Here is a 72,089-nt window from a genome sequence, read left to right on the forward strand (position 1 = left end):
CTATGCTTGCGTGGGTTTTTCTCCAGGTACTCTGGTTTCCTCCTTCTTTCCCAAAATAAATGCCCTGCAGGCTGATTAAACACTCTAAATTGTCCCTTGTTGTGATTGTGTGTGACTCGTGATTGACTTGCAACCAGCTCAGGGTATACCTGGCCTATTGCCTGAAGATGGCTGGGAGTCCAGCCCCTCCTGGCACCCTTGTCAGGATAAAGCGCACACTTATAGTATAATATCTCGCCCAGTTTCAAGACATAGAATAATGAATCACAGACTGAAATTTGATAAGGCCTGAGAGTGATTGCATAACTCACCTTTCCATTTTCTTCCAATGGGAGTTTGGCATTAATATAAATAATTTATTATTAACAAATTTTAATCCTCTATTAATAAAACGTTAACGTTAGGAATCCTAATCATTGAAATATACATTGTAATATATTTTACAAAAGTTGAAAGGTGCTATATGATTGAATGATTGATTTATTGATTGATTGATACACGTACTTCACAGATGTGACCTATTAAGATGCTGAGCATGTCGTGAGGTGGATGGATTTATGATCAATATATGTGGGACATAGGCATTTAGTGTTAATAAAATAAGTTTTTAATGTGTACGTTTATTATTTGGAAAATAGGAGCCAAAACAATGGCTGCCATTTTTGTTCAGGTTAAGTAAAAAAAATCATATTCACAAAGAGAACCCATAGCTTCACATTGTGAGCTTCACATGTACTCATAATGTGTATATGGTATAGAAACAAAAATATTCAATTAATACATGACAAAAATGAAACACATTCATTAAAAACAATAATAAATTAAACTGGGTCAGTGATTTCCTGTGATGCATGAATTCACAACACATTGACCATACCACAGCTGTTTAATTTCTTGAGCATTTACGGTGACAATGGGAGGTCTGAGGGGGGACTTCCACAGTGTAACTGTACGTAAAAAATATTTCATGCACCATCCAAATGAACGAAATATAACAAGCACTCTTTGGAATGCGTAATTTAATAATTAGTGGCGAGTGAATGCCGCCTATCGCATGTAACTTTAATTCCAGCATATGGTGCCAAAGTTGAAATGGTGCCTTTGACAAAATCAAGAGCAGTCGTCAATATTCGCTTATTTCAATATCTCTAACTTATGAACGAACGAGATACAGTAAAGGGCTCCATAAACACGGTTTTATAAAGTTTTATTTCAACTCAACTTGCTTTTCAAACTCGTCTATAATCATGCCATTAGGTTTTGATCGAACAACATGCAATCCTAAAATAATTTTGCAGTTTAATGCAAGCATGTAATGTGTGCATGCTCCTAAAGGGGGCACTGTAAAGCATCTACCCGTGGAATATCCGCCCAAAAAGCAGAAGTCAACAACGTGAAACATTGTAACTCGTACTAACAAATTGATATCTACAAGATATCTAAAAAGCTCACGAACTGGGTTTATTCCCTCTCAAGTCTAAATCATTTCGTGAACAAATTAATGTATCCAACAGATGTGATTTGCTACACATAGTTTTTCTCCTGCACTCAAAAAAGACGGTTTAATCATCAAAAAATAACTTATTTTAATTATTTTCATTATATGAATTTGTGATATTGCGCTGCAGTGAGATTCCCCCCCGCCCCCAAACACATAGCCCCTTAAATTAGCTAAATAAGGAATCGCTCGAAAATAAGGTGGGAATCAGTGAATGCCTCAATCAAACTATGGAGGGGCTCTAGTCAAGCAGCCGGAGGCTTAAGATATATTAAATTACCATGATTGGGATTTAAAGGCTGTTTGAGAGGCTTGGCAGCGCCAAAGTGTGGTTATTCATGTCTGGGGAGCTGGGTCAATAGGTTGGGGAAGTTCACAGGACCTGATGGCATTCTTATGCAAATGATGAATACAGGAGCTGAAGCTCAGTGAGTTGGAAGATATAAATGACCGCGCAATCATCTGCGGTCTTGCACACGCACAAATGTGCTGTCAGTCCTCCACTGCAGATCAGTCTGCCATTTCCTATACTGTACAATATTGCATACGTGCTTGTGGATTTGATGCAATCAAAAAAAATCTTGTTTGACACATGGAAAACGACATACTTACTTTGCATAACCACGTTATTGACTAGCTAATGGGACGCCATATTAAAAACCTAATTAATACCAAGAGCAAAGGGATGGGCAATTTCAACAATGGAGGGGGCCACAATTTTTCAGCAGGGCTTCTGGTGGTTGTTTTTGTTATGTTATGGTTCACAGTAACAGACGCACCAGTAGAATTGATATCATAGATGCTTTGTAGAGTAACAGTTTTTTCCACTTTCCAGAAAGGATTAGTTTTACTGCAAAATACGACTGAGAATATGTTTTTTAAAAAATCTATCACAGATTGAAAGCCGATGTGTGACTATGCAGGTGTCATACACGACTGCCAATCACCATCCAGACTTTCTCTGTATTATCTTGATTCTTAGTACCCTGCTTCTTTTTCTGGTGTCAACTCAAATGAGCCTCACCTGTCTTTCATACTGTAACTGGAAACTTCCATGAGGCCATTTATTGCTGGTTATCCCTGATGTCCGATTCTGGTTACTTCCTTCTCATTTCCTGCATTCTTCTTCTTCTTCTTCTTCTTCTTCTTCTTCTTCTTCTTCTTCTTCTTCTTCTTCTTCTTCTTCTTCTTCTTCTTCTTCTTCTTCTTCTTCTTCTTATTATTATTATTATTATTATTATTATTATTATTATTATTATAGGAAGCAAACTGATGTGATTTAAGAACCCAGTGAGGGAGCAGCACGCGTGGCGACTTGTGTGAAGTCAATCTGTGTCCCTGGAGAGCAAAAGGTCATGACTCTTCTGTCCAACAGGCTCCAGACATCGTGTGCACGTTTGTTGATCTGTTGTTTTGTGTTGTCATGTTCACGCTTTGAAAAGACCAATTGAGAATACGAATGAATGAAAATGTCACTCAAATATATTGTCAACTGAGTCTTTGGCCAGAGTACATCTATTGTACTCATATATGGATTCACCATTAAATGTAAATGCACTTCTTTTCTTTCTCAACAAGTTACAGGATATTTTTATTTATAAGTGCAGAAATTAGTGTGACAACATTTCAATACAAATATCTTCACAAATTAACTATTCTATAAATTTATGTATAAATTAATTATACTGCCGATACAAGATGACAAATGCAAGCCATAGAATAATTGTATATATGACTATTTATAGGAATTCTCTTTTCACACACTGACAATGAAATGAAGATGCATATTCAAACATGATTCATTTCAGATGTTATTTTCTTCCAAATCAGTTGTTTCATTGATTTATACTGCAGTAGAAGTCTTAGCGGCACTCTTGCTTCAAGTTCATATTCGTGACTTGGATTATGCATAAAATAAATATCTATTGATCGACAGGTGAATGATGGTCTGCAACATGTTACTTTCCTGAAATGACAAAAATAGTCAATGTTAGAAGTTTCACACACCACTCAAAATTCTTTGTTTATTGATAAAAACAATTAGAGTAACATAAACATCAGTAGATCTTGCAGAATTTTTCATCCATCCGACTTTGAATTTAAATTTGAACTCAACGTAAATTTTTATTCCACAAAAAAATCTGTTCACCTTCGCTTCCCTAAACACTGCATTGTTGAGAATATGAGTTCAGTAATGAAATCCACCTATTTTTACGGCATCTCAAGGGGGATCCACCCATTTTGCAACTTTCTTTCACACCGACCTGTGTTCTATATTTTGAATTTCAAATCATTTCATATGATTGTGTTGCGTATGTGTGTGTGTGTGCGTGCGTGTGTGTGTGTGTGTGTGTGTGTGTGTGTGTGTGTGTGTGTGTGTGTGTGTGTGTGCGTGTGTGTGTGTGTGTGTGTGAGAGTGTGTGTGTGTGTGTGTGTGTGTGTATGTGTGTGTGTGTTTTGAGGTGGCGACGAATGAGGCAAGAGGCGGTGAGAAAAGACCGTGTGAGGATGATGAATGTGACATTCCCGGTGTTCCCAGGGTCTTGGTGTTATTTGAAAAGTCTGACAGAAGGGAGGCGGTGAGTGATTCGGCGGGTGGGTGGATGCTTTTGAGGTGCTCGAGGGTCAGTAGGGGGGAATTCGTACACATCTGTTGGGGAACCCTATGTCTCCCCTCTCTCTCTCCCTCAATATGTGTTTGCGACAGGCCGTCCTTTTCACCAACGCATAGTCAGGCCATCCAGTCCGCTGCCATAACAACGCCATAGTCCCTCTGTCATCTTAACGGCAAGAGTGGGGCGAGGTTCAAAAGGGGGAGGAGAAATGGAGAATGAAGAATCCAGACATTTCTGTCCTGTGAACTTGAACTTGACTGGCAGTCTGAGTCAATGCCGGAAAGGAATGGAAATGCATCCCTGAATGTTTTGTTTTTTTGTAATCATCATGTATAGTGCCCCCGCCCCCTTCTCAAGCTAACTAATGAAAATCCACCCATACTTGAGCCACATTATAATGCAATAGAAAAAAAATTACAAAAACCTATTGTAAAAGCACATTTGCTTCAATAAACGAAGGGTTTTGGACGAAAATGAGCGTCAGCTCTCCAACTTCAAATTAACTCATTCACGGCCAGACATGCAAAATTTGGATTGGATTTGCCTTTATTAGTCTCGCAGTGGAGAAATTTACATTTCACAGCAGCAAAGTCATCAAATGCCACAAAGGGACATAAGTCTTCTTGTGCCGGTCCCAAGCCCGGATAAATACAGAGGCTTGTGTCAGGAAGGGCATCCGACGTAAAAGCTTGGCCAAAACAAACATGCGGATCAAACCTCTAAAGATGGAGGACACTGATTTGCTCCCCTTGAAGGGAAATCCAGTGACTGTAAAGTGTTCTTGAGAGCTTTGAAAGGCGCTTAGAAATTAAATGTATTATTATTATTATTAAAAGCCGAAAGGAAAAGAAGAAAGTGATAAAAGGAATGAAAGTAGAAAAACAAAATACATGAGCTGCTGGAAAGGCAGCCACTCTTGCGGCACCGTCTTGAAGTCAAAAGAACAAAAAAAAAAAAACAAATAATATGACACCACAAAGACAACATTACAACACAAAGACACAGAGAGTCATTCATTCTTTAGCACTTTCTGTACTATCTTTGTTACATAAAGCCCATTACCAGAGGCGAAGACACCATTTTGTTTTTGGGAGAACGGCCTCACTCTCTCTCTGTCTGTAACCCCATCCCCCACTGATGCGTTCTTGACCAATCACGTGGCTTTAACCGATGACTGAGGGCGGGGAATAGAGGACAAAAAAAGTCAGCTGCCATTTCCTTGTTTGGAGAACGGGCTCGTACACGAACGACATATCACTCATTGTGGCAGCTCCGTGTGTATCCCGAAAAATAGTACGTATGCCAAGGTAAAATTTTCATAAATGTAACGTTCGTAAACCGAAAAGTTTGTAAACCAAGGGGTTCGTAAACCCCTCGGTTACCCCCCTGTACAGTATTAACTCGGCTCAATAAAAGATCTTTAAAATGTGACACCCGACTACTGATATCATTCAATATTCAGATCCTGTTTTTAATGACATGCTGCAGTGAAAAAGCGATGAATGGCAATCACACTGCCCCGCCACGGGTCTTGACAGCTCCGACCCACTTGACCATGGGGGGAAAAAAGAAAAAACAAAGAGGTGTGAAAGGTCCAACGTTAGCGTTACAAAAAGAAGAACAAACTAGAGCAGGGGTGTCCAAGGTCGGTCCTCGAGGGCCGCTGTCCTGCCTGTTTTCCAGCTCTCCCAGGAGCAACACACCTGATTCAAATGATCAGCTCATCAGCCAGCTCTGAAGCAGCATCAAAATGGTCCTGATGATTTGAATCAGGTGCGTTGCTCCTGGGCGAGATGGAAAACAGGCAGGACGGTGGCCCTCGAGGACCGACTTTGGACACCCCTGAACTAGGGTGATATAATCAGGTTTATCCCTGAATTAAGGTGGAATTGGCAGCGGCTATGTCATGTTGGTTGGACTGACAGATCGATTGATTACTTCTTCAATATGTCCAGAATAATTTATAATAATCCAGAGTGTCCCGTTGCTTGGGATGCACAGAACAACTATGTCTACCTCATCTCCGACTGTCCCTGTCTCTTCTGAAGTGGAGCACAAAGACACATTAGATGAATCACAACACTCTCAATATCAAGTTTCAGCCTCATCACTCAATCTGACACTCAATCTTTCCTCTTCGAGGACATTTTGAACTAAAACTTTCTTTAAAGGACAACCGACGTCTCCGGACAAGTTGTGTCCATAATTTGTAAAATGGCTTCAAATGACTTCTACTGAGCGTATTTTAAAAAGATTCCACCGCATATAGCTATATTTTACGTTTTAAGACTCGCTCTGAATATTCAGGAAGTCTTGTTTTTGAGTTGGTGACAAGTCCGTACGTGACGTCATGAAAGGACCGCCCCCTGACCAAAAAAAAGACACATTGTAGCAGTCCTTCCAACACGTCAATGTATTTTGCGGTATTGTTTGGTCTAAAAACCTTGTGTTGCACCCAAAAGTCACCAGAAGAGGGTGTCCAAGCTCCATATAAGGAATTTATCAGCCTGTGGAAACGGAGGTGGCCAAAGGAGGTCGCTATTTGGGCCTCCTTTTACAACACCTCATTACCAGTGACAATTTTTTAAAAGAAGCCAGAGGGAGTGAACCCCGCTACAGATGCATTTCATTACCTGAAAAAGGTCACGTACGCTGTATCATTTTAGGGATTAATTAGAGGAATAATTTACATTCTGTTAAATATTCCAACTTGAATTGCATCAAAGAATATGCTTTTCGGGGAAATAATTTAAATTTACGATTTCTGAAAAAATCTTGTATAAAAAAAGCCATATGACAAAAAGTCTGACAGCATTAATTATGTAAAATTTGAGGAGTCTTTTGGGCTTCATATATACACTAAATTTACAATTCATCTATTTTCTTTTAATTTCTCTTTGTCTATCAATCTAAACAAGAGAGAAAGAGAGAGGGGGCGGCAGACAGGGAGACAGGAGAGAAGAGAAAGAGAGAGAGAGAGAGAGAGAGAGTTAGAGAGAGAGAGAGAGAGAGAGAGAGAGAGAGAGAGAGAGAGAGAGAGAGAGAGAGAGAGAGAGAGAGAGAGAGAGAGAGAGAGAGAGAGAGAGAGAGAGAGAGAGAGAGAGATACCCGTGCAAACAACATAGTGTGTATGTAAATGTGAGTCTTATAATGGAGCTTTACGTGTCGGTGTTGCTGTGTCTTTAAATATTCCGCTTCCTCGTTTGAATGCAGTTATGCTAATATGGTCTGCCGTTGGTTGTGCTTCATCCACAGACGTGATACAGTCGTCGCGATTTTTTTTTCTTAGCAAAGTCAAAAAAATCATTTTTTTAATTTTAAAAATAATTTTAAAAATAATCGATGCGGAATTTTGTTGGGTTTGTAGCGCTTTTTAAAAAATAGAAGTTATGGTCATGTTCTCAGATTCAATCTGAGGCAACCGCCCACATTTAGTCGAGTGTGGAGTATGGGAGTGTGTAATTTTTGTTTTACGTATTATCAAAATTCTATTTCATCATTTCGTTTTAATCCACTCTATGTGTGGTATAATAATGATAATATCAAGCATTTTTAGGCCATGTGCACCGACCAATAAATTTCCGTTTCACTTTCCTCCTCAAATTTGCCTTTGGCCTTAAAACTCAACAAGAACGCGTTTTTGAAATCATCGATAGCACACTTTTCCGTTTGACAACGTACGTATAATTTCTGGAGTCACAGACATTTAAAAGAACGCATTAAACATTTTGCCCAGATGATCAGAAATATGTCATTTTAATGTAGATTTTTGGTTCCAATTAAACTACTACACTATAGTAATTGTGAAAACACTGCTTACCTGATTGAAAACATTATGTTGAGAACGGGTTTGAAATGCATTTTATAATAATATTAATAATAATAACAATAATAATAATCTTGTACAATAATAATATTGTATAATAATGTATAATAATGTGCAATAAAATACATATTAATGCCTTCACAACAGCTGAAGCTGGAAAAAAGCGCTTAACATGGACAACTATCATATACAGGAAATAGCAGTCACAAATATAGTAGAAAGATTATGTAATAATAGTAATAATAGTAGTAGTAATAAAAATATTAGGATTATGTTTAACAGTAATAGTGTGAAGCAGTTACAGTAAAAACAATTGCCTGTATAGTACGTGAAATGAAAGACATTAATGTCTAAAAATTGTGACGAGAACACGTTTCATTTTTTGTATCTTTGTATAAGATCATTTATTCTTTGTTATCATTAAAAATAAAATATTGCTAACCACTTAACAGAAACATGCATTTTATGTGTTTAATGAATGTTATTATAGATATTATCATAGTGAATTTTTTGAATGATTCTTCATATTTTGGATAACGAGTGCATTTTTATATTTATATACTGTATGTGTATTTTATGAGCAGTTCGTAAATTTTGAAGAGCAGTGTTTAGTCTGTCTATAGGTGGCTGTATATATATTTGGTAAATGTACTAATATGCATGTGTGTATATTTTCGTGTGCGTATTTAATGAGCAGTTCGTGAATTTTGAAGAGCAGTGTTTAGTCTGTCTAGGTGGCTGTATATATATTTGGTAAATGTACTAATATGCATATGTATATATTTTTGTGTGATCATTTTTAACTCTTCATGTTGCACTTAGAACTTTCACTTTTTCAGCATTTTAATTGTGATCATTATTTCTGCATTTGAGGCTTTAGCTGATGTTAATTAGCAAGATGTACTTTCCTTATATTGACTTTCATTTTACTTGACCTATAGGTGCAGGTTACCATTTACTTGCTTGACTTACAAAACCTGAAGGGTACTAATTGCATCATAATGAAGCTCATTGCCAATCCTAGGTTTGCTTCATCATCTCCTAAAGGGTAAAACGAGAATGTGATCTGCGAGAGGCCTCAGTAATGTGATCTCATTGTGAATGTCCACTTAGCGAGGTCACACTGCACACGCGAGGCCTTAAAGATGGTGCCAATTAATGCTGCCCGCTTTTGCATACCCACACCCATGCAGGCAGGCAGAATGTCAAAATGGCTGACGACATCATGCAGCAGTGACCATACATGTGCTGCCTCAAACAGGCCACGAGGCCTTTATTTGTGTGCTTCTTTGCTTTGTGTGAATGTGGCTTGGATTAGAAAAGAAGGAACTCTGGTCATGTTTGATTTTATTCTTTCAGTTGGGTGAAAAGAAAAATAACTACATGCATTAGACATTGTTGATATATTTTTACTATCACTGAATTAATGATGGAAATACATTTTCAACAGATGAAATGAATGGGGATTTGTTATCATCTCGTGTCATTTCATTCAATATTGTGATGGGAATGTATTGTATTACCCATTATAGAATACAATGTAATGTATACAATGGCAAGTTCTTTTCACCCTGTGTAGTATGAAAAAATAACATTACCATGAGCCATTTTGACTCAAAAAGTAATCTGTCCAAAGTAGGCTATTATATTGCACCCTTAAAACGTTAGGGGTTGAAAAAATATAATCTAATCTGGGTAAAAAAACCATTAATTGGTTCATTTGTCAATTTATCCTCACATTTAAAAGAGCAAAATTTACATGTGTAGACACCTAGAAAAAGCAAACCTACCTGAAGAAGAGCAAGCGCATTATCTTCCGGCTTTACGAAGGTTTGAAGGTTATTCCTACTTTCGGTTATCTAGCTTTATGATGGATGTTTAACACTCATACAGCTAGATAACCAAAGACAGGAACAGGCTCTGATCTTCTTTTCCACAGCACACAAAAGAAGAAGAAGACAAGTGTGTGTGTGTGTGTGTGTGTGTGTGTGTGTGTGTGTGTGTGTGTGTGTGTGTGTGTGTGTGTGTGTGTGTGTGTGTTTGTTGTGTGTGTGTGTGTGTGTGTGTGTGTGTGTGTGTGTGTGTGTGTGTGTGTGTGTTTGTGTGTGTGTGTGTGTGTGTGTGTGTGTGTGTGTGTGTGTGTGTGTGTGTGTGTGTGTGTGTGTGTGCGTGTGCGTGTGCGTGTGTGTGTGTGTGTGTGTGTGCGCGCGCGTGTGCGTGTGCGTGTGCATGAGCACTTTCCTACATAAGGACAGAACACACACAAAAAGTTGAAGGTGAATTTTATTATAGGCACGCGTTTGTCATTAAATTCAACCCCCCCCCCCCCCCCAAAAAAAAACCCTCCTTTAGTCTAAATTTGTGTTGCAGCTTTACATTCTACAACCTCCACAGATTGTCTTAAAATCGTGATTATAACCTATTTTGAGCATTTGGTCCACCCGTTTACAAGTGTGGCTTGTTTGTAGTAAAAAATATAGAGAAACACATTTGAATCATCTGACCATATCAGGGCAACAGTTGTTTTCAATTAATGTTTTAATGCCCACAGGAGTGTGATAAAAATGTGCTGACTATTAAAAGAGTATACAATACTTTGTGTTGATTGCAAGAGGAGGAATATATTTATCATACTAAGGGATTAATGATTTAAAAATACACATTGAATAATCCAGAATAATCATGGGATGTATTTGGAAAACAAGGCATGTATCACAAGAACTTGCAATATTATTTATAAACGCACGACATTACTAATCCATTAAATATATATATTCAAGACAATTGTGTCTTCTGCAAGCAGGAGTAAAAGGTAAACCTTCAAGTGCCACCCCCTTTTTCTATTGAAATGACAAAGTCAAATGAGCTGTAACTCACATGCCTGCATCCGTACAAGATGTCCATCTTTCGCATGCTCCTCTTTCCACACCCACCTCGTGTGCACATTGACATAAAGCATCCTTCATGTTCCAGGTGTGACAAGCAGGTGATCGGATCGATACTGTAACCAGATGCATTTAGTGGCCCGTGTGCGGAAGCTCCAGGTCGCTCTCACTCTTTGTATCCGTCAGGTGGACCGCCAGACCCGCAAGAAGGGGAGCGTGGAGGACGCGCTCTGTGGCTGAGAATGTGCCCTCATAAGGAGGGTGTGCAGTGTCTTGTTCACTAATGATGGAGATTACACTGCCTCCTGTCGCGTCCTCTCGTCCTCTTTTCACCCCCCCCCACAACCCCCAGTCACCCCTCCCTGTGACATGGTGACGTCACCAAGGAAGTAACAGACTAGCCAATCAGAAAACGATTCGCTCACAAGACTTTCAATAATAATAATAATAATAATAATAATAATAATAATAATAATAATAACACATTTAATTTCTAAGCGCCTTCAAAACTCTAAAGGACACTTTCCAGTCATGGCATAATAACTTTTTTTTACTTAATTTTCCTGAGGAGAAATGTCAGCTCACACCTAATGTGATCAAATGCATTACTTGTACAGTATTAACAAACATTAATTCAAAAATATAATTTCACTTTTTAATTAATTGTGTGTAACTGTGGGTATAGTTTTCAGGACATTCTGAAGTCTTAAATTATGAAGTGGGGTGACGAAATCCGTAACTTGTTTTTTTTACAGACAATTTTGTATACATTTAAGATTAAGTTAGGTTATTCAATTATGTAGTTCTCACTTCAATAGAAAATGTATCTCATTGAGCATCGAAGGTTTCAAAATCAGAAAGCCTTTAATTCTTCATGCTTTATGTCACAAAGAGGGTACAGCAAGTGCTGAAGAATGAATGACTCTCTGTGTCTTTGCGTTCTTATATTAGTTATTTAGTTGTTGTTTTTTTTACTTCAAGATGGCGCCGCGAGAGTGGCTGACTTTCCAGCAGCTCCTGTATTTTGTTTTTCTACATCTTTCTTTCCTTTCCTCTTCCTTTCATAACTTTGCTGCTGTTACTTCCGGGTAGAGTGAACATTGGCGCGAATGGCTGCCGCTGCTCACCCGCACAAAAAAAAGTTCTTATCCCGTGTGACTGTAAAGTGTCCTTGAGAGTTGAAAGGCGCTTAAAAATCAAATGTATTATTATTATTATTTAATAGTCCCACAGTGGAGAAATTTGCAAGGGTGTTTTTTAATGTATTGCAATTTTGCATTCGTTCAGTGTTGTAAACAGTTTAAAATACATTTGCTCGACATTCCAAAACAGTTTTAATGTATGAATGGCAATTTTTCTTGTGACATTAAATGTTTTAACTCCCATACCTCATATACTTTTAGACAGAAACATTGCAGTCTTGTTTGCTCTTTAAAAGTGTGAAAACTTGATGTATTATTTGATTTCCAGTAAAGAAAACCACTTCTGGAGGGAATAAAAAACATTTAGAAAGGTATACTAACATATTTTTTAGGTTCATATAGTTGCTTGTTCTGTAGCCACACGGTGACATAAGCCAATGTCTTCTTGTGCCGGTCTCAAGCCCGGATAAATACAGAGGGTTGCGTCAGGAAGGGCATCCGACGTAAAAGCTTGGCCAAAACAAACATGCGAATCAAACCTCCGAAGATGGAGGACACTGATTCACGTGGTAACCCCATGAAGGAAAAAGCCGAAAGCAAAAGAAGACACTAAATACGTATTTTACACGTTTTGCCATTTCAATGCTGTTGCAACATGACATCACAGGCTCACCCTTGGTTGCAGCCTGAATGCACTGAGGTGACACTGCCCACTGTTGTTCAAATGACTGTATTACAACTATCAAAGGAAAGTCAAATGGACCATGTAGTACTGTACTGTATCGTACTCGATTTGCGCCAGTTTCGTGGGTCACGTTTGAAAAAAAATCTTTCAGGGGATAGATACAAAATAAAACTACAGGTAAAAACGCTTTTAGCTAATAAAATATTTTAGTGTAGACTTTCAACCAGTAGTGAAAAGTGATGCATGTCAAATACAGTACATACTTCATGATCACATTTACAGTATGTCAAAAATGTTTAATGCATGTATACTTCACTTACGTATTGATTCTGATAAAGTTTAATTTGCTTTTACTGCTTACGTCTGTGTAAGCTCTCAGTCGTACAGGAGTGGTCCATCGATGAGAAGGTTTCTTCAGCCGTCATCTGTACTTTTACTGCTTACATTTGAAAACATCTACTGCATACTTAACTTTGTCGAATAGATTTGTTACTTTTTTCAACATCCGTGAATGACAGTCCGATTTTAAAAAGTGTTTAGGCTATGGTACGTTCAGTATTTATTTTTGAGAAGCATTTTTACTGTTATTTTTATTTTGAAAATATACTTTGGCAAAATAGATTGTTTTTCTTTGACCCCCAACAGACTACAGGATATTAAAAAAATACAATTAAGCAAACAGGTACAGTGAACTGCGGTTCAGACATTTTACTAGTTTCACCAGTCTTTCTTTCACAAGTACCTGCACTTCACTTTAGGACATACAGTAGTGGGAGTTCTCTTGCCACCTCCATCAACCATAATTTTATATGTGTTATCCAATTCAACTTTCTAGGCACATAACCTCATACATCTTAATACAGAAACTACCATCGTCAAAGTGCTTTGTATAAAAACAAGTCCATTAATCAATTAAATACAAATATATAAAAACATAACATCGCAATCAATTCTTTTGGAAATCTTAGTAAACAATATCAAAGGTATTCTATAAGTATTAAAAAAACACATTTTCAGGCAAGATTCTTCCTGGAGTCTATGAAAACATTGTTTGAATTGAGCGGGCTAACATGAAGGCTGCTTCGGCGGGACTCCCTCCGAGACTTCATCGCGGGCAGCAAAGTTGGAACGCTGGATGAGTTCATCCCGGTTTGGACAACACGGTTCATGGGACCATCAGAAGCCGTTTGAAGCCACAGTTCTTCCATCGCCGCCGGCTCCTCGGTGGGAAGAGAAGAGCGCCTCCATATGGATGGAAGAGGGGCATTCACAAGCTCACGCATTTCCTCTCTGGACTTAGGAGGTTTTTCACTCATCGGTGTTCCTCTAGCTCCGTGGTTCTCCATGTTACTGACAGCCAGTGTTTTACTGTTACATGCGAGCACTAAAAGCATAGCAAGAGGACAGTAAATATCGAGATTGATCCCATTTCTAAGACTGAAAATGATACTTGAAATGTACCTTTGAGCTGCTCTTTTGGCTGGCTGGCAGAAACGCTCAATTCCCTCAGTTTGTTGCTCAGTTCCAGATTTGATGCCTTGTAGTGGTTAAGCTCCTTGCCGAGGCCGATGATCCATCCTTCGTACTTCCGCTGCCTTCCTGCCAGGCCTTCGTCCATTTGCTCTGAGTGGATACACAGACAAGTTTGCAAATGCTCTTAGCTAGGTAGATAACTTCATAAGATATATATATATATATATATATATATATATATATATATATATATATATATATATATATATATATATATATATATATATATATATATATATATATATATATACACACGCAGTAAAGTCTCGTTATATCGATATTCACGGGAGTCCGAAAAAATATCGATATAACCGGGACTATCGATATATCCGACCCTGTTTGCATGTAATTTTCTCTGTGCGTGCATAGAAATAGTATCGATATAACCGGGACTATCGATATATCCGATATCGATATAACAAGACTTTACTGTATATCATTGTTGGAGTAATCGCACGTGATTTCTGGCATGCTGCATGAAAAATATGGAATTATGTGGCATGATATTCAGAATCATGATTGAATGAAATGGAAGAATGTCAAATTATATTGAATAATGAATATCGAATTATATTGAATAATTGTTTTTTGAATGAAAGTGTGGAATATTTAGTGTGTGGGAATTCTTGGAATATTAAAAATCCTTTTAATTTCAAATGGAAATGATGTGATAACTTGTCTGCACACGGTCAATCCAGTAACATCAAACGCAGTTGAGGTATCATAAAATTAATTTCAAACTCAGCCTCGCCGTGTACCGTACACGATCTTAACAATTACGACACACACCTCTACACTGCTGTAGTAAGAGCTGCACGCTCCTCTCATGCTCCTTCTGCTGCTGCGTGAGCCGGCGGTCGATGTCGAGCTGAGTACGATCCAAAGCATTCTCCAACCACTGTACCAGTCGCTGCTTTTCGTCCAGCTGCATTTCCAACTCGGCAAGTGCGAGTTGTAATTTACGCTCCTCCTCACGCAGGGAGACCACCTGCGCACGATAATCGTGTCAGCCCTACTGTCACTCCACAATTTTGTCATTGATAAGTTTGACATGAAGTACAAAATGAAATACATTCTAAACACAATACCACTATGATTATTATTTCAGTTTTATTATCGTCAACATTTTCAGGGATGAGACTGTGAAATTAAAAAAGGGCCAATTGGCCCCCCTTGTGTCTGAAAAGGGGGCAAAATTCTAAAATGGATGGTGCCCGATTTAACTGGATCGCCGAAGTATACAAAACTGATTGAAATAAACCAAAATGCATTCATGAGAGCATGATATTTCTAAATTGCAAATGAATATACAATATTTGAGTGAGTAAAAGCTATTTTTCTAATATATCAACAATTGCAATTCAAGTCAAAGAATTTATTCATACATAAAATAAACAACCATTAAAACATTTGTTGACCTTTGGTATAAAATTCGAACCATTAACAGCAGTTTTCTGCAATGAAAATGTCACTACCCTTCAGAGACGTATTCAATTTTTTTCTCCAAAAAACGAGAATATGTTTGTTTGCTGCCTGTTTTTTATGTCTTTTAAAGTTTTACTCTTGTTCTCACGCTCCAGATTGCAACCATAAAATAAATACTGCAATGCACCATGGGTAAATGAATATTCGATTATCTCTTTCGGCAGTTTCCGGCGAATCACAGAAAAGCCCGAGATATCCTCTCCCATGACTTTGGAACGCACTGAAACAAATGCAAGGTGATTATGGCTCGATATTGGTAAGGCAAGATGGAAGTTAAAACCTATGAAGGAAAATGAACAGTTTTCAACTGCTGTTTAACTAAATTTGTTTCTTTAGCTATTTTAACAGAAGTATGTCAATTGTGGCGCAGATCATGTTACAGTATGCGCTAATCGTAATAAACTTACGCCGTTGTAGAGTAACAAAGCTGCGCCAGTGGCTGTCAAAATGCGTAAATGGTGTAAATGTATCGAAAAAAGTTTCAAAAACACGAACATGCCACACAAAGCCCCACAAACCTTGTCAAAGTATTTACACAGGAGAGCCCTGGTCTCGGAGGCAGACAAATAGCTGAGTTTGTCCATGAGATTCATCTCCCATTGTGACAGCATACTGGCGGAGGCCCGAAGCTGCCTCTGCCTTTGGGTAATGGCCTCGTTCTTATACTCAATGGCAGCATCCAGAGCTTCAATGGCCTCATCCAACTGGAAGAGCGTTCGCTCCTCCTGGTTGAATCAAAGAGACAAAATGCTGTCACACAAACTTCATCACAGCATTTTAATACAAAAATGTGCCAAAATGTGCCACTCGATGTGCCCTGAAAGTTGTTAGATGAGAAAATGCACACACTGTACTGTGGATGTATTATAAAATGTTTAGTGTTGCAGTGACTCACCGCAGGTGAGAGCAGGTTTCCCTGGCGCAACTTATCATCCAGTTCCACTCTTTGTTTAAGCAACGAATCTTTCTCTTGACGCAGGTTGGAAATTTCTTGTCGAATCTGTTGGGAATCCTGAGCGCTGCTGCTGCGAAGCAGACCGTTCCGCTCGCTCAATTCGTGCTCGAGGGTCTCGATGCGTCCTGTTAGAGTCACCAGGTCCTTACTCAGCGCCTGCAGAGGAGCCGATGAAAATGGATCATAATTACCTTACAAAACACGCTGTTACAAGTGTATTCATTTCCTGTTTGAATACCTGACTGGAACGAAGCCTCTTGGTCTCCAGACCACTTCGCTCCTGTAACAGGGCTTCTTTCTTGGCCAGGATTTCCTCTCGTTTCGTCAGCTCGCCTTCCAGATCTTCAAGCCCTCGTCTCTGGTCCAATACACGCTCCATTTCCTCATCCAGCCATCGTTTCTGCTCCTCTATTTTCTGCTCACAGAAGACGCGGTTTTGCAGCAACAGTGAGCTTTTCATCAGAAGAGAATGGAAGTTTAAGGTTGCCTCCGTAAGATAATTGCGACTAAACCTGTTGCTCCTCCAGTGAGATGACGGAACCGTTGCTGCCACTGCGTCTCTGCCTCTGGAAGGCGGCGATCTCTTCTGTCTTGATCTTCAGAATCTTTTGCTGTTGCTCATTCTTTATTTCAAGTTCCTAAAAGTGGGGAAAAAAGTATTAAGATCTCACCAGCTTTTTGTTTGTTGTTGAATATGAAAATTGACAACCTTGACTCTGTGAGTCCTGCGCCGCATCTCAGTTTCCAGGCGACGTTTAAGCTGACTTTCTTGGCGCAGTCGCTTCTGCAGGAGCTCCTGTTGTTGCCTCATTGACTGAACGCTGCGCTCCAGCTCGAGCACCCGGCGCTCGCTTTGCGCCGGCAGATTAGCCAGATGGGCCGTATCCCTGTGACGTTGACTGAGAACCTTTGTAAAAAAAAAAAAAAAATATGATTACTAGAGATCTTTTCAAATGCTTTTCACAAAATAAACGGACAACGACATTCATATTCAAGGAATGGTTTTAGCTCAAAATGCACTTCTAATAATGGCATCCCATTACGAATAATCTGCTCTTGCAAATCTATGTAACTGAACGCACACGAGATTTGTTTGCACACAAACACAAATTTAACATTTTTGAAATAATCAGCGCCACAGGTATAGCTTAAAGTGTAGTCCAGATTAAAATGATCACCATCTTCATCTATTTTTCTTGTCAAACGGGATGTATGATTCTCTTGCTCTCATTCAGAATGAATTCTTGAGGTGACTTTTTGAGTGTATCTCATTTATGATTGACACTTAATATTAGTCTGTAAATTGATTTCACAGCCGAAAGACTGTCTGACTGACACACCTGAACTTTGCTCTGAGCGGCCGCAATCTTCCGTCGACACTCCTGAGCTCTGGTCTTGTCTGTGGCACTGATCTCTTTCTCTTGCCTCTCCAACTCCTGAAGTTGCCTTTGGGCCTCGTGAAGCTCTTGACGTGCCTGGACAGCTTCGCTTTCCAGAGCTGTGATCTTGTGACTGTACTGCTTATTCAGGGACTGTGCATCTTTGCCTGGTAAATTACATACAGCATGTGGAAGTGTAAAAGATGGCAGAAAACTAGGTAGCACACTTATTTTTTAAGAACTTGTTGAATGTATACCTGTTTTTACCAACTCCTTGATGAGCTCTTCTTTCATGCGGATAGTGATGGACAATTCCCTTATCTTCCGTTGGGCCTGAAGAAGGCCCGATTCTGAAACACTTTCAAAGCTTCTCATGGCATCGCGCACAGATGTCTCACCCACACTGGAATTGGCTGTGAAGTAATGGACAATATGACGAGTAACTAGACATTAGCAATATCTGACAAAATGGTGTGTGAAGGCTGAAATACTGAATGAAAAAACTTTGAAAGGCGGAATGATTTGAATGATGTGGAACTGTACTGATAAATATAGAAATTATATTGAAAGGCTGGGAAATTATTTTGAATATAATTCAAAGGTGATCTTCACGTTTTCTTTTGTCACTTTGAGTTGTTGTGCATCTTGTGAAATGGATATTGATTGTGCCTTTGGGCAGCACAAATATGCCAGCATTGTTTTTGATTTGGGAGGAATGTCAGTGCCATTTGCCTGTATATTACAGTAAAGTCTCATTATATCGATATTCAAGGGAGTCCGAAAAAATATCGATATAACCGGGACTATCTATATATCCGACCCTGTTTGCATGTAATTTTCTCCGTGCGTGCATAGAAATAGTATCGATATAACCGGGACTATCGATATATCCGATATCGATATAACGAGACTTTACTGTATTTTGTTATTTCGACTTTATGATGGCGCCGCGAGTGTGACAGCTTTTACAGCAGCTCCTCTATTTTGTTTGTTTACTTCTTCCTTTCCTTTCTTCTTACTTTCATCACTTTGCTCCTGTGAAATGCAGATTTCTCCACTGCGAGACTAATAAAGGCTAATCCAATGCAATCCAATTTGCTTTGTACATTGTGTTGTTGTTTTTTTAAAAGTCAATTTTCAAGGCTAATCTGATCCAATGTGACTGAACAAGATATAAAATGTGTACTTGTACACAGGGGCTACATGACCTGCATTGTTATTCCTTCAAACAATAAGGGCCAGAATATATTTTTGTGGCAAAGCAGACCAAGAACAGATTCAACTGTATAGTGCCTCTTTGCAATTTTTTGATGATGATACGGGTGCAGCGTGTTCTACCGGAAACAAATTCCTTTTGTGTTCTACATACTTGGCAATAAAGATGATTCTGATTCTGATCCTGAACTCACATGCTTTTCTGGCTAGGTTGAGACGTAGGTCGGGCTCGGGTAAATGAGATGCTGGTGCTCTTCTACCGAGTGCTCGTCCGCCCAAGAGCATGTCCTTCTTGGTCCAGGTTTGGTTTACCTGCCTGAAATATGTTCAATATGATATCGATAGTGAGATAACGAAAAGGGAAACAAGTGCTGACATTCACACTGTTGAACTATTTTTCATTTCATTTTATGTTGATCATGCAAGCTAAAAACTGTGATTTTCTGAACAAACCTTTGTCTCATTCTGGGATGGTTAGACTGTGTGCCGTCTTCATAGATCCCATGAATTTCTGCTGCACTTGAGGTTTTATGGTCCTCGTGGGGAGAAACATCCTGATCATCATCCTGTAAACCAAAAGACGCACAGTTTGATAATCATGCACAGGACATCTTGTTAGGTACACCATCAATGTAATGAGACCACCCAAATAACTGTGAAAAAAATGCTTACTGCTATTTTATTTTTTTAAACGCATAACAAAATACAATGATGCGTAACACAAGACCAAGCTACTTAAGCAAAGGGGGGTTTAAAAGTTTTAACTTTATTTTTTTTTATCTCTGTGTTGTAGTAGGTTACCTGTGAAGCTCCGTTTTGGCTTTGCTGCATGGAGCTAATCGGGGCAGTGTGAGGCCGTGAGCACAAATTGAGGCCTAAGCCGCGTACGTCGGGACTGGCTAACAGACACTGCAACTCTGCAATCAGGTCCTGTTGCTCTTGTAGCTTATCACTCTGGAATCGAAAACACAAAGATGTTACTTCAGGAAGCAGGAATAAAAACAACAAAGAGAAGTATTTTTGGGCTAAGCAAATCTCTGACACGGTTGATGAAAAACGAAACAGGAGTGACATGAGAAAATAAGCTATTTACAGCCTGCTCCATAGCAATGGAGAGTGGGGGGGGAAATAATGCAGCTTTGCTTTATCAGACCTGTAGCTTGTATTGCTCCATAGCATCTTCCAGAGCTGCCAGGAAATCTGTATTCTCCCCCTCCAGATGCAGCACCTGCGCTTGAAGCCTGACCACAGCCTCATCCTTCTCTCCGTCACGCTCATAGTTCCACTTCTCCCCCAAAGAATCAGAATCCTAGGTAAACACGGGTAAAACAACATATTACTTTCCAGATCTTCACTTTCCGCACGTTTTAAACAGCAGAGCTAAACAGAATGAGACATGGACTACATTTTTCTTGGTTTGTTTGATAAAAAAAGTTTTTGTTTGTTTGTTTCATTGAAGATAATTTGTCAAATGATTAAATATAGCAAGGTCTACAATTAGGCTGAGTAAGAGATTTTTAAAATTAAAATAACTGAAATAAGATCAGGTAAACATGAAAATCATAACTCATTCACTGCCATTCCCGAATTTGTTCGGGTTTTGGTCTTTCTTGCAGGGTTGTGCCGATAAAGCGCTGGATAGACCTCAAGCAATGTTTTTTTTTCCTTACACAAGGGGGGCAGCATTTGCCTTATGAACAGCTGCCCCCACTTGCACTTCATATTACTCCAGACCCATATAACTTACGAATTAACTCGTTTTTCTGATGAAAGAAGAGAGTGTAAGGTTTCTTACGCTGAATTGAATGTTTATGTAGTCCTAAAACTCAATATTCTGTGGGTCCTAGAATTTGAGTGAAAATGACAAAAAGCCTGGGACTGGAGGGGACACATTTTTGCATGTCTGGCCACAAATGAGTTAAAAGATTATTTAAAATTCATATCTCCAAAAAATTCCACATTCTCATGGGCTATGACTGAAGTATTTCCAAATCAACTACAAAAATTGCACAGAGACACACCTGGTTGTTGACGGAAGGCCTTTCCCTTCTCAACGCAAGATTTTCTTCTGTAGAACTGTTCTCGATCCCGCTGTCCGGTCCAGATGCAGTTGTCAGACGACTACGTTCCTCCTCCACAGAGCAGAGCCACTCTTTCACTCTCAGACTCTGTTCGGGGGTCAGCGTTCCGTCACTTTGCAGCTCGCGTAGCAATCTAGCATACAAAGTATTGACGTGCATGATATATGAGACAAAGATGTGAAAATAATACATTGAAAATCCCAGACAAATATACATGACAAATGATCTTACTGATATTTATATGTGCGATTCAAAATCATAACAACCTGTAAGCAGTGTCAGTACAGGTTCGATAGTGGGCTTCCTGCACTTGGAGTCGGCTAATCTCTCCTTCGCCAAATCGCGGCCTCCTGTTTGGATCGGCGTGAGAAATAATGCGGGTCTCTGAGCGATGGCGGTGTTCCAAGGCTCGACGAAGGGTTTTGATTTGTTGCTCCAGGCCTTCGATGCGATCGGGCTCCCGCTTGCAGTTGACTGTGACCCGATTCTGAATATTGCGTGCCCTCGTGGCGTAGTTTAGTGTGTTTAGGCTTTCGTCAAAGTCTGACGATGATGGGCTGATGCAGGCTACCATCAGGGTTTTGGAATTCCCTCCCAAAGAGTCTTTTAAGATCCTGGATGGAACAGTGATTATAATAATAGTATTATTCAAAGTGTCGATTGAATGCAAATGCTACATTAGCTAGGTATGATAAGAAAAGCACCTTGTGATTTTGGAATCTCTGTACGGAATGTGAGAGCCTTTCCTTTTGGGGTCCCCGAGTGCTCCGATAACATTTCCAAGGGCAAGTAGACCGCTGTTAATCTGTATGCTCTCCTTCAGTCTTTCTCCAGTGTTGCCTGTTTTTAAGATGCGCTCAGAGCCAGCTAAATCCACAAAATGGAACTTGGAAGACAACATTTGTGGTCCGCCACTTGCGGCACTCCCGTAGAGACGCAAACTTCCCCGCCGCTGATCCATATACAGGGTGAAAATGGTGTGCGAGCGGCTGGAATTTGGATTCATTTGCGTTGCACCAGTGTGTCTGGCCGTGTTTCCTGATTCCAGTAAACTCAAGACCTCATCGAGGCCCTCTACTACACACTCCTTGACCCCACAGAGAACTAGACAAATCAACATGAAAACAAAAACCCAAGTTATAAAAGTGAGATTTACAATGTTTTTTACACTAACAAAACTTCTTCACTTCCCACAACAAAGGTAGAACATTAAAAAAGTCAAGATGAATCCTTCAAAAGTGTTCCATTAATTGTGCCACACTTCCATCACCGTATTGTAACGATTGGTTGTTCGGTTTTAAAAAAAAATGTTGGAATTAGCACAATATAGCATATGTCAGAAGCATGTATTGTGATGACAAAAAAACACACAAAATTCCATACCAATGTTGCCCTTATCTTCCCGAATGTGGATGTCCTTGCTTGCAGTTTCCACTTCCAATAAGTCCTTGAATTCTTCTTTGTAAATCTCCAAATAGGACACTCGGACAGAGAAGTCGGTGAGGTCGTTTTCATCCAGCAGCTTGAATACATCTGCAACCGCCCGGGGGATGATACCTTGCTCCTCATCTCGAAATGATGCTAAAAAAAACACAGAGCAACAAAAAAATGTACATTTGATAATATAAGTCGAATGTTTCAGAGAAATCAAGCGAATAAATATAGTTCAGGTGAACAACTTACAGATATTAGCTTCTCCAATGGTGTAAGTCTTGCCTGAGCCTGTCTGACCATAAGCAAAGACTGTTGCATTAAAACCTTGGAAGAAAGCATCAATAAGTGGCTGGACGGATGCAGAATAAATTTCCTCTTGGCAACAGGTGTCCTCAAATAGGAAGTCGCAGAGAAAGTGTCTGTCATGACCCAGGGTGACCCTCTGTATTTCGGGGTCCACAGTGATGCAGCTCTCATGACAGTGGAGTATCTCTTTCGGTAGCAGTGGACGCACTCGGACTGCTACTTGAACTGCCGAATATTCCCCTTTGCCTTGGCCGCTTGGCACTTTGGGAGACATTTTGCTACAACATCAGAGCTATGACTGCGTCATTGCGGAGGCAGGGAGGTCAAGCGCGGGCATCTTGAAAAGTATAAAAACGTGTTATTAGATTTTTAATAAAGCCAACAGTTACCACTCGTGAAATATACACGTTACTCTTAAAAGGTTAGCAGTATTGGACTTTCTGGAAAATGTCAGGTCTCTAACCAAACAACATCAGAGTCCATCCATTTTCCAGACCGCTTAATTGTCATTCGGGTCGTGGGGGAACAGGAGCTTGACCCTGCTGTCTTCGGGCACTAGGTGGGGGACACCCTGAATTGGTTGCCAGCCAATCGCAGGGCACACAGAAACAAAACCAGTCACCCTCACACTCACACCTAGGGACAATTCAGAGTGTTTAGAGACAGAGAAAGGCAAAAGGATCATTGGAAAATTTAATAGAACTGCCATGAATAGAAAATGACAAGTTGCACAAAACACAATGAAACATGCAACGTGCGATTCGGCTTCACGATAATGGTTCAGATTAAATTCCGGTTAATTCTGAAATTTCACATGAAAGGTAATTAGAACAACTTTTGTGTGTAGCGTAATGTAAATGTGGCGTAATAACCTGCAAAAAAACAATACATAGAAAAAAGGGACATTTCTCGCTGCTGTTCGCACTTCGTTTGTTGAGTTTGTTGTGAAAATGTGTAATAAGACGACAGAAATGTAAACTTGCATTTTATAGTGAACGTGTACAGATATGATGCTCGAGTTTACATTACAATGCGATAAAAATATTTAAAAATTGATTGAAGTAATGACCGAATAATGTGCGGCTTTCTGTATAATGTACTTTTATTTATTGTAGTATGTAGATACGTTTCTCACCACACTTGCAATAAAAATACCTTCGGCTCGATTAAAATATTACACTTTGACAATCTTATAACTTAGTGTTCATGTAAAACAGTAAAAACAATGCAATTGCAAAGTGTAATTAGTTCGTAGCCCGAGAAACTCAATGGAAAAGCATGCGTGGCTAAACTTGTGACATACTACACACACAAAAAATGCATGTTCGTAAGGATGTACGATTAAAGAAATGACCTTATCTGTCGACTACCATAGAAGAGGTTTTACCACTCCAAATAGTAAGATGCCCTCTAGTCGTGAACGGGCTTGCGATGTCGACCGAAAAGCGAAGCTAACCCTCCCAGCTACGTAGCAGCAGTCGGAACAAAAACAAGCGAAATGTGAGACTTTCTTCAAGTTTTACGTTTTAACGAAGAAGATGCAGCATTTAAAACATGGGACCATTTGGGTTAAGTTAGAATGCTCCATTTGATGTCACGGTACTCACTCGCATGTAGTTCAAGTTAATGGTTTAAGGATAAAACTTTTTTCCTGGGGAAAATGGAAGCTTGGGGGAAGTTATTGGGAGGAGCCGGGGAGAGGGACGGGGGGTCAGGATTGTTCTTGTTTGAGCATCATGGCTGAGTGTTTTGACTTTCCGGTATCCCTTTTCCACATCCTCACCAGGGCTTCATATATACATACATGCATATTTATTCGTCAAGTTCTGCAGCAAGTACACTTGCTTGTACAACTTTAAACGATTATACATCTGAAAAAAATGACTTCAGAATATTTTGCAATTACAGTATTCGTCTGAAAGAGAGTGGCGCGCTTTAGGAAATGGCGCGCTTTAGGAAATAATTAATACGTTTTTATTTTAAAAAAATCAACAGATCGTCAAAGCACCGCCTTGGAATTTTACAAAGATATGTTGCCATTAGAAACTGTATTAAATTCACATTTTAACACTATAAAATTAAGGTATTTTTGAACAACTTATAGAAGACAGAATTAAGAATTTGACATTTTTTATTTATAAAATGTTTAACACACAACACGCACACAATAACGTAGACTGGTCACATTTTGTCCTTGAGAGTTTTGAAAGGCGCCTATAAATGAAATGCATTACTGTACATACTGTATTATTAAACTGAGATATAAATAATGTTGGTATGTGGTGTGTGCAGTTCCCATGTATGAACAGAGAGGGGTGGTGTTGCTCCGTTTTTTAATATGCACGAAAACTACAGTAGTTTTTCAGGATAATATGAACCATTTTGCCTTGTGTAAAAATATGAGAAAGAAGTTTGAAAATCACAAGTCTCAGCAATAAAATACCCGAGTTGCAATATCATATTCATTTCTGTGGTGGGCTTTGTAAAGGGAGAATTTTGCCACCATTTAAAAATCTGTCTATCTGTCTATCCGGCCCATCCATCCATCCATCCATCCATCCATCCATCCATCCATCCATCCATCCATCCATCCATCCATCCATCCATCCATCCATCCATCCATCCATCCATCCATCCATCCATCCATCCATCCATCCATCCATCCATCCATCCATCCATCCATCCATCCATCCATCCATCCTCAGAGTGTGGAAGCTCGTCATTTCAATGGGTGCCATAAAACAATTAGGATGTAGTGGAAGTGGGTATTCACAGCAGCAATTTCAACATTATTAATTCTTTGTCTAAATGCAGCTGTCAATTTCACAGCCAAGAGGTTGAACGTTCAGAGAGGAGTGGACTGAGCAGACCTGAGAGCACAAACTCTTTCAGGGAGGCTTTTCAAGAGGCAGCAAGTAGAAATCTGGCATGAATCATGAACATAGTTAATGCAGAAGTAATGTGTTTGTTAATCCTGAAAGGAAGACTCCGGGTGGATCATTTAAGAGAGGGAATTTGGAACATTTTTGCGAGAACTATTTTGCAATGTAAATAAAAACAGCACTTTCATTCAGTCGTCATCTTTCAGGTGTTGATGATGTTACAATATTCTCCATTTTGCTACTGCTCCATGCATCGTGGGCCATCTTGTCTTTTTGCACTCAGCATGAAACCGCAATGAGGGAACTGATGGCTCAGTCTCTGGCCGTGGCTTTGTTATCATGATACAGTCTCAGCCTGAACGCGGAGCATCATTTGTACCCAAGCACATCCTGTTTAGTCACAATATTTCCTTACAATCCACAGGTTGTACATATGTGTGCTTGGCAGTTATTGATTGAAAAAAATGAATACACTTACAAACATTTTTAGTATACATATAGTCGATGGTTCAGACACAAACACATGCGCTGTGTGATTATTTTGCACTTTAGTGCTCCTGCAGGTTATATAGGTGACTTTAAAAAGTGAGGTTATTCATGCACTGGAAGAACATAGTAGTGCTTTGAGTAGCCTGTATTTGGCACTCTCCTTGCAGAACAACCTTTCTCTGTGGGGTCTTTTGACACAGAAAGTGTAGAAAATAGTTCACATGAGAGCCTCTCACTTTGATGATGGCAAAATTCAGAAAACAGCTGCATGGCATCATGTAATTTTTACACAGATAAAAATGACCACAATATTTTTTATGCACCATGTCATTTATTTTCAGGTTGTTTTTTTGTGTGCTGGGAAATATACAGTCTTCCCATTTTAATACATACACCAAAGGATTTGCAAGATCACATCTGCAGCATCCTGCCTCAGGGTACACAGGACGAGTGCTTTTATCAGTTAACTCGCCTGACAATAATGTCTCTAATCGCTCTTACCAACCTTTAATGAGGCAAAGCACCCATTTTGCACAAGAAAAATATTCAGACACAGCATTCGACAATACAATTTAAAATAGAAAATCAATTGCTTAATTCTGATGGAATTTAATGAGATGAAGGAAAAGCTAAATTACATAGACTACACACCAAATATGTTTCTCTCAATCCGTTAAAAGATACAATACATTTCTGTAGCAATGTATAGATATCTTTTAATAAAGAAATCTATTCCACGTAGCGGTGCAAGAATGTGAAAGACAGTTTGCTGGTCAATATTTGTGCTAATAACCATTCAGGCTCCAATTTGGGACTCTTAACTTTTGGTTTTAAAACTCAAATGGAGAAACAAACATAGTGACTTTTGTTATGTACCTGCCAACCTGAACTCGTCTTTCCAGCTCACTCATCTCCACCTCAGCCTCCAGAGTGGCAGGGCCCTGCACTGGGCTGCTTAGCATCAGCTGACCTGTCAGCCGATCCGAACGCTGGACTGTGAAATGGCGCCGAACTTGCCTCCCACCCAGCAGGGAGAAGCGAAGCGTGTCACCAATCGGGCGCAAGGCTGAAACCCGGAACATGACACGGGGAGCTGACAGGTTGGAGACGACAGCCAGGTAATGGTAGGAGTAAGAATTTGGAGCCTGAGAGCACAGCTTGTTATCCACGGGACAGGGATTACGCTCACACCGCCTTGAAAGAAAGGATAACAAGAGAATGTGGAATCACAATGCCGAAATTGTTTCAGTACAATTATCCAATACAATACAATACAATACAATACAATACAATACAATACAATACAATACAATACAATACAATACAGTAAAGTCTCGTTATATCGATATCGGATATATCGATAGTCCCGGTTATATCGATACTATTTCTATGTACGCACGGAGAAAATTACATGCAAACAGGGTCGGATATATCGATAGTCCCGGTTATATCGATATTTTTTCGGACTCCCTTGAATATCGATATAACGAGACTTTACTGTATATATTTTGTCGGAGGTAGTATTAAATATATATGTATAGTGCCACTTAGCAGTTTTTTTGACAACGATACTTGTGCAGCGTGTTCTACCGGAAACAAATTCCTTGTGTGTTCTACATACTTGGCAATAAAGATGATTCTGATTCTGATTCTGATATATTGTTGTGTTTGTAGTTTGCAGTGGTCTGATGGGTGTAATTTTCTTCACCATATTTGGCAATCTGAATCAAAAATGGACACTCTTATCTAAACTCATTCGCTACCAGACAATGTGCAAACATGTGTCCACTCCAATGTCAGGGTTTTTGTCATTTTCACTCAAATTGCAGGACCCAGAGAACATTGAGTTTTAGGATTACATCAAAATTCAATTCAGCATAAGAAACCTTAAACTCTCTTCTTTCATCAGAAAAGAAGAGTTAATTCCCAAGTTATATGGATCTGGAGTTATTTGAGCTTGAAATTGGGGCACCTGTACAAAATACAATACAATACAATACATATTGATTTATGTAGCGCTTTAACAACAGCTGAAGCTGTAACAAAGCGCTAACATGGACAAAAGGCAAATGCTGCCACCTCGTGGAAGGGATGAACACTGCTAGAGGTCTGACCAGAGCTTTATCGGCACCCCCGCAAGAAAAACCAGAACCAAACGAATTTGGTAATGGCGCTACACGTCGTGCTTTTCAATTCCCAAATACAGTTGGGAATGGCAGTGAATTACTTAATAATTACATTTTTATTCATTTTTAAAACAATTATGATGAAGTATTTACTGTTGTGACAGTCTTACATCGGTGATGTTTTGACGTAAGTGGCATGAGGATTTTTTGGACAGTCCACACGAACACACTGGAAACCTCCATATGTGTTAATGCATGTCTGCTCCCTGCTGCAGTTGCTCTGTCTGGTGGCACACTCATCAATGTCTGAAGAAAAAAAGAAACAACATGTCAGACACAAAAGTTACATTTATCATACTTCTTCTCTGAGAAATCAGTTCAAATGTGTCAACAGTGAGCAGTGAGGAATTTATTTTGGTAACTTCGACATGACCCAGTCTTGGAGCAAGTCCTCCAACAGAGGAAGCTGTTACACTAAAGACCATTCACCATGACGTCATTCACACTTTGGGGAGGCAAAAGGTCAAATGGCACGACTCGTAAAGAAGCTCTAAAAGTACACTGTGGTAGATAAACGAAAAATGTTTCCACCATATCTTTACCTTTTTCCCCATTTTTTTCTCATTTCTACCATGTGCTACAGGCATTTTCAATGTCCACATACACCATTGGCAACCAATGTAAACATGTAAGGTGCATATGGGCAGGACTCCAAAACAAAAATTGACCTTTACAGCTGCGTCCATCACGGGTCACATCATATCCAGCAGGACAGGTGCATCGATAACCTCCAGCCGTGTTGACGCACGTGTGTAAACAGAGTCTCCCAGCCTGTCCATTATGAAACAGCTCACACTCATCGATATCTGCAATACACAACATATACACTGAATATGAAACCACTTTGCTTTGAGGGTTTCGTAGTTATATCACTTATTCGTCATACCGGTGCAGGTGGTGCTGTCTCTGCCGACGATGGTATATCCTGACTCGCAAGTGCAGTGGGTGGTCCCCTGCACTGTGTTGCAGCGTGATGGACGCACAAAGGACCCAGCAGTGTCAGCTGACAGTGTTGTAGCCGCGGCGGCAGAGGCTGGGGACGTGCCAGCCGAGGTGTTTGTAAAGGTGGAAAAGACTGTGGAGGAAGACCGTAAAGGTCATTGGAGGTTGTAGGTTGATTTGGCCAAGCTGGAGCAACACAATGGCTAACACATTTGGAATACTGGAAAAATCCAATGAGATCCAATAAAAGAGATGAATAAGATTGCTAAATTGTCAGTGATTCATTCACATAGTATTTATTTACCAATATGTTAATTCTTTTAATTGCAGAGTGCATCAGTGTAGAACAGTAATTCATCACGCTGAGAACTATTTCTAATTAACGAAAACTACAGTTGTTTGTTGACATCGAAATTTCAGCTTCTGTATCCAACACGAATAGTGTCATGCTCACTGTGATTTTAAGATCTGAACTTTAGCTTCCCAGTGTCCTCAAACTAGTCAGTGAAGACTTCAGCCATGTTGGTCTTTCTCATCGAAGAACAACCTCATATCTGTGCAACAAGAAGAAATGGGCACAGTAAAATTCAGAACCTACTCTATAACAAATGCCAATTTGAAAGGAACACATCTTGTATATTGTAATGTAAAGAATGTTTCATATTACGATAGCTTCTTATTGTATTATATTTAATATTCTATATTATCACAGTGGTGGTAGACATTTTAAAGGTTTATATAAATAAATGTTAGTCAAATTAAGCAGTACACGCAGAATTTGTGATGCAAGGTGCATGAGCATTGGATCACATTTTATTGTCCAACTTCCAATGCTGATGCAGTGGTATTGATTTTCTGTGAGTTTTTTTTCTATTTTTCCCCCAAAGACCAACAAGTTAAAGGGGGCGACCAATTAATCAGTTTACAATACAGTCAACTGACGCAATCAACATGTAGTAGCTTGTGAAACCTGCACAAGCTGTGCACATGGGGAGGGCCTATTGCTTCAACTTCAGTATAGACAACACATAGCCACATGGTCGACGTTGTTCCCTCTGCCAGTTTTAGAGTCGTAAAAAAGAAGACAAAAGTGTGTCTTAAAAACACTTTTCCAGATAAAGCAACAACGGGGAGTTGAGGCGCAGTTAGAGATGATGCAGACTTTTGAAACTGCAGGACAGAATGAGCAGGAAAGTGCGACTGCCATTGATGATACATTCGGGTAATATGTACTGGGACTTTGAGCAAGGCTCCAGAATAACTTCTGAAGCGAAGTGGGCCCAAACTTGAAATTTTATGGGTGTAACAAGAGAATTTAAACACTTATTTTGGTTTTTAATATTAAAGGTGGCACAAAGAGCAGAAAAGGCCATGCAGGAAGTCCAGAGTTCACACTACCCATTGATTGATTATGCTTTTAAAGTGATGTCGGACCGAAAGAAGAAAAAAAAGCAAAATAAACTGAGCTTCAGACATAAGGTCTCATTGTACACCACAGCTGGGCGTCAGAGCGCTAACAGTCACTCACCCAGAAACTGTCCAGGACTTCAAGCTTAAATTCAATAAATCCTTCTTTACGGTTTGTAACATTGGTTTGTATTGGCAAACCAAACCACCGAGCAGAGTAATCTGCTCTACTAGACCAGGTAATGCCAAGTTAAAAAAAGAAAAAGTGATGTATCTGGATTTACATAAATCTGTGATAGACTTTCGCGAGACAATTCATGAGGTACACCAGAAAAATCGAATACACAAGAGCATTCCTGTGTGCAGTTTGTATGTTCTCCCCGTGCCTGCCTAGGTTTTCTCCGGGTACGCCGGTTTCCTCCCACATTCCAAAAACATGTATGGCAAGTTGATTGAACACTCTAAAATTGTCCCTAGGTATGAGTGTGAACTTAAATGGTTGTTCGTCTATGTGTTGCCTGTGATTGGCTGGTAACCAGTTCTGGGTGTACCGCTCCTACTGCCGAAGACAGTGGAGATGATCTCTAGCATATCCACTACGCGGGTGCAGAAAAATAGATTACAAAATATCCTTGCCTCCATATGCAGTGCAGTTCAACATCAATATATAGTACATACATGTTGGCACATGGCTTTGACAGGTTTCTCCAGCCCAGCCTTTAGGACAGATGCAAGAAAACCGGTTCACTTCATCCAAACACGTTCCGCCATTCAGGCATGGAATGGACGCACATTCGTTGACTTCTATGTGAAGACAATCCAAGATACGAGAGGTTTGTGTGAGGAAGATTTGTAGGAAGAAAATCAAATACATTGAGGCTTGGTTTCATAAAAGTATGAACTGTTCCAATGGTTAGGGAACAACTAGTTGATAAAATAAAGTCAGCTTATAGATGAGAAGGTTTCTTCAGCCGCCATCTGTACAAATGTGAAGGTTTCGGACGTTTCGCCTCCTATCCAAGAGGCTTCGTCAGCGAACTAAAGTCTGACTGGTCGTATCGGCCCCATTTATATATCCCTAATGTCCAGACATGGTGGCGCCGGACACAGCTATTATAGGTCCCTACTCTCAGGTTGGGGGGGCAGAGGACCCCTCCCTGTGGCCCCACTGATTGTTCCTACATTCCTGACTAACGACTGGCCTATTACCCCCACTCCCACCGGTATCACCTCATCAGCATAACGACCCTCATCAGCATTACGAAAGTTGCCTAACCTGTTTTGCCTAAGCAGGCTATTGTATGAACGATCCAAATTGAACCTCACCCCACCAGACCGGTTTAATGAAGGATTTTGTTGTTTTATAAGAATCGCTTCTTTTACCCCCCTTTCAAACCATCTATGTTCTTTCGCTAAGATTTTAACCTCATTGTCGTCAAATGAGTGGTTGCTAGCTTTTAGGTGCAAATGTACTGCCGATTGAGGTCCACTTATATTATCCCTGCGATGTTGATAAAGTCTTTTTTTGAGAATTTGTTGAGTCTCCCCAATGTACTGCTCTTTACAATTTTCATTCTTACAATGTATGGAATAAACTACATTACTTAGTTTTTCATTTGGTAGCCTATCTTTTGGATGCACTAATTTTTGCCTTAACGTGGTTATCGGTTTGAAATAAGTAGGAATTTTATGTTGCCAAAGGACTCTTTGTAATTTTTCCAGAAACTCCTGCAATGTACGTACTGCTACTCCTCTCCTTTTTGTATCTTGAGAATTATTGGTTTCATTCCCTATTCTTTCTTTCTGACATTTGTTGAAAGACCACTGAGGGTACCCACAGTTGGTGAGTCTTCTCTTGATATGTTTTGACTCCTTTTCTCTACCTTCAGTGCTAGTTGGTATAAGTTTAGCCCTATGCTGGAGGGTTCTGATAACTCCTAGTTTGTGTTGTAAAGGGTGGTTAGATTCAAAAAGTAAGTATTGGTCAGTGTGCGTAGCCTTCCTAAAGACTTCTGTTTTTAGCGCTCTGTCCTCTTTTATAATTACTTTACAATCCAAGAAGGCTAGTTGGTTCTCTTGAATGTCCTCACGAGTAAATTTAATGTTGAAGTCTACAGAGTTGAGGTGATCTGTGAAGGATTGAATTTCTTGTTTCTTAATTATGACAAAAGTATCGTCCAGATATCTAAATCAGTGTCTAGGTTTTGTCCCTGGGAAGGATGTGAGGGCCTGTTTCTCCATCTCTTCCATGTAAAGATTAGCCACTATGGCTTATCTTCATTAAACCGGTCTGGTGGCGTGAGGTTCAATTTGGATCGTTCATACAATAGCCTGCTTAGGCAAAACAGGTTAGGCAACTTTCGTAATGCTGATGAGGGTCGTTATGCTGATGAGGTGATACCGGTGGGAGTGGGGGTAATAGGCCAGTTGTTAGTCAGGAATGTAGGAACAATCAGTGGGGCCACAGGGAGGGGTCCTCTGCCCCCCCAACCTGAGAGTAGGGACCTATAATAGCTGTGTCCGGCGCCACCATGTCTGGACATTAGGGATGTATAAATGGGGCCGATACGACCAGTCAGACTTTAGTTCGCTGACGAAGCCTCTTGGAAGGAGGCGAAACGTCCGAAACCTTCACATTTGTACAGATGACGGCTGAAGAAACCTTCTCATCGATGGACCACTCCTGTACGACTGAGAGCTTACACAGACGTAAAGTCAGCTTATATTAACTAATTCACTGCCAGATGTGCAAAAATGTGTTCACTCCAGTGCCAGGGTTTTTGTCATTGTCACTTGAATTCCAGGACCCACAGAATGTTGAGTTTTAGGACTACAGTATACAGTTGATTTTTTTATTTTGCTATGCTTAGAATATGTTGTTTTCTATCCTTTCAATCCCCTTTCAAATTGCTGCTGTGGACTGCAAATTTCCCCATTGTGGGACGAATAAAGGTTTTCTGATTCTGATTTTGATTCTGATTCTGACTACATAAATATTCAATACAGCGCTAGAAACCATAGACTCACTTGTTTCATCAGAAAAAAGTTTATTCCTAATTTATATGGGTCTGGAGTTATATGAGCTTGAAATGATGGTGGCTGTACAAAATACAGTGCAATACATACATATTGGTTTATATAGCGCTTTAACAACAGCTGAAGCTGGAACAAAGCACTAACATGGAAAAAAGGGAAATGCTGCTCCCTTGTGGAAAAGAAAAAAAAAACATTGCCAGAGGCCATGGCCAGCGCTTTATCGGCAGCCAAGCTTGAAAAAAACAAAACCAGAACAAATTCGGGAATGGCGCTTTGTCATATTTTCAGTTCCAGAATAAATTTGTGAATGGCAGTGAATAAGTTAATGTTGTGAAATGGCTTCCTAAAAGCAACATGTGGAAATTTTGCGTTAAAAGAAACATCTGAAAAATCATATGGATATTAGATTGACTGGTAATCAGGTACTGCGGAAAATATTTTGACATACGTATCTTGATATTTGGAACCTCTTATGGAAGGTCTTTGAAAAATACCCGGAACATAAAATGTAAATGAGTCACTCAATGAAAATAATTGGGAATGTCGGTCACTTTCACCTCTGCACATCGGCTGCTGTCCGCTCCAGCTCAAACTTTCCTGACAGATTCTGCTCTCTGGTCCGACAAGTTCGAAGCCGAGGTCACACAAAAAGTGAACCTCATGGCCCACGCTGTGTGATTTGCCCAGTTTCCTCCCATTGTTTGGCACATCCAGTTTGGGGCAAGTACCTTGTAGAAATAATCAAAACCTAACATGAATATTTATCTTGTTATAGGACATTAGCACCGTCGTATTTATTTTAAGCTGTTTTCCCCCCTTGTTTACAACTCACTGTTTATGGTTCTCACGGAGTGCTTCCCTGTGCTACTCTGGAGAAGGTTTATTTTCTTCTTGAGGTTGCGCAGGCTCAGCAAGTAAGAGGCTTCATGAGCTGAGAGAAGTTTCTGGATCTGTTTCAGGGATCCTGGCATTTCCAGTCTGCTTGAACAGTCCTGCAATACAAAAGCGAGATTATTGGTATAGTGATGACCAGTGGCGGGCCATGCATGTCACTCCTATACCCTCAGTAGTGCTAAGTCTGAATCAGTCCACAGTTGCGAGTGTGGTGTGATTAAAGGTATTCTGATTCTGATTCTGATTTACTACATGTCCAGTAGATGATGTCGTTGGCCAGGAAATAACTTGTGACTTGAAGAAACTTAAAAAATACTGTCATTAAACTGTTCGATTTTTTTTACTATGAACTTATGGATTCATGATAACCTCATAGAATTGCAATATTATTTGTTATTTTCTGATATATTCGGAAATGTCTGAACTTTCTTAATGATGCCCATTTTTCTTGAAAAATCCGTCTTGAAAATGGCTTTAACAGTATATCTGCAACCATTTTTTTCCTCCTTCAGCCATCGTTGTCACGGTCTGCAAGGTGGTGATGGCGGTTGTGGATCCCAAAAAAAGCAGGCAGGGGGGAGCAGCAGGTTCTATTTGACAAATTGTATTAAAATAAAGTCAGCAGGAACAAAATCTAAAACATCAAAGTTATCCGAACAGAAAAGTACAAAGTATCAAAGAAAAGCACGAGTAAATACAAAAACACACACGTGGAATCAGTACAACAGTGGGGAAAAAATGAAAGGAAACTGAAATAAAATTTGGAATTATTTAATAAGAATTCATGGACAAAATATAATTCACATTAGTCTGTTATTCAGATATTTTTAGGCCAGCAGAGAAGGCCTTGCAGGCAATGACGGCCCCCCCACTTGTTATTACTCATTTCACAAAAACTCATCTCATCTCATCTCATTTTCCGTACCGCTTATTCCTCATTAGGGTCGCGGGGGTTGCTGGAGCCTATCTCAGCTGTCTTCGGGCACGAGGCGGGGGACACCCTGAATTGGTTGCCAGCCAATCGCAGGGCACACAAAGACGTACAACAGTCACTCTCACACTCACACCTAGGGACAATTTGGAGTGTTCAATCTGCCTGCCATGCATGTTTTTGGAGTGTGGGAGGAAGCCGGAGGACCCGGAGAAAACCCACGCGGGTCCGGGGAGAACATGCAAACTCCACACAGGGAGGCCGGACCGGCGACCTCTGCACTCTGAAGCCGGTGTGCTAACCACTCGACTACCGGGCCGCCCTCACAAAAACTCATTGAGCTTTAAGTTTGATCTACATCTGTATCTAAAATGTACTCTATTCAAAATGTAACTATAGCAAAAACAAATACAGTAAAGTCTCGTTATATCGATATTCAGATATACATATTTCGATAATGGTGGTACTGTATAGAAACCCCTAAGCCAAATATAATTCACATTAGTGATCGATACTTCGACACTTTTGTATCGATATAAACATAGCAAAATGGCCGACGGGAGATGAAAAAGAGCACCGTAGTAACCGGATTATCGTAATAACCATGAATCGTACTAAACAGAACTAATTATACATAAAAAGTCTAGAAATGTGCAGAGGAAATGAAAATCAAAGTCAAAAGTCAAAGTCAAAGTCAGCTTTATTGTCAAATATGCTAATATGCATGACATAAAGCACAGATGAAATTACTGTCCTCTCGGACCCAGCATGCAAGGCACTTATAATTACTTTAACAAACATAAACATGAAAATAGTATCGAAATAAGCAGTGTTATCAATATAATCGATATCGATATAACGAGACTTTACTGTATTACGGCACTTGGCTGAAATATGACTTGGGAGGTATCGGTTTTGCCCCAAAATACAGTGTCAATGTTAGGCACTGAAACCTTAAAATCCGCTCCGTTGCAAATGTGAGTCTGTTGAGTGTCAGCGGAGTACACACTTGTGCTCTTTGATATTGAAGTAAACATGCTTGGATCAAAGTGTATTTGTCCAATGTGAATGATGGAACGCCTACCCGCACAATCACGTCCTGTGAGTCAGAAACGGAATGTTCCCACTTTACTTCTCAGATCTGCTTGCGGTTGGGGGTTCAGTTGGCAGGGGAACGTTTATGTAACGATCAGTATCATATCAGGGAAAATGAGCAGACTCAGCAAAACCAATGAAAGTGATGCTATAGAGAATTATGTGTCTGCCACGTGATCGGTCACTCACTATTTGCTCAATGCGCAAGGTGGTGGTGGACCTCAATAAATGCAGGGAGGAGGGAGGAGCAGGATGGATTTGACAAATTGCATTAAATGAAGTGAGCAGGAGCAAAATCTCAAACAACAAAGTCATCAGAACTAAAACATCCAAAGTAGCAAAAATAACGAGGACTTAAAACATGACTAGTTGAAACAAACCTGACAGGGTGAAACAAACAATGACCCGACACGGAATGATCGTGCAGGGAGTCCTTTTAACCGCCACTGATGAAATCGACCAACACCGGTGCAGCTGCAGGCGGGGCCCTACAGTGCCACTCGTTGGTCGCCAACCCAAAATGTGACAAATGGAAGTGGAAGATAATCTACTTTGTGAACCCAACAAGGATTTTGTCTGCTAAACACCTTCCATTGCAATTCATTTTGAACCTTGTGCACACAGATGAGTTAAGCGTACGCAGAGTTATTGATAAATGCTGTGACAAATTGTGCTATTTTTTCAGACTTTAAATAATGCGATCGAAAGGCAGATGCAAAGAAGTACAGATGTATGTGGAGGGCAGGCAAAATGAAAGGTGCGATGGAGAACTGAGTAATAGCAAACAAATGATGGTTTTCACACAGTTGTTGGTTTCTTCAAACTTTGCCCTTATGGTCTCCTCTAAATCGTCTGCGACGAAAAGCATCATAAACACCTGTTGTACAAAATTCTATTTTAAATCATGTTTCATGTGTGAAACTCTCACCATGGAAATGATAAACTGGCCTGCTATCCTGCTCATGTACAAGTCCCAAATGAAGGAAAAAAAGGTTGCCTTATGGACGCAAACGGCTTTGTCATGCTGGGAAAAATCACTTCTTAATTGAAACGCTACTTGAACTCAGTGGGAAGGGAGGAGGCAAAACAGAATGTTGTGCTGATGGAGGTTGTTTGGAAGCTTTCAACTGTTGACTCATGTCTTTCATATCCACTGTTTACAGGTTGAGGGAAAAGCAACTCGGCATCTAGAATTTTCAGTGTCAGTAAAGTCATTATAAAAAGACAGAAAAAACTCATTATGAAGCATAACCTAAGCTTATTATCTTATTTTTTAAGCCTTATTATTTTACATAGGGCAAGTATTTTTTTCTGGTGGAAAGTATGATAAGATAAACAGCTTACAATAAAATGCTTAAAGTCCAGTCCAGTCCAGTTTAATTTTTCAGTTTAAAAAGAACATGTAGATTTTGTTCAATCCATTTTGATCAATTTGCACTGGGTTATGGATTTCATAACCATTTTGAAATCTTAGTTACTTTTCACCCAGCCTGTAGTTTTGCAACATGTATCTTTTTCTTTCTTTCTTTCTTTCTTTCTTTCTTTCTTTCTTTCTTTCTTTCTTTCTTTCTTTCTTTCTTTCTTTCTTTCTTTCTTTCTTTCTTTCTTTCTTTCTTTCTTTCTTTCTTTCTTTCTTTCTGTATTTCTTTCTGTATTTCTTTCTTTCTGTTGGTCTTTCTATCTGTTGGCCTTCTTTCTTTCTTTCTTTCTTTCTTTCTTTCTTTCTTTCTTTCTTTCTTTCTTTCTTTCTTTCTTTCTTTCTTTCTTTCTTTCTTTCTTTCTTTCAAATTATGAAATTATGAAATCATGAAATTATGAAATTATCAAACTATTGAATTATTAAATTATCACATTATTATTTCTTTCATAACTTTGCTGCTGTGAAATGTAAATTTCTCCACTGCGAGACTAATAAAGGCAAATCCAATCCAATCCAATCACATTGTTACATTATTACATCATTATTTTCATCATTTATTTATTTTGATGGCTGAGTCTATTTGTGAGAATGTTTTTGGGTTGTTTAATTTGTTGTTGTTGCTGTAAGGCATTAATATTTTAACATTTTCAGGCAGCTATCTCAGTTCAGAGGGTTCGTACACCACTGTGAAATACAATCGATTTTTTTCACTAACAGTTTAAATAAAAATGGTTATTAGTTATCTTTGTCCAGATACTTCACTTTTTAATTTAAAATCTTTTGAAGTGTATGAAAGGGTTCTCACCTCTTCTCTTCCTCTTTCAACAGCATCATTTTCCCCTTTCCCCATCACCTCATGCATGTTTTCTGGCAACCAAAAATGTGTTTTCCAGCAACAGTTACGTAAGAAGTGTCAATATTTGTTGGAAATATTTTCGATCTGGACAGCAGTGAGGTTTGGAGAGGCTTCTGTCATTAAGGCGTTGGCTGGTGTTTATCGCGTATTTGTCAAAGGCCTCTTTTTCTACCACATTTACCACATACATTTCACATGTATGGTTAACGTTAGCACAAGCGCGTAGGAGACATGCTGGTATGCAGTGGAACGTTCTTATAAACACCCCACCCCATCCGCTCATTTTTGTCTCTTTTATAAATGGATTAATAATATATTCGACAAGGAATGGATTCACTGACACCATATATCTTTGTGGACACAAACTGTACAGATGTATAAACAAACAGTGGCAGTTCATGGATAAAATTAAAAGCAAATTACAGCAAAATACAGATGTCAATATTTCTGCTATTTCTAGTTTCAGTTTAACCAGAAGGCTTTCACAGTCAACATGTATTGATGACTGATATAGTCACTGCATGTATCTGGTGCTGATGAGCAAAATTAGGATCATTTCAAGTTTGAAGTTTGTGATGACAGACATGAGGTTTCCAAACTCACCGCTTTGGCATATCCAAAGCGGTGATTCCAATCTATGCTGAAACGCTGTAAATCCTGCAAACTACGTATTTGCATTTGTCAATAGTGCGCTTACCTGTCCAGAAGTAGGATGCAGAGAACAGAAGCCAAGCAGAGTGACTACAGTCCGTACTGATACAAACATGTTCCTGCCTTTGTCTCAGTCCAACACGGAGAATGGATCTTTGATGCCTTGAGATGGTTTGAACCTGGAGTGTGCAGCCCAACACAGTGTTCAAGGACTCCACCAGGTGAGTGACAGACCACACTTGGCCAGTGGGAAGGTTTCTGTGGAATGTTGGCTTTAAGAGCCAGGAGCCAATCAGAAGATGAAAATATGTTCCCTTCCACTTAATAAACAACATTTCCGTGTACTTGCTCAGCCTCAGTTTATTTATAGTTTCAGCATGAATAGGTGTGCTGACTGTGGATGATATAGTGCTGTATAAGGATGAGATACAGTATATATATATATATATATATATATATATATATATATATATATATATATATATACAGTAAAGTCTCGTTATATCGATATTCAAGGGAGTCCGAAAAAATATCGATATAACCGGGACTATCGATATATCCGACCGTGTTTGCATGTAATTTTCTCCGTGCGTGCATAGAAATAGTATCGATATAACCGATATCCGATATCGATATAACGAGACTTTACTGTATATATATATATATATATATATATATATATATATATGAAAATGTATTTCTGGTCATGGTTGTCACAGTTGACCACCCTAAAAAAATGCTAAAATAACATACCAATTGGACAGCCCCATACATACACTGTATACTCTTTAAAACACACTATTCACAGGTATTTAACACATACTATATTCTTGATAAAAAAAAACAACTGTACATAATGGAGTCAATTGTAAAACTGGTCTTCATGTGAATATTATACTGCCACCAAGTGGCCACGGCAGGTATAATAGAAAGAGCAGAATAATGTCCAATGAAATGAAGCAAAAACTAAGCAAAATCGTTTGCTATTGCTATTGTTCAATTATGTAATTTCCAGGTGTTTTATGATATCATATTACTATTTTTCATATTTAGAAAAAACACATTACGTACACAGAAGCCTGGGACAGAACAATAGCATTTTGTTTTATTTTAATCAGGAGAGATTATTTGCAGTTTATATTATTTTGAGCAAATTAAACTGCCCTCACATCCAAGTGAAAGTTTGCCATTTAATTTACATATAACATTGTATGCATCATTTATTTTGTAATGAATACATTTGTCTGTTATTGCAGCATCACCCAGAATGCAAATGCATGCATGGTTTAATTCCTTTGAATATGAATTAATTACTCTTTACTAATTGCAGCTATTAGCTGATAATGTTTTCCTTCCACATCAGTGACTCGGACATTCCCAGATAAAGTTGGTGAAGAAATGTTTGCTAACCCTTCGTTGAGGTAGAACAATCAGGAACATTTAATTTTTATCATGGGTCAAGATTAAAGCAGTTGTTTTGTGCATAAAATGCACATAACGTAGAGTCGATTTGAAATATAATTGCTTTCCATCTTTTGCATTGTTGTCACTACAGAGCACAATAGAAAAAGTGTCGTCAATGCAGAAATGCTCGAATTGGTGTTAAGCTTTTGTTCTTTCATCAAATTGTACCCTTGTTTAACTACAAAGATCATTTGGGGATGATTTCTCCAATTACACTGACCTGGCCAGGAAGCGGCGGTTACATAAAAGCATTTTTTTTTTTGTCACATGACAATACCCAGAAAACAGTTGAGCCACAACGATGATTACCAGAGACCCGTGGCGCTGCAATATTATTTTCAGTCACGAGGAAGCCATGAGATCGATTCAAATTTTTATTCTTCATCTGAATTCACATTTCACACCAAACCACACGACCGAACAGCGCCCCAGTCGGCCAACCTTTCCACACACCCTTACTCTGAGTGCTCTATCTATCTATCTATCTATCTATCTATCTATCTATCTATCTATCTATCTATCTATCTATCTATCTATCTATCTATCTATCTATCTATCTATCTATCTATCTATCTATCTATCTATCTATCTATCTATCTATCTATCTATCTATCTATCTATCTATCTATCTATCTGAGAATTTCTCCATTGTGAGACAAATAAGGGTTTATCTAGCAAGCTAGCTAGCTAGCTAGCCAATTTCAAAGTCAAACACTTATTTTAAAACACTCCTCTAAAACTCAAGCTTACTTTGAAACTAATCCAAGTTTGAAAGCCTTCTTTTAAAACCTGGCAGGTTTTGCAGATGGGAGTTTTGTGAACGCCTATCTGTCCCAACTGGATGCGGTTTCAACCTGCCCATAGATTGACCATCGTGGTGCTTTGATACCTTTGGTAGATGCCTGTGGCCACCACCCCACTGGTTCCGCCCTCAGCACACCCCTTGCACAGTTAACAAAAATGAGTTTAAACTATCAATAGCAAAGCTTAATCAGTGCAGCTGAGGAGGAGCTTAATTTAGTTTCCATGAAATGTGCTGACACCAAGCGTCTGACTACTTTTCCCCCACCAGAAGACTGGTGGTCTGTGGTAGCATAGCGCATTTATCTTAGACATCTGTGGAATTGTGTGGACACTAACATGAGCTCATTTCAGCATAAAGTCCTTTCTCGCTTATGTGTTCCGTTGGTATCATCAGCCATTAAGGTGTTGCATGATGCTAAGGGCTAATATTGATTTTAACTCAGAATTTTCTAATCCTACTTTGCCCTCAACGGCAGAGATAAATCTCAGCCATTATCCTATGTCATCTATCGCTGCGCCTCACTATCCGGCCCTGCAAATGATTGTGTCCAAGAGTAAACAATGGATTAGGAAATTTGCAAAGCAATGTTTATCATCTGGGCATAATATGAAATTTTGTGGCTGGGCCAACCGTCACTTTGTCATAGATTACATCCTCAAAGCCACCCATAGAGGCTGAGGAGCCTTTCTTTGACGGCTCCTTGGCCTCAGAGAACTGTTCTCAACTGATAAGGCAGTAATGAGTAAAAGAGGACGTGAATAACCATTCAGCGCTCACAACGGGGCTATTGCAGGTAATTTCTCATTGAAAAGCCTCAGAGGATGCGTTGCCAGGCTGAAGAGGCATATTAAAGCGCTTCACTGATAAAGATTCAAAAGCTTAAGGCTTTGCGTTATGTCTGTGAATATGGTTTCTGCATTCACACAAGTCGACAATATGGCACCATTGTGCGGACGGGATTTTAACGCAGTCTTTCACTTTCCGAATGATCTAAAATGCCAACACTCTTCGAAATAAATGACTCTCCTCCTTCTAACTGAATGCTCCTGTTGGTGTCTTTCAGAAGCAGTATGAGGTCATACCATCACTCACAGAGACAGGTACTCAAGTTCACTATATCTGCTTTGATATGCAAATCACGCTGGCGGTTGAGAGATTTTATCTTATTAATCTCTTCCCCACTTCCCAAAGCTCCAACACTTCATTATAAAGTCAAGTGGGCGAGGGAAACGCATAGCTTTAATGCTTCGGGGGAAAAAAACACTTTATTTAGCCAATTTGCTTATTTAATGGAAAGTTGAGCAGTTGTTGATGAGACCTCAGAGATGCTAAACAAAGAATAAACATTTCTCATTCGCTTTAGTTAAATGCTTCAACCCCACAGGTAATATTTGCCATGCTTTCTAATTACATTACTTGGAGCATATAGTATCTTCTATCCGCGAGGGGAATATCGCTAATTATACACAAAAGGGGTGTTGGACAAAAACAAACATCACATTGTCGTCTCTAAAATAATTTGATTAATATGACAGATTTTTGACAGCCAAACAACACAGTCACCTTGTTGTGCATACAAACAGAAGCCAAAACGGGAACAAGTCATAGTTTGGATTTTGGGTTCCCTGTGTGGAGTTTGTCTCTTTTCCTCGTGCCTCTGTGGGTTTTCTCCGGGTACTTTGGTTTCCTCCCACATTAAAAAAACATGCATGGCAGGTTAATGGGACACTTGAAATTGTCTCTAGATGAGAGTGTGAGCTTTAATGGTTGTTTGTCTATATGTGTGTACTCTGTAATCTGCCGGCACCTGGTTCAGAGTGCCCCCTGTCTACTGTCTGAGGACAGCTGGGATAGGGTCCAAAGACCCTCATACGGCTAAAGTATTTTAGAAGGATGAGAGTGTATTTTTGAACGAATGAATACATAAAAATAGCATTATTTTCTGCTTTGGGTTTATTCACCTACATTTGCATCGATGAAGACCATTTATGAACTCTTTAGGCAAGTGTTTTCATCTCATCACCACAAAGACTGTCAGTGTAGATTTGAAGGCAGTAGAACGGCAGCACGCCCAAGGTGTCTCCCTGCTGGCTGTTTGCCTGACTGCCAGGTTCGATTCGACCTCTGAAAGGATTATATGGGCAAAGAAAATCACTGGTAAGCTCTTAGTAGAATTTTTCTTTCCCTCAGTTGTAATCAGCGTCAGCAGAAGAACAACAGGACCTTCACCTGAGAGCAAAACTGCTGTATCGGTCTCAAAGGCACAAGTCATGCGAGACTCTCAACATGAGGATGCATTCCTTCCATCCATCCATCCATCCATCCATCCATCCATCCATCCATCCATCCATCCATCCATCCATCCATCCATCCATCCATCCATCCATTTTCTGATCCGCTTATACTCATGAGGGTCGAAGGGGTGCTGGAGCCTATTCCACCTGTCTTCGGGCATTATGCAGGGGACACCTTAAACCAGGAGCCAGCCAATTGCAGGGGACACATAGACGAACAACCACCCACACTCACACTCAAACCGCGGGACAATTTAAAGTGATCCATTAACCTGCCATATATGTTTTGGGAATGTGGGAGGAAACCAGAGCATCCAGAGAAAACCATTGCAGCCACGAGGACGTGCAAACTTCACACTGAAAGGCGAGAGCAACAATCGAACAGTGCCTTCTGCACTGGACCACCGGGCCGCCCGGATATCATTCATTTCATCCACAATTTAATGACATCTGCAGGAGTTGGGGAGAATTCACATCTTGCGTTTGGACAGAAAAAGTAAATTTTCTCTTACTTCTCCATCTTGCCAGAAGATTACACCTCCAACTGTGTCAAGATGAGAGAATGGTGCACTAAAAAAATGGGGTGTTGGATTTCGTCAATTTTATTTTGTCAAGTGGTTGCATGAAATAAAAGCAGCTGGATCCAGATACATTTTTTAAGACCACCACACATCTGCTTTAAAAATTATATCTCAACACAGACAATTCTATTGTGAGCAGTCACTTTTTTCAGTGTGGTTGTCTTCTGAAAACGACCATTCTTTATAATGCACGCCTTTTAAATACCAGATTTTTGCAATATTAAAAAAATGAACTTTTTCCACCAGTAATTTGACTTATAACTTGTACAACTCAATAGGGAAAATAAATCTTTCCATTTTAATTTTTAATCACTTTAATTGTGCAGTTCATAAGTTACAACAGGAGAAAAGGTTTTGGACTTATTCATCTTGTCCATTTTTTTTTTACCAAAACCCTGCATTTCATCAGGGTTGTGGGGAGTTATGTTTAGTATTTCATCCACCAATTTTGATTTTGCTCATTGTAATCTCACTGGTGCAAAGTAACCTTGTTAAAGTGGGTTTTGCACCATTGACCCGCAAACAAAGGATTCAGGCTATACCGGCATTTCATTTCACTCAGTTGGAGAGCAACGATGAGGCAACCACTTTTGTCTTTGAAATGCAAAGCTTCCACATAGATGTCTTCATCCTGGTCATGTTTCGATTTTGCCTTTAATCACCAGATTTTTTTGAATATACCACATGAATATGTCAAATCCATGCCACCTTTGTCATATCCGATATGATAAAGGTGGCAGTGATGAAACAGGACTGGTTCTGCTCCACAGGTTTGACATCTAAGTCCTTAAAAGATTCATTTGCCTTGGACACAGACGCAATCCCAAATTTTAGCTGCTTTGTTACAATGACAATGGCATTGCCTGCTGGGCAGAAGATGATAAAGAGAATACGGCCAATGGAAACAACATACAGTAAAGTCTCGTTATATCAATATTCAAGGGAGGCCGAAAAAATATAGATATAACCGGGACTATCGATGTCCGATTAAAACTTCGTTTGTCTTTCCTGGTTCGCGCATTGTCTGGAGTTCACTTGATAAAAATATCAGCAAGTACAATAGATGGTGGACAAACATCTACTTTATTCTAATGAGACAGAGAAAGCACTTCTCGTCTCGGTGGGACGAAGACATGAGCACAAGAGCACAAAGAACAAAGAGAAAAGCAAGAGAGAGAGCTCCCGCTCTGACAAGTTTTTAAACGTACAGAGTGGCGATCTGTTGTCCAATCAGTTGCGAACAAGTCGACCTTTCCCGTCCAATCGGTTACGAGCAACTCAGTGTTGGGCGGGTCTTAGATTGAAGTTGGAGCCGCTGCTTTTTTCCTCCAACGGCTATTGAACTAATAAGACTGATAGTTTTATTTAACTAAATTAGACTGAAATTAAACGTGCACAATTCATAATATATACTAAGCTAAACATGAAAAAACATATGTTTACTTAATATAAACATGAAATAACGTAATATGTTTACTAATGTGCATAAACACTCTATCATTCCCTCCTGTTGTACATTTAAACATCAGTTCATACATTTCCAAAAGATTTCATGCATGCACGTCATACTAATTGCACAGGGAACCATTCTAATCTCATCTATCCAACGTCTAATATTATTTAACTTACCATGGAGAAGGCGAAAAACCTCTATCACAATTTTGCTGCTGTGATATATAACCTCTCCATTTTTTGGGGTTTTTAATGAGGAAAACTCCTTCTCGGCTCTCCGTTTTCTTTTTTTGCTTTTGTTCTTTGGAGCAACCACTCTCTGGCCATGGTGTACTATCCCTAGCTACAACACTGGGTCCCCTTCACGCATTTGTTGATACAAAACCTTTGCGTAATTCACCTGGGAATTAGTTATCATATTCATTAGCATTGTTCTTAAGCATGGAATAATACAACCAATGACTAAGAAAATAAGTACAATCACAATTGCGAATGGGATAAACAGTCTGAGCAAAGTCTTATACAAAGAGCCCCCAAAGAGCCCGTCAAAGATCCACGGTTGATCAGGCCGGTGATCCTTGGCCATGGCATCTCTGAGATCCCTGACAACAGACAGAGCATCAGTCATGTTTATGGAATTCGCTTCTTCGGGTATGTACGTACAAGTATCACCCACCATAGCACAGACGCCCCCTTGTGGCGCGGTCAAAAGGTCCAAAACCATTCTATTTTGCAGCACCATTTGTCTAATTGCTGCAATTTCAGTGTTTTGCATTTCATCTACTTCCAAACTGGCGTTTACAAACACTTGAAACCTGTAGTCAATTGTTTCAATTCGTAGCATGTTTTTAGCTACTCCAATTTGTGGAAAAAGAGCTAACATTACCTTACTTCCCGTGCTATGGTGTTTGAATTGTTCTGGAACATCAGTTCCCCAGATCGAATCGTGGGGCTTAAACGACACTCTTCTTTTCACATGATGGTGTGCTGGACGACTGGTAATGATGAAAGTATTGTCAGTCACAGTAACAGGTGCGCACATACCGTAGGCTTTCGGAGGAATAAAAGAATATACTTTCCAACCACATAACCACCAAAGATGTGAAGATACAGGTAAAATGGTGACATTGGTGTTTAACGGTAGCACGTATAAACATCTATTCTCATCTATAAAACCTAGATTTTGACCTGTACCGTACATTGCAACGCATACTGGTAATCGCAATCCGCTCTCGGTCATAACCTGATTTTCAGTTTCCAAAATGGTATCCAAACTTGGAACAATCTCTCCTCTCGAAGCATTGCGAAGAACTGGAAAATGTTGATCAGGTTTATGCGAAGATATTAACATATACGCAGCTCGAGCCATTTTATCTCCAAATACCTTTGAATGCACTCTTTGTTGCGTTACAGAATGTGGCATAAAAGAACAAACAAAGCAATTACTTTTCCTATTTTGTTTAGCAATTAATGTAGCATAACGATACCACGTGTTTGATAACAACGGATTCCAGTCATGTTTTTCTCCTGCAAATGGTTGATATAATGCGTCCATGACATCTGAATTTTGGGCTTTTTTGTCAGGTGTTTCCATCCAGGCTGTCGGTTTGATGTGTGGTTTGCGCTGGAAAGGCGATGTCACGACTGGTGTTGTCAAAGATGACATCATGCATATAGTTACAGGAAAACCAGTGTGATGTTCACGAAAATCAGGACAGAGTCTCAAGTCCATGCATCCCGCAACCTTGTGGGTTACGATAACGAGTTGGATATCTGTCATTGTGCCAGTTCCAGTTCCTAACCAGTTCCCTTGAGTTATCTTTCTGACAATTCGTTTTGCTTCTTGGGCACAGCTATTTTGAACCCATTTTGTTTTGGGCTCAGAATGGACCACAACGGAGTCCCAACCAGTGGTCCAAGTCTTCCCTGACTTGATACGAGCGTACCAAGAACCATGAGGGTAATCACTTCCCGTTTGTCGTGCTTCGTTCCTGAGGATGCTAAGAGGAAATGAGATGATTCCTGCATCTTGTAGTGGCAAGCAGGCTACAGGATGTGCCATGCTAGGGCACTTTTCTGTCATCGTTGGTTGCAATGGTGGAGTCTGGCAGGCTGATGGAATGGGAGGCTTTACGTGCGTCATCTGGATTGCCTCCACTAATTCATACAGCAAGATGATGTGGACCAAACCCATGGCTATTGAGTGGTTTGGCTCCGTCTCTCTTCCACCTGCTCCGGATCTGGTTGGTGAACGATTTTGCAGTGGCTTTGATGCACCCAGGTGGACCTCTCGGCGATTTTGATGGCAGTTGGCGTTGTTATCAGCACGGTGAATGGCCCCTCCGACTTTGGTGCAGACCTTGATCAGCGCCTTCGGGGAGCCCAGCAGCCTCTCTGTTCCTGCAAAGGGAACACAGGACTGCGGCAGTACACGTGCTGTGGACCTCTTTGTTGTTGTACAACATTTCACACAACCATTTTGCCAACAAAGCGCCTGGATCTGAATTATTCTTTTAGAATAAAATGCAACTGGTCTCAGCTTTTGTCCATGCTTTTGTAACAGGACTGAAGTCATGTATTTGTCTTTGCAGTCAACTGTTAGCCAGGTAAAGCTAAGACGCTAGTGTTTGCTATCAAATTTTTTAATTCTGTAAATGCTTTACTGCCCTCTTCGGTCCACTGAATAGAGTCTTTCAGTGCCATTTCGTCTTGGTATATAAGTGTCAATAATGGTTGGGTAACTTGTGCATAATGCGGAATCCAAGTTCTGCAATAATTGCACAGTCCCAAAAACGTCATCATCTGTTTTTTCGTCTTAGGTCGAGGAACCTGCAAAATTGTCTGTTTTCTCTTAGTTGTCAACTCTCTTCCCTTTCTTGACAAAAGATGTCCTAAGAAAACTACTTCTTGTTGACAGAACTGCAATTTATCCAAAGAAGCTTTGTTACCTGTATTCGCTAAATATTGGAACAAAGCTATTGATACAGTCTTGTTCTCATCTTCAGTCGGTGAAGCAATTAAGATGTCGTCAACATACAAAAGAATCTGAGAAGATTCAGGATGTTTAAAATCAGCAATACACGAAGACATTTCCTGTGAAAAAATTGTAGGACTATCTGTAAACCCTTGTGGTAATCTTGTATATGTATATTTTTTCCCATTAAATGTAAATCCGAACCAATGACGTGAATTTTTGTGTAACGGAATGGAGAAAAAGGCATTGCTCAAATCAATCACTGTAAACCATTTTTTGTCAGGTTTTAAACTGTTCAATAATGTATGCGGGTCTGGCACACACGGAGCACGTGATTGTATGGATTTATTTACCTGTCGTAAATCATGCACCATTCTCCAAACTCCAGATTCCACTTTTTTAACAGGAAATATCGGTGTATTACATTCACAAGTTGGGTCTTCAATCAAAATACCAGCTTTCACCATATCCCGTATTACAGGGGTGATGCCAATAATAGCGTCCTGTTTTAATGGATATTGTTTAAGTCTTGGTCGATAAGTCGTTTTAGGCAATACTTCAACTGGTTTCGCTGTTTTAAGTAAGCCCACATCAGTTTTTCCCGATGACCAAAGGGTGGCAGGGACGTCTGGAAAGTCCTCCGCCCCTAAAGTGGCCATCAGTCATAATTCTAGTGAATCGACCTTTACTGGGTCCCCCATAGCGTCAACTACGAAGGACTCCAGAAAATTCACTTTTTTGGGTTTATACCCTTCTTCTGTTGGTATTAAAGCTATTTGCAATTTTTGTAACAGGTCTCTCCCCAACAAATTTATAGGACACTCTCCACTCAAGACCATAGTGACCTTGTATGGACTTAGTCCCTCATCTAAAATTTTTATTGGTTTGGAAATCGGTAACAATGTCACTTTCCCATCTGCAGATACCACAGAAATTTGTTGTCGACTCGGAGTGACACCTGGAATGGTGTCTCTTAACACTGATCTGCATGCACCACTATCGCAAAGAAATTTGACATCCTTTTTCCCGATTTTTAGCCAATAATAAGGTTTTTCGTTTTCCGGTAAGGTCAAGGCAAACACATTAGTCAAATCCAAGATTTCAACTGGTTTTATTGATTCCCATTTCTCACTGTTGTCATCAGTGTTGAAATGGGGTTCCTCGCGTCAATCTGAATGTTTTGTTTTATGTCCTTCACCATATCGCGTATTATATGGTGGAGGTCTGTAAGATTTCCCATGTTTCCTTTTCGGTATAGGTTTCTTTTTGCAGTGGCGAGCCATATGCCCTACACTGCCACAACTGTAGCATCGATCATTGTGCGGCATCCGTCTCTTCATCCGATCCTGGTATAACACGTTCTCCATTATGTTACCCATGGTAGATGCCATCACATGTTCCATCGGCGAATCTGCACCATTTCCCCACTTTTTTCTCACCACTTCTTGGGCGTGTATTGCCCATTCCATGAGATCAACCAACCTTCCAGTCCGGTGTTGGACATAATGTTTGCGAATGAAATCTCCAATTTCCGGCGTCAAATTCTGCAAAAATGTTTGCTTGAATTGGTTGACATATATAGAATTCTCATCAGCAGATTCAGGAATACAGCAGTGGTTTCGAAAAACATTTTCCAAGCGTCCCCGAAAAATGTTAATATCTTCCCCACGTAACTGTCTACAATTCTGAATCAAGCCAAAGTTTGGTGTTTTCTTCCATAATGTTCGGATGTTTTCACAAACCAATCTTCGTTGGGTTGACGCTTCCTCGTACGTCATATTTGTTCCCATCGATGTTTTCCCAGTGAAGTCACCTTTCACCCGATTCCAATGGTGTCCCAAGCATCTCCTGAAAACCTTAAGTGTTTCTTGTCCATTCAACTGATAAGAAGCACATAATTCTTCAAAATTCTCAGTCCAACTTTCTGCATTTTCAACAACATCACCTAGTCCTTTACACGCCTCTGCAACATCACTGTCGCCCCATGGCCGATAAACCAAGATAGTTTGATCATGTATGCTTGAAGAATTAGGATTTGCTACCTGAATGAGTGGCAAAACGTCACAGTCGCTTCCATTATTCATTTCAATTCCATTCAACTCTTCAAACGGATACAATTGTCCAGAACAATTTGCTTTGCTCCTCGTACGCGAAGAGACACAATCAGCGGCAATCTGATTTGCCATCTCAGGTTGTAATCCTCGTATTCCTCCAGTAGGGGTCATAAGCGCTCCATTCTGCTGGTCTGCCCAACAGACATTTGGAGTCATCACCTGGGGGGCCCACGCAGGGGGGCCCACCCGCCCCACAGGGGTTGAACAAATGGCGTCCTCCCCCTTCTTCAGCTCCGCGGAGGAGGAGGGGGGTCGTGGCGCCTCGACGGGGCAGCCCCCCGCCTCTCCCCCTCGCCTCCCGTGGGGGAGCCCTGGGGATTGAAACAATGGCTGCTTCCCATTTTCCACCAACTTTTCATAGGGACGTGCAACAGACGAAGCCACAGTTTCATCGTCAGAGCTCACTTTGGAAGACATTGCAACTATCGCTTTCTCCTCTTTTTTCATCCGTTTGGCTTCCATTTCTCTCTCCCTGATTTTTGCTTGCGCAATCCAAGCTTCGCAGGCAATTATCTCGGCACGTATCTTTCCAAGAGATTTTTTCATCGCGGATGCTTCCTGAAGTTTCAATCGAAACAAAACTTCCTTCAAAGGCTGGAGTTGTAAAGAACCAGAGAACGTACTACAGTCCATCCATTTCTTGCAATAAAGTTCGCTACCTGGGAACTTTTTGGACATAAACTCTACGTCCCTATGAATTGGGGTCTTTTTAGAAAAAATAGCACCCATTTTCACGATTGCAACAACAAGTTCCTTCTTTAGCTATCACAAGAAAGGAAGCACACCTCGCGATGTTGATTCAAACCCAAGAACAAAGGGCGTGATTCGCGCCAATCCTCAGCCAGGATGCGCGTTCACGCACACACACAAGGAATGCTCTTACGCACACACGCACACACACACACACACACACCAACGGCTCAAATGACTTTGCCCCCACCCTTTTTTGTCTCCGAGACAAAGAACTTTCTCTGTGCCACGATGCTAGCATAGACAAACCAAGTTAAGAATGTATTTTTGATCTTATTTCTTTCCTCTCGACTCAGTACAATAGCAGCTGCCCTAAAACACTTCCGCTCTTCAGAATAAAAGCGGTCCACCACACAAACTGAATCCCAGCTATCACCACCTTGTGAACAATATTCTTTCGCTGGAAAACTTCCGATTCACATTTCGGCGTGTGGATATTGCGTGCACCTTAATATGCACTCCTCCACCGGCACACGTATTCTCATTTGGCCACCTTGCCTAACGAAAATCGCTTCACACCGGTCCGTACGTGAGTCAAGTGGAAAAGAGACTCTCTGGCCAGGAGGTCTCACAATGCATTCAAACAATGGCTGCTAGCTAGCGCGCTACTTACTTAGTGAACTTTTGAATGCTGCCGTGTAGTCCTTCAGCCAGAACGCGAGGAGCACAACTGCCACCAGAAAGTTGTGATTCTTTCCGTCTCTCGCGTGGAGGATTTTCGCGAACAGGCTTTAGTGAAGAACGAAAAAAAAAACTTCGTTTCTTCCGTAGGTCGTCCCAATCAAAGCGCAGATTTGACGCGCATCTCAATGCGGGTCTCCCGTCGAAAAAATCATAAAACGGGTCAACCACCAGGAGCTTCTTTAGCTCCCGTCTCGCTTTGACTGGTCACCCAAGTTGTGGTCCTCGAGCAAAGAGATGATTGACTTAGCACGGGTTTTTCGGCACCAATTAATGTCCGATTAAAACTTCGTTTGTCTTTCCTGGTTCGCGCATTGTCTGGAGTTCACTTGATAAAAATATCAGCAAGTACAATAGATGGTGGACAAACATCTACTTTATTCTAATGAGACAGAGAAAGCACTTCTCGTCTCGGTGGGACAAAGACATGAGCACAAGAGCACAAAGAACAAAGAGAAAAGCAAGAGAGAGAGCTCCCGCTCTGACAAGTTTTTAAACGTACAGAGTGGCGATCTGTTGTCCAATCAGTTGCGAACAAGTCGACCTTTCCCGTCCAATCGGTTACGAGCAACTCAGTGTTGGGCGGGTCTTAGATTGAAGTTGGAGCCGCTGCTTTTTTCCTCCAACGGCTATTGAACTAATAAGACTGATAGTTTTATTTAACTAAATTAGACTGAAATTAAACGTGCACAATTCATAATATATACTAAGCTAAACATGAAAAAACATATGTTTACTTAATATAAACATGAAATAACGTAATATGTTTACTAATGTGCATAAACACTCTATCAATCGATATATCCGATCCTGCGCCGAACTGCATTAAACAAAAGCCGCCAAAAGAGGGCAGCCAAGCGCCATATAAGAAACGGAACTGGCCATTAGCTCCCTTTTTTTTGGGTGAGAGATGTTCCCCCAATGTTGCCTCAAAATGGCACATATAATTCTTTAATGATTGTAAACATGTATGCTTTAATCTTCAGAACTACAGTGTATTTGAAACATATTCATAACTGGATGTGTAACAAGAAAGCATATTATCCGAATCTGAGGCCATTGTTTGGATTCACAAGCAATGCAAGACGTCTTGGCGTGAAGTCATTTTTATTTGCATTTGAATAAAAAGTGACATCGGCTGTCCTTTAATACACAGTATGGAATGTTAATAATTTTCAAAATCATCGAGCTTCAGCAGACAAAACAAGAAACATTGTTGCAAAAAACGATTGCATTCATATACAGTACAGTGGGCATGTACATAACACAACAGGGAAACTGCAACGCTTACATCTTACTGTATTATGTATACAATTTAAAAAAGTCATCAATCTTCTTCTGCTTCCCATTTTTACCTTTTAACACAAACACTTCAATCTCGTCTGCTACACACGAGCTAGCGTCTGAAAATGAAAATGGCTCTGCTACACGGGTGCTGGGCACGTAACCAAGTCACCTGACCAAGTCGACCAATGGCGCGACTGATGGCGTGACACGTAACCAAGACACGTGACCAATTTGACCAATGGCGCGACCGATGGCGTGTCACGTGACAAAGTCACACGGCCAAGTCGACCAATAGCGCGACCGATGGCGGCTCATGTGACCAAGTTGACCAATGGCGCGACCGATGGCGGCCCACGTAACAAGACACGTGACCAAGTTGACCAATGGCGCGACGGATATATCGATAAAACAACAAAAATGGCCGGCGAGGGATGAAAAGGAGCACCGTAATAACCAGATTATCGTAATAATCGTACTAAACGGTACTAATTATACATAAAAAGACTAGAAATGTGCAAGGGAAATGAAAATAGTATCGTAATAAGCGATATCGATATAACGAGACTTTACTGTATATTGTAATGCTTTGGGAAGCCTAATGTTAAAGGCTGTTCTCTTGGCAGTCACTTGAGTCTGCAAGAACACTAAAAACCCTCTGTCGAGAGAACAGAGAAGACACTTAAAATCCCAGAGGTCGCGAATTTGGGACTCAAGTTCATTTCCTGAAGAATGGTGTGGTGCCCTTGAGCAAGGCACCAACAAACACTAAATTGTCATGCCTCTCCCGATTCACAGTTCAAACATATTTGTCAAGTATGTGTTGTCCCCTTGTTGTCCGTTCCTATAATTCTTCAGGATTGTGCCGCACTTTTGGAGTGACCGGCGCTGTAAATCATGAAATACATACATACAGCAGTATGGTGAGCATAAACCTTTGTGATAAGTGGTTGAAGAAACAAGCAGTCTCCTTGTCAGATGGGTGATAAATGATGGCCCCTTTCACCCTAATGTTAAAATCTCAAACATCAGTCTTGTGTTCCATCCATCTATTTTCAACAGAGATTATCCTGAACTGGATGACAGGGATTGTTGTGTTCCTTAAATGTTTTGTCAGCACATTACACAACAAACAATCTGTCGTAATTTGACAGCAATTTATGAGGATGCATGCATGCCCAGAAGCTACGTCTATGTTAAGGAAAATTTTCGTTTCACACTGCAGTTTTGAGAGGTAATTTTGTACTTTGACGATACCGGTACTTTTATTTCAAGCAGAGTTGAAGAATTGCTTTAATGGCTCTGTCAGTTGCGCTGATTGTATGAACAGAAGTCCAATTTCATGCAACTCTACGACTGTAGATCAAGGTTTATTGAGAATGGTTAAAAAAGCAATTACTTGATGATCACCAAGGTTGGAAGTGTTCACTGTACCAGAAATTATGACACACACCAGTGATGTCTTTATACTATTTATGTACATAGCCACTAACTATTAAATGGTAGGTCACTTCAGGACCCTATCAAGTGAATGCGAGTTTCGAAATACAGTATACATGCATGTTTCAAGTTAATTGATGAAAATGTGTAAAGACTGAGAATCATGAACAATACTGACTCGTGGACAGATAACACTATTTGATATATTTCGGACCATTTCACTTGTACTTATTTTCAGGGTATGGCTAAAATACTTTGGCATTGATTGCAGTCAAGTATGAGTCACCCCCTGCATGCCACATGAGCGCATTTGTTCTCATCTGCAAATTATATTCAGCAAAATTGCAACATGAAGTCAGCTAACTATCTTATTTCACATCCTGAAAATGTATATTGCCTTCAAGTAATTCACTGCATTAGAGCGCCTTGTAGTTGGTCGTGAGTGCACGCATGTCACTGATTGCGCCACACCAGGGATGCAAAACAGTACTCCTGACTTAAAGTCATTGAGGTCAGTCAACTCAAAAGCCGATTTTTTGTTTCAAAAACTCAAACGTTTTGAGTTTTTGAATGAGTCCTGCGTTTTTAATTTGCAGTAGATCAATAATTTTGAGTTCATGGCAATCGTTTACTCAAACATTTTGAGTTCACGGCAGGAAGCTGTGTGATGACGTCACTGCGTGCTCTCATTGGACGCCATTTGAATTCTCAATGGCTGAATCTGGCAGAGACCGACGGATTATTTATTTTAAATTAGGGTGGAAAGACAAACAATCGTATTTAATATCAATGTCATGCACCGCTCGAGCGAAGGACTTCTCCTAATGTTACGAGCTCTTCTGTGGTAAGTAGGAATTTTTCTTAAACGTCTCTTGTTTGTAGAAAGACACAGCAGTGTTATTAAGAGAATTGTACCGCACAGGTTTGTTTGGGCGGTGGTGGAGTAACAACTATCACGAGGTGATAAAAAGTTATGTTTGTGTCGGCGAAGGTCTGAGAATAATCGTCAAATGGGTGTTAAATTAAGTTTTATATGAACTTCAAAAGTTATAAGGGTCACCCGGGTTGGTGCTTTGAGTTAACTTTGTTTTAAACGTCAGCACAATAAATCATGCTAATTCAACGTGCAACAGTTGTGCTGCCGTTTTAAGAAGGCACTAAGTAAATATAATGCTAGCCAAATTAAATATCACTCTGTACAATTGGTGTAGTTTTAAATGGTCATTCATGTGTAAACAAAACTTTTTAAGTGTAATTTTGAAACTGCAAACACCATTGTTCAAACTGCAAACACCTGACTGGCTTGATGGCATCATTTAATCTGGTAAAATAGATTATTTATTCAATTTAAAAAGTAAACATGGATCAGGGTGTTTTATTAAATTAAATGATTACATTTGTTGTCTGTTTTTTCTATTCAACCTTTTAGCACCAGGGTGGAAATTGAGTAACACCACCATTATCTAAGGTATGTTTACATTTTTATTACTGCTACATGATTAATTACCCGAATCATATTAAAAATAATACATGTATGTATTTTTTTTATATTGAACAGAATTTTGCCTAAACTTAATTCTCCGTAGGTCTCCATAGGCCACTGTCTTGGGTTTGAGATGCTGAAGACAAGTACTGCAATGTTAAGCTCTTGTCGCTTTCCCCAAATTAAAACTTGGCTTTTATCTCCTCTTGCTTTTGATAAAGAACAGCATGATATACACGAGACGCAGTCTGGCCCTTTGTGCTCTCCATGCATACCTATGAGAATATGACTCACAGTTCTTCAAAACATGCAATGTATGTATTGCCCGACTTAACACAAATGTCTATTGATGTATTTTGCAATGGGAAGAGGATCCAGACATTGAAAACATTCCTGTCACACTTCTCTCCGTGACAACTGACAACTAGCGCCATCTTGTTTAACCCCAACAGCATTTCTGTTGTGATAGAAGATGGCATTATTGTGAGATGTCTCTGTCATGATCTGGTTGGCGACCAACGGGGGGCGCTATCGGCCCCGCCTGCACCTGCACAGGTGCTGGTCGTCCCGATCAGATTGGCGACCAGCGGGTAGCGACGTCAGCCCTGCCGACAGCCTCGCAGGTGCTGGTCGTTATAATCAATGACACTTAAAAGGACACCGGGCACGATCATCCGGTGCCGATTCATTGTTTGTTTGCTGCTTGTTTGCTGCATGCATTGTGTACGTTTTTGTTTAACCTTGGCGGACTTTTACACTTGGTTTTCTTTTGCTACTTTGTATTTTTTCCATTCAGATCATTTTGATGTTTTACATTTTGTTCCTGCTGACTTTATTTTAATACAATTTGTCAAACAACCTCCTGCTCCCTCCTGCCTGCTTTTTGGGATCCGAACCCGCCATCACCACCTCGCAAAAACGTGACAGAATGAATCGGCCAACCATCGGATCCCGCAGGTACATCGGACCCGTCTCATTTCCACCCTGTGCCTGGCAATGCTACGTCCACGTTAGCGCAAGCATCGTCGCGTTTGAATTGCGTCACTCGACGAGCCGCAACGTCCACGTAAACGTCCGGCCGAGACCTCCTTCCAGGTGGCCGTCCAGGGTGACCCTGGGTGACTGGCATTGCACGCCCACGTCCAGCCACGCTGTTGTCGTGCATGACGAATTGAGTCTCATCCACGACGAGCCGTGCAACGTCCGCGTCAACGTCAGTCCGAGACCCCACTCACCGCTGGATCCCGGAGCGGCTCTAGACTGGTCTCGTTCCCCCGGAGCCGGGCAGTTCACGCCCACGTCGGCGTCCGGCCGAGACCTGTTCCCATACGGCCGTACGGGGTGCCATTCTTTGCCTGGCAGTTCGACGTCCACGCAGAGCCATGCGCCGTCGCGTGAACGTGCGAAAGGGATCGCACTCACGCCCACGACGATCCGTGCCGCGTCTTCGTCCACCCCAGGCCGAGTCCCGTTCCCATCAGGCCGCCGCCCGTCGTATGCTGGAGAGGCAGCGGTTGCCCTCTCCACCGACCGTTCCCTGGCGAGTGGACCTTTTGGGAGACTGTTGGGACTTCTGGAAGCAGCCCCTTGAAGGGGGGGTACTGTCATGATCTGGTTGGCGACCAACGGGGGGCGCTGTCGGCCCCGCCTGCACCTGCACAGGTGCTGGTCGTCCCGATCAGATTGGCGACCAGCGGGTAGCGACGTCAGCCCTGCCGACAGCCTCGCAGGTGCTGGTCGTTATAATCAATGACACTTAAAAGGACACCGGGCACGATCATCCGGTGCCGATTCATTGTTTGTTTGCTGCTTGTTTGCTGCATGCATTGTGTACGTGTTTGTTTAACCTTGGCGGACTTTTACACTTGGTTTTCTTTTGCTACTTTGTATTTTTTCCATTCAGATCATTTTGATGTTTTACATTTTGTTCCTGCTGACTTTATTTTAATACAATTTGTCAAACAACCTCCTGCTCCCTCCTGCCTGCTTTTTGGGATCCGAACCCGCCATCACCACCTCGCAAAAACGTGACAGTCTCCCCAGGTTGGCTGATACACACCTCCTCTTGTTTGGTTTAATGTATTCACTGCATTTAGATTCTCCCAAAAAATTAATCCACACATTCACCTTCATTCAGAAAATACTGCTGTGTCTTGATGATAACAGACCACTCAAACCACCCCTGCTAAGTTTGAAAAATGCTTTGTTCTGCAATATTGAAGGCCTCCAATATTACGGAACAAAGCAACACTGGATAAGTAATGTCATAGTTTTACTCTGCTTTGTATACCTAAACATTGATGTACTGTTTGTGACTGATTTTCTATTCATAGTTTGATGTGTAAACTTGGATTCCACCAAAATGTATTTTTTCATTTCAAGAATACTGTTTGTTTTTAGTAAGTTTTACTTTGATTTGCACCTTATAACGAGTACATTGAAATGTATTCTCTTGTATTTATTAAAGTATATGCTTGTCAGAGAATTTATTTTTAACAGAACAGCAGAGTATAATTTGTTGTTTTTTCTGTTTTGTTTTGTTGTGTTTATTTCACATCTTTATCACGATGTTGTGTTAATTACTAAAAAAGAACTGTTCAGGGGTTTATTTGTTGTTTTGGCACGTGGAAATGCTGTGCATTTGATACTGTTATCATGAATGTTTTATCAAAGGTTGTTTTAAACCTTAATAAAAAATGTGCACTGAAACAGACATGTGAGGTGGGTTTTTGTTTTTAGACATAGAAGGCAAATGTAAGTACAGTATACATAAATATATTTTTTCATGTAACATAAATTTGAGTTGGTTACGCTTAAATATGAAACCTAATTTTAACTTAAAAAATTAAGATAACATGAAAACATTGGAGTAAACTGAAAGTACATCTTTTAAGTTCATTCAAACTCATAACATTTATGTCCAAACAAACTCATAACATTTAAGTTAAGTCAAACTCATAAAATTTATTTCCACTACTCAAAAATTTTGAGTAAACTGTACTCAAAAATTTTGACGTAATCAGTTGCCATAAAAATTTTGAGTACGGTTTTAGTGTGATTTGGTCTGTAACATGTCAGAAATTTGCAAGACTCAAACAAACAAATAAATAAATATGTATGTATGTATTTATTTGTTCATTTATTTAAATCAGATATATGGAAATGTCTCATTTCAACCCAAAAAATAGTGCATCAGTCTGCTTTTATACTTATAGAACATACAGTAAAGTCTCGTAATATCGATATTCAAGGGAGCCCGAAAAAATATCGATATAACCGGGACTATCGATATATCCGACCCTGTTTGCATGTAATTTTCTCCGCGCGTGCATAGAAATAGTATCGATATAACCGGGACTATCGATATATCCGATATCGATATAACGAGACTTTACTGTATTTAATATATTAAAAAAATTAAGTTAAATTGGGTTAATTGATCATCAAAACTACCTCTCGTTTGACATGATAACTTATTAGTTATTGATTAACTGATAAATCAGTCTCGTCCATTTGATGTACGTGGCATTTTTTTCGCATATTATCAATCATCGTCAACAGTTGTATTTTAATTTTCCTGCTTGGATTCTACATCAGGATAGAGAAGCACTTTTGACCATATGGGAAAACATCTCTGAAATCATTTTATTTACCCATTGATCAATTGATACAACAACATGGCAATCTGCAAATGCCAATTGGTTTAGACTAACAACCGATGGATTGTTTGAGTATTCTGGATTTGTTTAGCTTCAAAATGGGCCATTTTGTTTGTTTTGATAGTCACAATTGGTTTATTGCTATCCTCCACGCCTGTCTCACAGCCCTGACACAAATAATGACTTGCATGGGGAGGTGTGGGAAAAAAAAGAAAACAAAAACAAACAAAAAAATCTTACCTCTTGTCTATTACCGATGTGCTTACAGCAGTCAAATCTCTGCGGGGTCCTGGCTACTCATTTAAACAATGCACTCTGTCTAAATCAATGGCACTCATTGCTCGCCATCAACAGCCTTTGGGAGAATCAATACACATCAGCTCCACAAAGGCACACCATTTTCAGAGACTCACACACGCACACACACACATGCAGACACACGCACACACGCGCGCGCGTAAACACACACACACACACACTCACACATACGTACACACTCGCACGCACGCACACGCACACACACACACACACACACACACACACACACACACACACACACACACACACACACACACACACACACACACACACACACACACACACACACGCACGTACACTCAAACACACACCTATCTACTTCAACGTGACCGCTACATCTGAGGTAGTGGCAGATGGTTGGCTTTGTCCATTTAATTGTGTCGTTCCAAGTGCATGGTGTGTACACAGCAATCGACAAATCTTGAAGCAGCCTTTTTTTGGGTTGAATGCATTGTTTTTTTTCTCTCTCGTATTGCTTTTTTTGTCTAGAATTATCACTAGACTTATATTAGGCAGTAAAATTCAAATTTCAACAAAAGATTTGTGTGCACGCACGCGTGTGTACGTGTATTTGTGTTTGTGCGCGCGCTACGTGCGCACGCTTGTGAGATGGAAGCACAAAGAGAACAATCACATGTAAAGTGGTTGAACGACATCAATATAAAGTGTTGTGAGGTAATTTAAAAAGTGTGTATTTGCAATGTTGAAACCGAACTGTTCGATCGCAAGGGGTTGGCTTCTTGAAAGGTTGGGTCATGAAAGGTCTGGGAAACTCTAATTACAACAAAAGATTTCACCTGTGGACGAAGACACAATAATCCAGAAAGCCAAGAAAGAAAACCACGGATTAAACAATAGTGGTTCAGAATATAACAGAAGATGAGACCATGTCTAGACACATACTATTTATACATGAGGAAATAGAACAAAGTTGGAAACAATCCAGGGTGAGGCAGACAATCAGGATGAGGATGCGACATCGAGACAAGGACTAAAGCGAGACCAGAGGGAAACATTAAATGAGAGGAAACTATTTTTGCAAAATAAGACCAGAATGACAACATTACAAAACCAATACACATTGATCACTCAACATAATACAATGAGAAAAAAAATCATAAAGAAAGATAACTTGAGATATTTTGGCGAATACACTTCAGACATTTGTTAGAAAAAAACCCAAATGTGTGGTTCAGTATTCACAATGTAATCAATTAGCAGTTTTTTATTTGGAACTTATTCCCTCATTTAAAAAAAAGATGCTCACATACTTATTCCAATTTAGAATCTTTTTTTCATGACAATCATCAGAAGTGTCAATTATTTGCAGATTTCTGTTATTCACAGTCGGGCTTAATCTCGGTCCTCTGCGAAAAGTATCTGTCATGATCTGGTTGGCGACCAACAGGTGGCGCTGTCGGCCCCGCCTGCATCTGCACAGGTGCTGGTCGTCCCGATCAGTGGCGGACTGCCACGTTCGGATTGGCGACCAACGGGTAGCACTGTCAGCCCTGCCTGCAGCCTCGCAGGTGCTGGTCGTTTTAATCAGTGGCAGTCAAAAGGACTCCCGGCACGACCATTCGGCGTTGGGTCATTGTATGCACTGTACGCAATTGTATGCATTGTGTATGCATTGTGTATGCATTGTACGCTGTGCATGTGTTTGTTTCATCTTTAGAGACCTTTACTCTTGGTTTTTCTTTTGATACTTTATATTTATCAGTTCAAATGATTTTAACGTTTAGGATTTTGTTCCTGTTGACTTTATTTTAATACAATTTCTCAAATACAACCTGCTGCTCCCTCCTGCCTGCTTTTTGGGATCCACAACTGCCATCACCACCTTGCAAACCGTGTCAATTTGAGCACTCACCCCATACAGCATGGGGTGCCAGTATTCATCCTCATTGGCATTGAAAATTGGAAGAGGTCTTCATTCTGTCAAGAAGCTACGCCCCTGCGCCTTCTTCTCCCGCCGGCTCAGCCCCGCCGAAGCCAATTACGACGTCGGCAATCGGGAACTGCTGGCGGTCGTCCTGGCCCTGCAGGAATGGAGACACTGGCTTGAGGGAGCTAAACACCCCTTCACCGTCTACACGGATCACAAGAACCTGGCGGCCATCCGGTCGGCCAAGAGACTTAACTCACGGCAGGCCCGATGGTCACTCTTCCTCACCCGTTTTGACTTTTCTCTCACCTACTGCCCAGGGTCACAGAACACCAAGCCCGACGCCCTATCCCGTATCCATGAGCCGGCAGAAAGGAGGAGACTACCACCAACATCCTGCCGGCCCAGCGCATCCTGGGCGCCCTGAGGTGGGAGGTTGAGAGAAAAGTCCAACAAGTCCAGGGAACCACCACCATCCCCAGGGGCTGTCCCAAGGATCGCCTGTTCGTCCCCCCCCCCCTACGCACCGAGGTGCTCATCTGGGGGCACACATCTAAGATAGCTTGCCACCCGGGGGTCAACAGGACGATCCAACTCATCGCCCAACGGTTCTGGTGGCCGGGGTTTAGGAGGGACATCACCCTCTTCGTGAAGGCCTGCCCGACCTGCGCCCGTGGAAAGGCCTCCCACCAGCCCCCGGCCGGACTCCTCCAGCCCCTACCGGTTCCGTCCAGACCCTGGTCCCACATCTCCGTCGACTTCGTGACAGGCCTCCCCCCCTCCCGTGGCAAGACGGTCGTCCTCACCGTAGTGGACCGATTCTCCAAGTCGGCCCACTTCGTTCCGTTAACCAGGTTGCCGTCTGCCACCGAGACGGCTCAACTCCTGGTTAACCACGTCGTCCGTCTCCACGGGATTCCGACTAACATCGTGTCGGATCGGGGACCGCAGTTCGTGTCCAAGGTATGGAAGCGTTTCTGTCGGTCCCTAGGGGCATCGGCGAGCCTGTCGTCTGGGTACCACCCCCAGACCAACGGACAGACGGAGAGGAAGAACCAGGACCTGGAGGCGGCCCTCCGGTGCGTGTGCCTCCACAACCCGGCGTCGTGGGCCCTGCACCTACCCTGGGTGGAGTACGCCCACAACTCCCTGGTCTCCGCAGCCACAGGTCGGTCCCCATTCATGTCCGCCTGTGGCTATCAGCCGCCCTTATTTCCCACACAGGAAGGCCAGGTGGAGGTCCCGTCTATCGACCATCACCTCAGACGGGCCCACAGAGTCTGGAAGGAGACCAGGGACGCCCTGTCACGCACCGCATCCCGGAACCGGCGGGTGGCAGACCGCCATCGACGGCAAGCACCTAGCTACCAGGTCGGGCAGGAGGTCTGGCTATCTACGAAGGACCTTCGGCTGGCAGGGTCCTCGGCCAAGCTGGGCCCACGCTTCACGGGTCCCTTCCCCATCGAGGCCATCCTCAGCCCGGTCTCGGTGAGGCTCCGGCTACCACCCACCATGCGGATCCACCCCGTGTTTCATGTTTCCCTCCTCAAGCCAGTGGAGACCAGCCCCTTAGCCCCCACGCCCGCCCCCCCACCTCCCCCCCGGATATTGGACGACGGACCAGTCTACACCGTGCGGGAGATACTGGACTCCAGGCGCAGGGGCAGAGGAGTGCAGTACCTGGTCGACTGGGAGGGCTATGGACCTGAGGAACGTCAATGGGTCCCACGGGCCTGGATCCTCGACCCATCCCTCACCCGGGCCTTCCATGCGGCTCACCCATCCAAACCTGGGGGGCCGCCGAGAGGCGTCCCTTGAGGGGGGGGCACTGTCACATCTCGCTGCCATCCGGGGCGCGCCCCGCCCCTCCTGTCACCTCCTCCGACATTCTTGGGAGACGGCCCCTCCAATCATCATTCACCTGGGTTCCCACAGCTGATTGTCATTCACTGATTGTGCCTTCTGCCTATATCTGTCTGCCGCTCACTACCGTCTTCTGTCGGAGTATTCTTGGTCATTGCCATTTCCACGTCCGTGTTGCCAGGTCTGCTATCATTCAGTTATCTTCCTTCACTCATCCCTGTTTGTTATTATTTGATGCTGTTTCCAGTAAAGACTCTTTATCCACCCAAGCCTGTCACGCCGTGTATTTCGGGTCCTTCCCTAACACCAAAAGTCCGTCGCTCGAGGTCTGCCTCCTAGCACTCGAGCGATCGTCACACTATCGATATATCCGATATCGATATAACGAGACTTTACTGTATTTAATATATTAAAAAAATTAAGTTAAATTGGGTTAATTGATCATCAAAACTACCTCTCGTTTGACATGATAACTTATTAGTTATTGATTAACTGATAAATCAGTCTCGTCCATTTGATGTACGTGGCATTTTTTTCGCATATTATCAATCATCGTCAACAGTTGTATTTTAATTTTCCTGCTTGGATTCTACATCAGGATAGAGAAGCACTTTTGACCATATGGGAAAACATCTCTGAAATCATTTTATTTACCCATTGATCAATTGATACAACAACATGGCAATCTGCAAATGCCAATTGGTTTAGACTAACAACCGATGGATTGTTTGAGTATTCTGGATTTGTTTAGCTTCAAAATGGGCCATTTTGTTTGTTTTGATAGTCACAATTGGTTTATTGCTATCCTCCACGCCTGTCTCACAGCCCTGACACAAATAATGACTTGCATGGGGAGGTGTGGGAAAAAAAAGAAAACAAAAACAAACAAAAAAATCTTACCTCTTGTCTATTACCGATGTGCTTACAGCAGTCAAATCTCTGCGGGGTCCTGGCTACTCATTTAAACAATGCACTCTGTCTAAATCAATGGCACTCATTGCTCGCCATCAACAGCCTTTGGGAGAATCAATACACATCAGCTCCACAAAGGCACACCATTTTCAGAGACTCACACACGCACACACACACATGCAGACACACGCACACACGCGCGCGCGTAAACACACACACACACACACTCACACATACGTACACACTCGCACGCACGCACACGCACACACACACACACACACACACACACACACACACACACACACACACACACACACACACACACACACACACACACACACACACACACACACACGCACGTACACTCAAACACACACCTATCTACTTCAACGTGACCGCTACATCTGAGGTAGTGGCAGATGGTTGGCTTTGTCCATTTAATTGTGTCGTTCCAAGTGCATGGTGTGTACACAGCAATCGACAAATCTTGAAGCAGCCTTTTTTTGGGTTGAATGCATTGTTTTTTTTCTCTCTCGTATTGCTTTTTTTGTCTAGAATTATCACTAGACTTATATTAGGCAGTAAAATTCAAATTTCAACAAAAGATTTGTGTGCACGCACGCGTGTGTACGTGTATTTGTGTTTGTGCGCGCGCTACGTGCGCACGCTTGTGAGATGGAAGCACAAAGAGAACAATCACATGTAAAGTGGTTGAACGACATCAATATAAAGTGTTGTGAGGTAATTTAAAAAGTGTGTATTTGCAATGTTGAAACCGAACTGTTCGATCGCAAGGGGTTGGCTTCTTGAAAGGTTGGGTCATGAAAGGTCTGGGAAACTCTAATTACAACAAAAGATTTCACCTGTGGACGAAGACACAATAATCCAGAAAGCCAAGAAAGAAAACCACGGATTAAACAATAGTGGTTCAGAATATAACAGAAGATGAGACCATGTCTAGACACATACTATTTATACATGAGGAAATAGAACAAAGTTGGAAACAATCCAGGGTGAGGCAGACAATCAGGATGAGGATGCGACATCGAGACAAGGACTAAAGCGAGACCAGAGGGAAACATTAAATGAGAGGAAACTATTTTTGCAAAATAAGACCAGAATGACAACATTACAAAACCAATACACATTGATCACTCAACATAATACAATGAGAAAAAAAAAATCATAAAGAAAGATAACTTGAGATATTTTGGCGAACACACTTCAGACATTTGTTAGAAAAAAACCCAAATGTGTGGTTCAGTATTCACAATGTAATCAATTAGCAGTTTTTTATTTGGAACTTATTCCCTCATTTAAAAAAAAGATGCTCACATACTTATTCCAATTTAGAATCTTTTTTTCATGACAATCATCAGAAGTGTCAATTATTTGCAGATTTCTGTTATTCACAGTCGGGCTTAATCTCGGTCCTCTGCGAAAAGTATCTGTCATGATCTGGTTGGCGACCAACAGGTGGCGCTGTCGGCCCCGCCTGCATCTGCACAGGTGCTGGTCGTCCCGATCAGTGGCGGACTGCCACGTTCGGATTGGCGACCAACGGGTAGCACTGTCAGCCCTGCCTGCAGCCTCGCAGGTGCTGGTCGTTTTAATCAGTGGCAGTCAAAAGGACTCCCGGCACGACCATTCGGCGTTGGGTCATTGTATGCACTGTACGCAATTGTATGCATTGTGTATGCATTGTACGCTGTGCATGTGTTTGTTTCATCTTTAGAGACCTTTACTCTTGGTTTTTCTTTTGATACTTTGTATTTATCAGTTCAAATGATTTTAACGTTTAGGATTTTGTTCCTGTTGACTTTATTTTAATACAATTTCTCAAATACAACCTGCTGCTCCCTCCTGCCTGCTTTTTGGGATCCACAACTGCCATCACCACCTTGCAAACCGTGTCAATTCGCCCTTCAGTAGTTTGAGCACTCACCCCATACAGCATGGGGTGCCAGTATTCATCCTCATTGGCATTGAAAATTGGAAGAGGTCTTCATTCTGTCAATTGTTTAAAGAAAATCTCATCTCATCTCATCTCACCTCATCTCATCTCATTTTCCGTACCGCTTATTCCTCATTAGGGTCGCGGGGGTTGCTGGAGCCTATCTCAGCTGTCTTCGGGCACGAGGCGGGGGACACCCTGAATTGGTTGCCAGCCAATCGCAGGGCACACAAGGACATACAACAGTCACTCTCACACTCACACCTAGGGACAAATTGGAGTGGTCAATCTGCCTGCCATGCATGTTTTTGGAGTGTGGGAGGAAACCGGAGGACCCGGAGAAAACCCACGCGGGTCCGGGCAGAACATGCAAACTCCACACAGGGAGGCCGGACCGGGACGCGAACCGGCGACCTCTGCACTGTGAAGCCGGTGTGCTAACCACTCGACTACCGGGCCGCCCCTTGTTTAAAGAAAATGTTTTGGAAAATGATTGCTGAAGAACAGAACATCGGTGTTGGGTTAGATGTTAATTAACAAAGGTGCCTGAAATGCTGATTGCTATGCATTGGAAAGGGGGAAAGTACACAGTCACCTTAAATTCGACCCCAGGTACCTCAGCCAATGCGGGTCGGATATCTTGTAAAACCTACCACATATCAGTTGAGGACTGCTCTGTGTAGAGCACTGACAACAAGACACCAACGGCAAGAGCTGAATCCTATCAAGTCCTGTCACTCCACAATGTCACTTTAAATGTGAGGTCATGCCACGAACCGTTTAATAGCAGCTTGAGCTCTCCCTCTCTGTGGAAGATTTCGCCTGGAGGGTATATGGTTTAGCAGCCAGTGGGAAGCCATGGATAAAGGCTGCAGTAATGAGCTCTGACCATCCCACAGGGCTGCTGGGAAATGGTGCAAGTGAACCAAACAGTGATGAGATCATGGACCTTAAACAGCTTGGAGCCACAGAAGTCAAGCTACATTTCAAACCATCTTTCCACCAAGTATTACAGTTCCCTTTAGTTGTCTACATGATGTGAGTGGTTTGTGTTTCCACAAAGATAATGTACTGGTCAAATGATGATAACTGCGTGAGGGAATTGACCGGATTGATTCATATCACCATTTTTCCACTCCTCTCCACTCCCAAAGTTTAAGCTGAGAGCTGTTCGCAAAACCTGCTACCGTAGAGCCGACTGTCACGGACTGATGGCCAGCTTGAGGCATTGGAATGTTGCGCCTCACCTTGGTTCTATGTATTGCAGAGGAGCAACTGTGTATCAGAATCATCTTTATTGTCCAAGTGTGTAGAACACACAAGGAATTTGACTTCGATAGAACACTGCACTAGTATCATCGTAAAGGTTGAATGTTTGTGTTCTTCTTTGAAGAGATTCTATTTAATTTTTAAAAAACAGTCAGTGTATAATGATTTGTGTACCTTAGACAAGAAGCATGCCACAAAATCCTAAAACAGTACCTCCAAAACTATCTATTTTCTGGAGACCTCCAAAATGACAAAATGGCCTAAATTGCAGAAGTCATTTTTTATCATTATTGATTTAAAGAAGCAAGTTGGACGTCTGGTTGGCACGTCCACCTTATATTGCAGAGTTCCAGGGTTCGATTTAAAGCGCTGGCCTTTGTATGTGGTGTTTGCATTTTCCTTGTCTGAATGGGTTCACTCATGGTACCCTGGTTTCCAATATGATGCATGGTTGGTTGAAGGGTCTAAATTGTCCCAATGGGGAATTGTAAGCATGATTTATTTATCTGTTTATTTTGTCTAAATGTGTCTGATTGGCTGGCAATCACTTCAGAGAGTACAATGCTTACTGCCTGAATACAGCAGGAATAGTTCCATCAAGCCCACGACCCTGGATGGATGGATGGATGGATGGATGGATGGATGGATGGATGATATGCGATACTATTCGCAGTTACACCTGATACTGACCTTCAACACTTGCATTAGTTGTGGTTATACGCTACAACTACTGTATTATGTGCGATGACATTTCACACAGCATCGAGGGTCTTGTTACAGATGTGGATGTAACTGGTTAGAATAGGTACAAGAGACAATCCCTCTGTAGGAGTTATGCTCAGTAAATTAAATTAGCATTAGTATCATTGTAAAGAACTTAAAGGACAACCGGCACCATTTTTTTGTTTCCTAACTGATATCAGACAAACGTTTTATAGCATCTAAAATACCCAAAACACGCAGGCTGATATTTTTAGTCAAATGCAAAACACCAATAAAAATGACTTAAAGTGTGCTCAAACTGCAACAAATTGAGCTGCGAATTGTGGATTTTCAGGATGTCCCACCCCCAATTCGTGACGTCACGCCAAGACGTCTTGCCTTGCTTGAGAATCAAAACAATGGCTTCAGATTTGGAGAAGATGCTTTCTTGTTACTCATCCAGTTATGAATATGGTTCAAGCATAAATGTTTGCAATTGATTAAAGAAGTTCTTCCGTATCAATTCGAGCTGTCTGGACTCCAATGTAGTGCCCAGAAAATGCACAAAATGGCGCCCAAGCTCTGTTGGAAATGGGCCGATTTGTCTGCTGGGAATTTGTGCCAGCGAATATCAAATAGTTGTCTTGGTGCAACACACAAGGATTCACCATCGTGTTATTTATGTGTTTTCCTTCTAATTTCACCATCAACACGGATCAACACGAAGTTTTCAGACCAAACAAAGTACCGCAAAATGCATTGTGTGTGACTTTCTCGGTCTTGGGCATTCTTGGACTTCCTGAATATGCAGTCTTAAAATGTGTAATATAGCTTTATGCGGTGGAATCTTTGTAAAATACGCTCATGAGAAGTCATTTGAAGTGATTTTGCAAATTATGGACACAACTTGTCTGGGGGCGTCGGTTGTTCTTTAAGACAATGTAAAATGAACATGATTGGCCATCTTAAATGGAGAGGTCAAGGTACGAGTTTACTACATGGTGTTTATATGAGGCACAAAATGTGGACTCATAAAACTTCAATGCCAACAGGCTTATTTTGTGCATGGATAATTTTCATCTTCTTAAAGTGACTCGCCTGAGTGGTGGGATGGATGCATACTGACAAGGACAAATATGTCTCTAAATCATGAGGAGCACGTTCTTGTTTCAGCCTCTGATTATGGAGACATGAGTTGTCAAATACACTGTTTTTGATCATGTATTGATTTACTCCCCCCTCTTTAAATGCATAAAAATTCTTTCGATGTGTGTCAAGGTTTGTCCGAGCCTTCTGCAGTTCTCCATGGTGCCCTCTGATAAGCTGGTGCAGCAAATGGCTTCAGGATGGCGTGAGTGGCAGTGAAATTAGCTTCCATTGTCATGATAATGACAATGATACTCCTGCTCCGTCCAAGTCAGTCCAATCCATTGTATGGAAACAGGAATGCAATTTCTCCAGCGGCGACATCCAAAAATCCTCTGTGGGAGTGAAAGGTCCTTAAATGACTCTCTATTCAGGCGAGGCCAAGGGGCTTGCAGCCAATTAAAGTGGGAGTAGCAGAACAGTGCCATCACATAGACCTTGAGCCCCACTAAACACACACATTAAGGAATACCCCCACCAGGAACACGCTTGTATTTGTTGCAACAAAACTGCTAATCCTCTACACTACATTTCCACATCCAAAACAAACTGTGGTACACAGATTGCACTTTCTGTGAAAAATCTTATTTGGCCATGTACTATACATACAAACACAGCAATATGAGTTATTGATTTGAAAATTGCTAGGATTGTCACCTTCCATCCATCATGGTTAGATTCCTCAGTGTCCTAAAGTGTCAGAGAGGTGTCATGTTATTTGCCCCGTGAAGCGTTACGAGGTAGAGGAAAGAGCCTTGTATATTTATTTTTAAGTGTCACCACTTAGAAGATGCTACCACAATGCTGATGTTTGCAAGGAAAATGTCCTCAGTTGAAACGCCTCTTTGGAATAAAGTACCTTACTTTTTCTGCAGCCATATGTCTTTCTCCTTTCTTCTGTTTGCCTTTATACTACTGGATGCACGCATTGTTTATTTCTTTCTTTCTTAGTTCATTCATTCACACTCATACAGGCAGCAATGTACCGGTAATAATAGGGAGAATCTTCCAAATTCAGTTCTCATTGAATTGTTTGTAGTAGAGGAGAGCATTCCCACTTAAAGGACAACCAACGCCGCCGGACAAGTTGTGTCCATAATTTGTAAAATCACTTCAAATGACTTCTACTGAGCGTCTTTTAGATTCCACGGCATATAGCTATATTTTACGTTTTAAGACTCACGCGGAATATTCAGGAAGTCTTGTTTTCGAGTTGATGACGATGCCT

The 72,089-nt window shown here is 41.0% G+C and overlaps 3 protein-coding genes across 5 annotated transcripts; 1 reads left to right on the forward strand and 2 right to left on the reverse strand.

Annotated features, from left to right (window-relative positions):
• Positions 1-13,344: 13,344 nt before the first annotated feature.
• kif7 (kinesin family member 7) lies at positions 13,345-24,722 on the reverse strand. 3 transcript variants are annotated; one of them, XM_088992602.1, is made up of 20 exons: positions 24,647-24,722; positions 22,983-23,376; positions 22,683-22,880; positions 22,004-22,403; positions 21,566-21,913; positions 21,240-21,432; positions 20,372-20,527; positions 20,020-20,172; positions 19,672-19,784; positions 19,413-19,534; positions 18,261-18,416; positions 17,965-18,170; positions 17,334-17,531; positions 17,137-17,262; positions 16,863-17,039; positions 16,565-16,780; positions 16,188-16,394; positions 14,974-15,172; positions 14,113-14,274; positions 13,345-14,035 (listed from the first exon to the last, which is right to left on the reverse strand). In XM_088992602.1, the coding sequence occupies exons 2-20, from the start codon at positions 23,311-23,313 to the stop codon at positions 13,665-13,667; spliced, it is 4,032 nt and encodes a 1,343-aa protein (XP_088848728.1). In that variant the 5' UTR covers positions 23,314-23,376; positions 24,647-24,722; the 3' UTR covers positions 13,345-13,664. The 3 variants fall into 3 exon arrangements, with proteins under 3 accessions (XP_088848728.1, XP_088848726.1, XP_088848727.1); XM_088992600.1 differs by having other exon boundaries at positions 23,503-24,704; XM_088992601.1 differs by having other exon boundaries at positions 22,983-23,675; positions 24,647-24,700.
• A 2,011-nt stretch (positions 24,723-26,733) lies between these two features.
• Positions 26,734-40,054, reverse strand: LOC148900700 (fibulin-7-like). Its single transcript, XM_088991319.1, has 8 exons — positions 39,875-40,054; positions 34,814-34,973; positions 34,539-34,709; positions 31,624-31,749; positions 29,483-29,671; positions 29,265-29,402; positions 28,707-28,842; positions 26,734-27,604 (listed from the first exon to the last, which is right to left on the reverse strand). Exons 1-8 carry the CDS (start codon positions 39,941-39,943, stop codon positions 27,241-27,243), a joined length of 1,353 nt encoding a protein of 450 aa, XP_088847445.1. The 5' UTR covers positions 39,944-40,054; the 3' UTR covers positions 26,734-27,240.
• Positions 40,055-63,010: 22,956 nt separating this feature from the next.
• On the forward strand, positions 63,011-65,143 carry LOC148900701 (uncharacterized). Its single transcript, XM_088993175.1, has 3 exons — positions 63,011-63,015; positions 63,387-63,978; positions 64,045-65,143. Exons 1-3 carry the CDS (start codon positions 63,011-63,013, stop codon positions 64,831-64,833), a joined length of 1,386 nt encoding a protein of 461 aa, XP_088849301.1. The 3' UTR covers positions 64,834-65,143.
• Positions 65,144-72,089: the final 6,946 nt, after the last annotated feature.

Source organism: Hippocampus bargibanti, linkage group LG03 (genome assembly GCF_051943395.1).
Source record: "Hippocampus bargibanti isolate YZ-2025 linkage group LG03, ASM5194339v1, whole genome shotgun sequence".
Classification (NCBI taxonomy): domain Eukaryota; kingdom Metazoa; phylum Chordata; class Actinopteri; order Syngnathiformes; family Syngnathidae; genus Hippocampus; species Hippocampus bargibanti.

Bases quoted from the DNA above. Each gene is read 5' to 3' on its own strand.
- LOC148900701 (XM_088993175.1), top strand. The intron at 63,979-64,044 runs GTATGGAAGCGT...TACCACCCCCAG, and splicing joins GACCGCAGTTCGTGTCCAAG to ACCAACGGACAGACGGAGAG.
- kif7 (XM_088992602.1), bottom strand. From the start codon at position 23,313: ATGTCTCCCAAAGTGCCAAGCGGCCAAGGCAAAGGGGAATATTCGGCA. The intron at 22,404-22,682 runs GTATGGAATTTT...TGATTTGTCTAG, and splicing joins GGAAGATAAGGGCAACATTG to TTCTCTGTGGGGTCAAGGAG. The intron at 20,173-20,371 runs GTCTGATAAAGC...TTTCGATTCCAG, and splicing joins TGGAGCAATACAAGCTACAG to AGTGATAAGCTACAAGAGCA.
- LOC148900700 (XM_088991319.1), bottom strand. From the start codon at position 39,943: ATGTTTGTATCAGTACGGACTGTAGTCACTCTGCTTGGCTTCTGTTCT. The intron at 31,750-34,538 runs GTGAAAGTGACC...GTCTTCACATAG, and splicing joins ACAGCAGCCGATGTGCAGAG to AAGTCAACGAATGTGCGTCC. The intron at 27,605-28,706 runs GTAAGACTGTCA...CTTTCTTTCAAG, and splicing joins TACGTCAAAACATCACCGAT to GCGGTGTGAGCGTAATCCCT.